The sequence below is a fragment of the Anas acuta genome, chromosome 2 (genome assembly GCF_963932015.1).
Source record: "Anas acuta chromosome 2, bAnaAcu1.1, whole genome shotgun sequence".
NCBI classification, from domain to species: domain Eukaryota; kingdom Metazoa; phylum Chordata; class Aves; order Anseriformes; family Anatidae; genus Anas; species Anas acuta.
The window spans coordinates 65,990,811-66,053,327 of record NC_088980.1 but is presented as its reverse complement, the minus strand read 5'-3'; the positions used below and the strand labels follow the sequence as shown (position 1 = coordinate 66,053,327).

Genomic DNA, 62,517 nt, shown 5'->3' with positions numbered 1-62,517 from the left:
CAGGCAAAGGCGTTTGCACGAGTCAGAGGAATACAAATGTTGGGAGAGACAACTGATTGATGGTCACCAAAGCAGCCAGCATTTCCCTTAACCCCCAACCTCCCTCTGGTTGTTATCAAGGGGACATTTTGCTTCAGAAAGCATAGAGGGCCAGCCCCCCCCCCCCCCCTTCCCCACCTAGTTCTGCTGCAAAAAGACAGAAACCCTGCTTTTCAGCTCAGGAGGGTCTCTGGTCGAAACTCTCTCACAACAAACAGCCATGGTGACGTCTGTTTGCCTGCCATGGGCGTGTTTTGTCAACATCGTCACAAGACAGAAATCGAAACTTGGGTTTTTAAACTCAGCTGTAGAAACGAAACTTGGCAGCTTGTAAGCTTTCTCCCGTGTGCACTGGGGTGTTTTCCTTCTGTGAAGAGCAAAGTAACTTCCCAAAGCTGCATCCCTGCCATATACACACATTGCCAACAAGCATCTGAGTCAGAAAATTATGGCATTTCCTGATTCTGCATAAACATGGAAGGAATAGAAACTAGAGAGTGTGGTCCTATTTTGGGAGGCAATTTTGTATATCTGAGTGCGCAGGCACTTGGGCATGGATGCTATTAGGCATACAGCATGATACAGGTGATTCAGCACAGAACAGGGTGCTCTGGGTGGAGGTGCTCATGAAGTACTGCAAGGCAGTGTGTAATGATGTGTAAAGCTTTTTCTACCCAGCTTCTACACCCCTTCTGTTGCAGTTGTAGAAAAGCATCAGTGTGGGGACATTTCCAAGGGAAAACATTTCTTTTGTCATTTCTTTTGGGACAGTGAGTAACGGATCACTCCACAAATCACTCTTGACATGGCAGATCTCACGACAGAGATGCATGCAATGCATGGAAAGGATGGGCCTCAGCACAAGCCCTCTGAGCCTGAGCTTGAAGGAGGTTGTGCTGACACCCACAGCACTTGGGGCTTGTGCTGATAACCCCCAGCACTTGCTTTCCTGAGGGCATCTTCTGGCTCCTAAGAGCACTGTGCCACGCCTGGGGTAGATGTTACTGCATCTTACCAAAGATCTGCACCTGGATTGAACTCCCAGCAGCAATCACTGCGTTCGCTGTAGTGGCAACATGCACCTGCCACTGGTACAACCTCAGCTGGTAAATTGATATTGTTCCTGTTTTGAATGTGTTTTATCCTCCTCTGGACCAGCAAATTAGACCACATGTCAGGGCACTAGGGATGCCAATTATGGATACTGTCTGGGGATGCCCCTGCTCAAGCTGTCCCGTGAGGATCCCCCATGTTACCCCATCCCACCCACACCCACAGAAACGGTTGCTTTTCCTGGTGTTTTTCTAGTGCCCCACACTAGAGGCTTCCATCAGCAAAAGGACACAAAAAAGGTCATAAATGATGTCTCTGGTTATTGCAACTATGAGGGCAAAGGTTTGCAGCGTAGGTGCAGTTTCCTGAAGATATCCATGCTGCAGCTTCGATCGGTGGGACTGTTTCAGGATGTTTGGGGTGCTTGTTCGACTTTACAATAATATCTTCAAACTAACATAGCAATACTCCTGATGAACTTGTGTGTACCCTATTTTATTTATGAGGTCAAGAAATTTTTCCCAGAGAAATCAGGTACTTCAGAGTAATAGCATTAAAAGAACTTTTACTGGAATCTTATGCACATAATCAATAAAGGAAAATGCAACACAGACAATGGCAAAAACAATATATTTAATTGCTTTGCTTCTAGTTGGCCTAATGCTGAAAAATCTCTTCACATCAAGGCTCTCTAATGTTACTTATCTATTATTTTCCTATTCTTTTCCTCTGCTACTCCATCTCATAAAGGCCTGAATGGTTAACATAACCTGTGTCATTATCACTAAGCCTAAGCCTAAGCCTAAACCTAACCCTAACCCTAACCCTAACCCTAACCCTAACCATAACCATAACCATAACAGCCATAAACCCTAACACTAACAACAGTGGCCATAACAATATCCCAAATCCTTAAGACCCTAACCCTAATGGCTCTAAACTATAACCCTAATGGTTCTAAACACTAACTTTAACTCTAACCCTAATAGCCCTAACCCTGACACAAACTCTAACTCTAACAGCCCTAATCCTAACAGCCCTAACCTTAACCTGAACCCAAACCCTAACCCTTGCAAACTGTCTGAAAGTGTACTAAGGCACCAAGACCTCTTGGTTTATGTTACTGTGTAAGCAGTTGTCTATGATCCACACACAGTTGCACTTTGCACGACAAGACTTTTTGTTCCTCCCTGTGTGTGCCACAGCCCACAGCAATTTCCTGGTTATTCTTTATACACGTAAAACAGTTGTGGCACAGCATGTCCCGAGTTAGGACTAGAGTCCTGTAACAGCAAAAACTGTGTATCTTGTTAAGAAAGCAATATAGTCTCTACACCAATGCCTGTTGTACATGGGAAGACTTCTCTAGGGATGTCTTTTAGCTGGACTTTAGCCTGGATATTAATAGCATCATTAAAACCACTGCAGCATAAAACTCATAAAAGCATAAAGTATCACAAAAATAGTTATCTAATAGATATATTATTTCCTTCACTGGTGTTTTTTGCTTGTTTTTTTGTTTGTTTTTGTTTTTGTTTTTGTTTTTGTTTTGAGAGAGAGAGAGAGAGAGAGAGAGAATCTCCTTTTATGGCTGCTAAATGATCTGGAACACCCTATGTGGGAACAGAAATGTTGTTTTTGCAGAGTTACATTGTTTAGAAGGAGGGAATGTGGTACTGAGATATGCTTACAGTGATAAGAAAGTTTAGCAGGCGGCCTAGTAAAATGCAGACAACCAGACTCCTTAGGACAATTAGGTGAAAATCACGGTGTCAAGTCAAGTCAGATAAGTGAAGAAACATTACCACTTCAAGCAGTAAAAATGTCAAAAGAAATTTGAAATTTAACAGGCTGGCAACTGAAGGCCATGCATTGTTTGTGAAGCATCAGATAGATTGTGAACCTGGATTACCCACTCAGTGGGGAAACAGGGGAGGGTCCTGCCATCAAAAGGTATATAAACTGTGTTTTGGAACTAGTAGATGCGCTCTCTCCTGCTTGTGGGGCGCTCGCCATTGCAATCGCGAATAAATTACTACTTCACTGAGATCCTCGCCTGAGCCTAAGTTATTGGCTACAGAGTGTTTCTCACAATTTATTTGGGGGCTCGTCCGGGATCCAGTCACCTACTGGGGAGCTCCACCGCCGCAGCAGTAGGAAGGCATGCCCCGCTGATTTCAGCGGTCCTGTGCATCGACGGTGGCGGTTCTGCGGAAAGCTGACAGAGGGCCCGAGACTGGTTAAAGAGGCAGGATCCGTGAAGTAGTGGGGAAAGGAAGAAGGTAGGCACTCCGGGTTTTTAAGAATCGATCCGGTAACTCTGTGCACAGACCAAGGTAAGAAATATTAAGTATTGCCTTGGGGGTCGGGTATCTGGTGTATGGTAAGCCCTTGCACGGGGAAGTGCTGGCACTACACCAGGGGAATCTGGTGTACGGTAATCCTTGCACGGGGAAGTGCTTGGAAGTACACCAGGGAATCTGGTAAACTCAGGTGTGCGGTAACGCTGGCACGGGGAAGTGCTTGGCGGTACACCCCCATCTTTCAGTACGTTGGTGTGTGGTACACTGCAGAAGGGAAAATTCTGTAGCACATACTGGCGAGGGTTAGGAAAGATGGGAAGTACGAGTTCCAGGGAATCTGGTAAACTCATAGGTGTGCGGTAACGCTGGCACGGGGAAGTGCTCGGCGGTACACCCCCATTTTTCAGTACGTTGGTGTGTGGTACACTGCAGAACGGAAATTTCTGTAGCACATACTGGCGAGGGTTAGGAAAAATGGGAAAATATGAGTTCCAGGGGACAGGGAGATATCCCTGGGGGAGTGCCTACTAATAGTTCTTCCTGAAGAATTAAAAGAAATTGGAAACATAATCCCAAAATTAGAGGGATTGTAAAAGAAAAATATTTTTTTTTTAAAAAAAAAAAGGTTAAATATTGTGTATCAGTCTGGACAAGGAACCAATTAAGGAAACAGCAGTATTTTGGCCAAAATACGGGTCTGATGAAAATTCAGGCTTTAAATTTATGTGTAAACAAGAAGATTCCTTTTTTTAGAGAAGTAGCCAAGTTATGCTCCCTATAATCTTAATATTGAACTGGTGGCAGCAGCAGTCACTCCGGGAAGGGAGACAGGGACTGTAATTAACACTGTCCCTAAAGAAGGATCATAGTCTAGGCTCTGGCAAGAATTAGAACAAGGTAGAAGAGATATTGAGAATTTTGCCTTCCCTGATACTAACAGTACTAACACTAACAGTGTATCCTCTTAGGTGAACTACCCCCTCCTCCTTACCAGCAGAGAGGTTAGGACTTTTAAGAAGGAGAGGAAGTCTTTATTCGAGGACCCCAACAGCCTAGTTGAACAATTAGACCAGTTCCTACGACCTGATTTATACTCTTGGGGGATGGAATTATGTCTGTAAGTATGTTGTTTACAGGGAAAGAAATGGGAATGATCAGGAGGAGAGCTGCTATACAAGAATGGGAAAGAGCTCATCCTCCAGGACCAGGGGTAATACCGGCAGGGCAGAAATACCCACTTGCCAATCCTGGCTGGAATAATAATAGTGTGCAACACAGAAATCATATGAGAGACTTGGGGTCAGAATGAGAAAGTACTTGGGGATGAGACCTGAGGACCCAGTATCCCAAGGGCTCTTGAAAGTTCATTGTGTGATTAAAGCCTGGCAAAATACGCAGAAAATGCTTCAGAAGGTGGGGGATGTAGTGAACTGACTGGGGGACCCTCCTGCGGGAGGCCCTGGAGGTGTGTGTCCGGAGGGGAGATAAGAAGGAAAAAAAAAAAAAAAAAGAGAGCGAAACTAATGGTATTGACAGTGCAGCGGGTAGTGAGGCAGAGCGTTGGAGAAAGAGGAAGAAAATCTTCAGGGGGAGTCAGGGCCAGGATGAAAAGGAGAGGAAGAGAGATGAAGGAATGGCAGGCAAAGAAGGCTGCCTGTGTTGTGGCCTGAGTCCTAGCAGGGACAGGCTTTGATAAGATGTTTTAAGTGTGGCCAGGCTGGCCACTTCGAATAGGAATATCTGGAGTGGAAGAAGGAAGAAAGAAGGAAAATTGGATGAAATATGCTATATTGATATGTTGTTTATCTTGGAGGGAAAAGGTATGGAATTAAGTTGGACCCTGACTGAGCCTTTGGTGCTGGTATTAGAAAAGTACAGGCTGGAGAAAGATAAAGGAAGTGTTAAAAGGGTTGCTGAAGGTGTTAAAGGTGTGGCATGTAGTATTTAACAGAGCTGTTTGAAGTTGAATGAGCAGGGAAAGGTGATGTAGGCATTATCTAAGTAACAGTCTAGAAGTTTTGGTATATTTGCATATTTGCTGTGGTGTTTGGTCAGTTTCCCAAGCATCGGGGAGGGGGGAACAGCCTGCTCCTCCAGGGGCCTCTCCAGCGGCCGCAGGGGGGCTTCGGCTCCAGCGCCTGGAACGCCTCCTCCCCCTCCTTCTGCACTGACTTTGGTGTCTGCGGGAGGGTTTCTCGCTCTCCCAACTGCTGTTGAGCAGCAGGTTTTTGTTTGTTTCTTTGTTTGTTTTCATGGATGTGCTCTCACAGAGGCACAGACTGTATTGCTCATGGCTTGGCTCTGGGCAGCAGTGGGCCCCTTAGGGGCCAGATGAAATTGTCCCTTACCTGCCACGGGGAGGCTTCTGGGTTTTTCTCACGGGGGCTGCCACTGCAGTTTCCTACCCCCCCCCCACTCACAGCCCCCGAACCTTGCCATCAAACCCAATACACTGGGGAACAGCTAGGTCATTACTGACTTGTAAAGCATCAGGGATTAAATTAACTAATGAAACCCTAAAAAGTGATGGGGGTAGAAGGGGCTGGAATAACAGTGCCACTTTTGGGGGATACCAACCTGAGACCAGGGGATAAAATGATCACTGGGTAATTATTGTATGTACCCAAGGCAGGGACTAACTTGTTGAGAAGGGATTTAATGATTAAATTGGGCATTCAAATAGTAAATTGTTAGACTGGAATAACAGTGTTATTAATGGAGTGCTCTCAGGCCCTGAGAGCAAACATACATGTATATTCACCTCTGACTGGAAAGACCCTGAAATGGGGGCGGAAGCAACAATATAGGTGGACAATTTTACCCCAAGGGTTTACTGGGCCACCTATCTATTTGGTTAAGTTCTAAAAAAAGATTTTGGAGCAATTACAACCTCCCAAGGGGGTATTAATGTTAACAAATATATGGATCGTTTTCTATTGTCAGGACAGGAGAAAAGAGTTGTGAAGAAAGCTACTAACAAGCTATTCAACTTTCTGGGAAAGCAGGGCTTGGGAGTATTAAAAAAAAAAAAAATAAATTACAATATGGAGAAAGAGAAGTCAGGTATTTAAGGCATCTAATGTCTGAAGGAAAACAAAGAATAAATGCAGAGAGGATTCAAAGAATTGTTGAAAATTAAGAAAGAACTAAAAAGTTTTAAAAGAAATATTTTTTTTAAGAAATCAGGAGCCATGAAGTCTGAAGGAAAATGGATACTCCCTAATGGGAGAGAAATGCTGAATAAAGTGATAATGAGGCAAATATTAACTGTTTTACATCAAAAGAGTCATTGGGAGGTGCAAGCAATGTGTGATGTTGTGCTAAGAAAGTATGTCTGTGTAGGAATATACACTTTAGGGAAGCACATATGTAGAGGATGTACCATATGTCAAAAGGTAAATAAAAAGGTCTTCTGTAACCCATCTAGACGGGGACGGGAGCCAGGGGTTTGACCTTTCCAAAGTATACAGGTAAACTTTACTGAGTTACTTGTTTGTCCTAATTGACCACGTGACTGGATGGGTGTAAAGCTTTACTGCAAGGGTTAAAGCAGGCCTTAGAGATTGAGTGGGATTTTCACAGCCCCTGGCACCCCTCCTCTTCTGGGAAGGTGGAGCAAATGAATCAGACATTAAAGAAGCAATTAACTAAACTAGTGTTAGAAACCCAACTTCCTTGGGTAAAATGCTTACTCCTACAGGTTTAAACAGCACCAAGAAAGGATATAGGAATTTCACCATATGAGATGCTGTTCAGATTGCCCTATCTGGGCAGAAGGGATGAGATACCACAATTCAAAACAAGAGAGTTTTCTTAAGAACTGTATTCTGGGTTTGTCCTCTTCTTTGTCATTTCTCAGGACCTGTGGGTTGTTGGCTCAAACCCCACCTTTGGAATTCCCCATTCACCACCATCACCCAGGAAAACGGGTCCTGATTTGGACCTGGAAAGAGTCAACTCTGGCCTGAATGGGAAGGACAATTACTAACCACTGAAACAGCCATAAGAACTGCAGAAAAAGGTTGGACTCACTATACTCGAGTGAAGGCATCCGTCGACGCTAGTACCTGGGAAGCTGTTCCTACAAAAGACTTGTTGGAAGTTGAAATTGAATAGAAAAATCTCATAGTGGACTCTGAGCAGGATAAGAGCTTACAATTGTAAACTAACCTTTATTTTCACAGGTAACTAACGACTGTGACTTGTGATTGAAAGAAAGAACAGACCTATAGCGAAATGCAGTGCTCCCAAAGGGGGGGTTGTTATAGTAGTAGTGTACATCTTATTTTTTGTATCGATAATTATTTGGAAACCTAAGGTTTAAAAATAATGACAGGGAAAAATTGTTTACTAATTTTGTTTTTAGTGATTCTAGGCCTCAGAGAAGGCCTTGGTCAATTGGCAACTTGCAAAAGGCATGACCAGATAATAGCAAAAACGGGATACCCCATCAAAATATGGGTGACTGTGACAGAGGGTTATGTACCACAATCTGTCACGTTTGATGTTTGTGAGGTGTTAGCTTGTGGAGATTTAAATGCCCAACGACAATTGAGCAGAGAGAACAAATAACTGGGAGAGACCCAACAGCCAGATTGAGAATAGCTGTATGGAAACAATCCTCTATTGCCATCAGAGAAAGGGAGAAACTCAAGGAGAAAACAGGAGAGAAAACAGGAAGCCCTCTGAAATGTGTCAGTTCAAACAAGGTATGGGGATGTGAATGCCTGGATAGAATGGGTCAAATATACCGTCCAGAGTCTCAACCGTAGCTACTGCTATGCTTGTGCCTCGGGATGACCGATTGCCCAGATAGTGCCCTTCCCATGGGGGTGGACCAAAGACTCCCAAGGGATGCGATGTATGATTGCATTGTACCAAGAAAAGACTGCCTGGGGAAATGAGGCCTGTAAGTCTCTCTTTGCTGTTCCTTGCATGATAACAGTATCACGGTTCCCCCTGCATTCTCTACAGCTATAGGTAACCATACAGCTTGCCTCTCACGGCAGGGTGTGAGTGCTACCTGGCATCTAGGAGAATTTGCCTTGTGCTACCAAGGACTTGATGGGAAACTGCTCAAGACTAGAGATCCCCAGGGCAGATCTCTGGTGGTACGGTGGAGGGAAGATCTTACGGTCCACCCTACAATCTAATTGGGAAGGCACTTGTGCACTTGTTCAATTAGCTATACCCTTCACCCTGGCATTTGAAAGAGAAACATCACAAATACCCAGAAGAAGTAAAAGAGGCTTAGGAATATCATTTGATGATAGACTATACATAGATTCTATTGGGGTACCTAGAGGAGTTGCAGATGAACATAAAGCCAGAAATCAAATTGCTGCAGGGTTTGAGTCACTGTTCTGGTGGGTAACAATCAATAAAAATGTGGATTGGATTAATTATTTCTATTATAATCAGCAGAGATTCATCAATTATACCAAGGATGCGATGAGAGGAATCGCTGAACAACTAGATGCCATCAGCAAAATGGCTTGGGAAAACAGGATAGCATTAGATATGATGCTCGCAGAGGAAGGAGGTGTGTTTGTGTGTGTAATACTGAGCAACCATTGTTGCAATCTTATACCCAACAATAGTGTCCCAGATGGCTCGGTAACAAGAGCATTGCAAGGGCTTACCACCCTTGCCAGTGAATTGGCAGAAAAATAAAATAAAATAAAATAAAAAATAGGCATATTTGCAACATTGATCGTAGTTGTAGGAGTTTTGACAGCCATTGGTTGCTACCAATTGACCAATTCAATGGAATTGAATTGAATTCCAATTCAATTGAATTGAATTCAATTGAATTACCAATTCAATGCACTATTGAAACAAATGACCATGGAGCTACCACCTTACTCAGATAAGGAGATAATGAGGAGATGGAAAGAAAGAAAGCAAAGAAGAAGAAGTCTATCAAATTACACCTTAGAGAAAGGTTTTGCAAAAATCAACAGTTTATAAAAAAAAAGAAAAGGGGGGAATTGTGGGAACAGAAATGTTGTTTTTGCAGAGTTACATTGTTTAGAAGGAGGGAATGTGGTACTGAGGTATGCTTACAGTGATAAGAAAGTTTAGCAGGCGGCCTAGTAAAATGCAGACAACCAGACTCCTTAGGACAATTAGGTGAAAATCACGGTGTCAAGTCAAGTCAGATAAGTGAAGAAACATTACCACTTCAAGCAGTAAAAATGTCAAAAGAAATTTGAAATTTAACAGGCTGGCAACTGAAGGCCATGCATTGTTTGTGAAGCATCAGATAGATTGTGAACCTGGATTACCCACTCAGTGGGGAAACAGGGGAGGGTCCTGCCATCAAAAGGTATATAAACTGTGTTTTGGAACTAGTAGATGCGCTCTCTCCTGCTTGTGGGGCGCCCGCCATTGCAATCGCGAATAAATTACTACTTCACTGAGATCCTCGCCTGAGCCTAAGTTATTGGCTACAGAGTGTTTCTCACACTAGCATGGTCAAGAGTGTTTACATAAAGTATGGTCACTCCTGTCCATGCTCAGACTGATTATTAGGAAAAGGTTCTTCACTGAGAGGGTGGTCGGGCACTGGGACAAACTTCCCGGGGAAGTGGACATGGCAATAAGCTTGTCAGAGTTCTGAGAGGAGGCTGAAAGAATTTTAGTAGATAAGATAGGCTAATGAACATGTGAAAGGAAGCCAAAAGGATTTCAGTAAATAAGACAGGTAAAGGAAAACATTCTGCTACCTATTGTGCATGTGATATACGCCATAATAATTCATGTCAAGAAGATGGTTGATATTAATAAAAAAGAGGGAGATGTGGGAGTGTGGCCATGGGGGTCGGCAAGCCCCGTGGTTGATGATAACATCAGGCTCTTAACGATGAGGCCATCAGGAATGTAAAAGAGTTTAGAGGGAGCAAAGAAGGGTGATTCAGGAGACTCCATGCAGTCTGGGGTTTCTTGTTCTCCAGATGGTTCTCTTGTTCTCCAGCTGTTAAGGCATGGATGTTTCTGGGTGTTTGCTGCTGTTGTTACATTCAAAGTTGTTTGACCAATGAAAAGTTGTTTTGAAAAGAACTGCTGTGGAGAGAAGGTATAAGAGGGGAGCCTGCCCTCAAGAAAGGAGAAGAAAAGAAAAAGAAAAAGAAAAAGAAAAAGAAAAAGAAAAAGAAAAAGAAAAAGAAAAAGAAAAAGAAAAAGAAAAAGAAAAAGAAAAAGAAAAAGAAAAAGAAAAAGAAAAAGAAAAAGAAAAAGAAAAAGAAAAAGAAAAAGAAAAAAAAAGGCAACACGATGAAATTACATCAATAAAGAAGCAGGAAAAAGGAGTGAAGAGGAACAGGCTGGCAGAATGGAGATCAGGACGGGAACAGGCACATTGAACGCCTCATGAGGATAGGTTCGGCCAAACTCAGCAAACCGCTCAGAGATGTGATTAAGGAGGTATTGGGGAGTCAAGGACAATCCCCAGACAAGGACTGTATATCTCAAAACAAGACACTGGAACTCATGATAAGGAAGCGGCAGACAGACAGAGAAACAAATGTAAGGACTATAAATCTCGAAACTGGACATTGGAATTCATTATAAAGATACAACAAATGGAAGAATTAGCAACAACCAGCTCTTGCAATTAAGAAACATGCCAACTCAGCAGATTCCTGGCCAAAGGTGAAAAGAACACTGTGAGGAAGACTTGGGGTCTTCCTCCCAAAGACCCCTGCTCACGTCCCAAAGACCCCTGCCCACAATTCTTGGGAGGCTGTACGCAGGCGCAAGGTGCCAAAAGGCTAATTAGCATGAGAAGCGAGGGAAGGTGGGGATAGGTAATGAATATGTATAGGCGCTTGTAGAATATTGATAGATTGATTGTATAAATTCAAGACTGCTTTCCGCTTTGGGTATGCACGATAGGTGGAGAGATCCCCCGTGCATCCAGTGCTGCAATAAAGAATATACTACTTAAAGGAATTTCGGTTTCGATCTTTGAATCAGAAGCTCGTACAGAAAGTCACTGGAAATGGGTGCACTGGAGCTGGAAAGAAGCTCAACCTGAGAGAAGTGGACCTGTGCACACAACTGTCTCTCGCTGGTAAGCAGTTGCGCATTATGGAGAATCATACGTCCTTAGCAACAAAGACTGTCCTGGTAACCTTACAGTTCATTCTCCTTCTTAACAATCGGACAGTTTATGAGCCTGAAATATGGGACCAAACTGAGGTCAAGGTGTGGGACTCTGCAACTAAAAACGACAAGGTTGCAGTGGGATTGCTTGGCACCTGGAGAGCAATCTCTGAGGCCTTAAAGAGCCATGTGGAGCCACAACCACAAATCACAGAATCACAGAATCACAGAATTTCTAGGTTGGAAGAGACCTCAAGATCATCGAGTCCAACCTCTGACCTAACACTAACAGTCCCCACTAAACCATATCCCTAAGCTCTACATCTAAACGTCTTTTAAAGACATCCAGGGATGGTGACTCCACCACTTCCCTGGGCAGCCTATTCCAGTGTCTAACAACCCTTTCGGTGAAGAAGTTCTTCCTAACATCTAACCTAAAACTCCCCTGGCGCAACTTAAGCCCATTCCCCCTTGTCCTGTCACCAGGCATGTGGGAGAAGAGACCAACCCCCACCTCACTACAGCCTACTTTAGTGAGGGAGCTACGGACTCCTTTACTGATCCTTCCGCTACGCCATCGGCCCCCCCACCGCTACTGCCATCACAGGCCTTTGCTGTTACTCCCCCTGGTGACCTGGACGTGCCTTTTGACCCAGGCCTATTGGCCTTGAAAAGGAGATGGGTATGCTTTTCTTCGATCTGGGAAGAATGGGATATGTAAGGCCCAAAGACCGAGTTGCTTGACAACTTAAAACGAGACATACCGTTCAAAAGGAATGGAAAATGGAGACTTGTTAGTAATCAAGAAAAGGAATGAAAAATGGAGACTGTTAAGTCATGGAACTTAAAGGATTGTTTGTTACCTTTCCTGATTGTACATATGTATAGGTGTACTCTGGTTTAGTATGTAAAGCAATGTTCTGTATATTTAGAATGTTTGATGTTTGTGTGTGCGTGTTCGTGGAGCGTAGACTCCCCGCTCACCCAGCGCTGTTTACTTGCCTTTAATACCTTTTATAGCTTTTATACCTTTTAGAAATGTCTGTTTTATAAATATTACAAAATTCAGATTGAGTTGAGACCTCATTTATAACAAAAACTTGTTTTTGAAAAGTACTGCTATGGGGTGAAGGGTATAAGAGGGGAACCTGTCCTCAAGATAAAAAGGCAACACAATATAATGAAGTTATGTCATCAATAAAGAAGTAGAAAGAAGGAATGAAAAGGAACAGGTTAGCAGAACAGAGACCAGGATGGAAACAGGCACATTGATCGCCTCATGAAGATAGGTTCAGCCAAACTCAGCAAACTGCTCAGAGAAGCTCATACAGAAAATCACTGGAAACAGGCGCACCGGAGCTGGGAAGAAGCTCGAGCTGAGAGAAGCGGACCTGTGCACACAACTGCCCCTCGCTGGTAAGCAGTTGTGCATTATGGGGAATCATACATCCTTAGAAACAAAGACTGTCCTAGTAACCTTACAGCTTATTCTCCTCATTAACAATCCAACAGTTTATGGGAGCAAATTGAGGTCAAGGTGTAGGACTCTGCAACTAAAAACAAGGTTGCGGTGGGATTGCTCAGCACCTGGCAAGCAATCTCTGAGGCCTTAAAAAGCCATGTGGGACCACAGTCAGAAACATGTGGCTTGCCAGATAGCGAGGGAGCTGCAGGTTCGTCCACTGATCCTTCTGCTACACCATTGGCCCTCCCGCCGCTACAGCCATCGCAGACCTTTGCTTTTATGCCCCCTGGTGACCTGGATGTGCCTTTTGACCCAGGTCCTATTGGCCTTGAAAAGGAGATGGATATGCTTTTCTTTGATCTGGGAAGAACGGGATACATAAGGCCTGAAGGCTGAGTTGCTTAACAGCTTGAAGCGAGGGATATTGTTCCCACGACTAGCCCTGGAACTCTCCAGTGTTTGTAATCAAGAAAAGGAATGGAAAATGGAGACTGTTATATTATCTGAGAAAAATTAATGAAGCCATGGAAGATATGGGAGCACTTCAACCAGAATTCCCAACTCCAACTATGCTCCCCCAGTCATGGGCATTAATAGTAGTAGACTTAAAGGATTGTTTGTTAGTTAAACACTTGCCAGAATTTGGAAAACATAGCCATTTTTACCTTTTCTGATTGTACATATGTATAGGCATACTCTGGTTTAATATGTAAAAGCAATGTTCTGTATATTTAGAAAGTTCGATGTTAGTTTGTGTGTGGTGGTAGAGCATAGACTCCCTGCACACCCAGCACTGTTTACTTGCTTTTTATGAATAATACTAAATTCATATTGAGTTGTATCTTCATTTATAACAATCCCCAAGTCTCCCTCGGGCACCCACTCCCCGCAGCCATTCCCCATCCTTCTGTCCTCTCCCATCTGCAGCTGACATCCCCAAACCAAATTGTAGAGTGGCAGTGGACTGCATTCAGCCCCCTCCATATGATGTCACACCAATGACTGCAGGCAGAGGCTTTGAAAAATAATACAGTAATTTATTAACAATAATTGTGGTTGCCGCCACCAGCCCGGCCCCAGGCGTATTTTGGCCAATATTTGGGTCCATGGATGTGAGAAACACTCCGTAGCCAACAACTTAGGCTCAGGCGAGGATCTCAGTGAAGTAGTAACTTATTCACGATTGCAATGGCAGGCGCCCCACAAGCATCTACTAGTTCCAAAACACAGTTTATATACTTTTTGATGACAGGACCCTCCCCTGTTTCCCCACTGAGTGGGTAATCCGGGTTCACAATCTATCTGATGCTTCACAAACAATGCATGGCCTTCAGTTGCCAGCTTGTTAAATTTCAAATTTCTTTTGACATTTTTACTGCTTGAAGTGGTAATGTTTCTTCACTTACCTGACTTAACACCGCGATTTTCACCTAATTGTCCTAAGGAGTCTGGTTGTCTGCATTTTATAAGGTCGCCTGCTAAGCTTTCTTACCACTGTAAGCATATCTCAGTACCACATTCCTTCCTTCTAAACAATGTAACTCTGCAAAAACTACATTTATATTCCCACACTGGACACTGTTGGTGCACTTCTGACAGTTTCCCAGCCCTCCCTCACCACACCTTAAAGGCACTCATGGTGTAAGTCATAGGCAACCTTGTTTTTCATCACATAAACTTACAGTGACATAGATCTCAGGTTTTTCAAGACCTACCTCCCTGTGAATGAGATGCTTAAACTTCCATACCAAGTAACTTCTGCCATGTTGGGTAAACTTTTTCAACTTTGAATGAAGTTCTGCAACAACTTATTTTCATCAAAATTCTGTAATTACAGTGCTTTTATGGGCATTTTTTGAAACATTCTATAACCCATTGAGACAGGGAACAAGATAAAGGATGTTGATTCTGTAGGTCTTAGCTACTGTAATTGTATGTTAACCACAAGGACAGGATGACTCCAAAGATAAGGGAGTAAAAGACCATATGCATAGATAATGGAACCAGCAAGAATTGGCTTGACTGCTGAAGTCTGTCAAAGACAGGAAAGGTCAGAAGATCAGCAGTGAGGAAGACTTCTGGCCTTCAACAAAAAAAACACCAGAGTGTGCCGGAAGACCACCCAAAAACTCCAGTATGCATGCAAATAGGGGTGAGAACCTATGTTAATAGTACTTCAGAGACCTTATGAATATGCAAGAGACTTACAGGAAATTTGTCCTACTAATATAAGCACACTGCCAGTAACCCTTGGTGTGTGTGTTAGGCATAATGATTCCCCTCTCCCACTCCCAGCACCCTAATAAAGAATACCTGCTTAATAACTTCGGTTATTGAGTTTTCACTGCGTCACCATAATATCCCTTTCTCTAAGGCTAACTCTAAAGATTTAAGTTGTTACAATACATTAAAATTACCACTTTAAATATGATATTTTCACTGCAGCCAACTCTTGCTCATTTTGGCTTTTAAGAGTTTCAGTCAGCATTTAGATGACTGCTAAAATTTAAGGATTCATGCTTTGCCATCTAGTGTCTTTAAGATTTAGAAGCAAGCTCTCTATATAGGATCATAGAATCCTAATCATTAAGGTTCAGAAAGACCTCCAAGATCATCTGGTCCAGCCCTCCCCCTACCACCAATATCACCACTAAACTGATACCAAGTCAGAAGAACATAAGGTTCTTGATGCACTGAAAACTCAATGAAAATAGCTCATGACCAAATCTTTCATCTTATAAAAGTATACTGTAACATTGACTTTAAAAGATATAAAAGTAAGGAAACATAGCATCATTAGAATATTTCTAATACTAATGGTTAGGAGGTGTGCATTAACTGCATAGGATCTACTTAAAGCTCACTATTTTATCTTTGTTTAAAGGAAATTCAGCTACTACTCTGGAAACTCCCTTCCATTTCATTCTTTCAACTGACTGAAGATGAAATGCTTGTAATAGTAAAAGAAAATGAAGAATTGTCAGTTTTGTAATCAGTATTATAAATGATATGTAATTACTACATAAAAGTTGTCTCTGTCCCTTTAGAGACTAGATACTTTTTTTTCCCACTACAAACTATTTACTACCCCACAGACAATTTGTAACTTTTGATATTGTATAAACTCACTTTAGGATAGAATAAATCTTGTGGTTAAAAATTAATGAGAACAAAATATACAACATCTTGTTATCTGTCGACCTTCTGTTATGTTAAGCATCTTGTTAATTGAAACATCCCGTGATCTGTTGACCCTCAGTTAGGCTGAAACTTGAGATAACTTCAGCCAACTTGGCATTCTTTAGCAAAAGGTGAAAAGTACATCATGAGGACATAGGTCTTCCTCCCAAAGACCACTGCCCACATCCCGAAGACCCCGGCCCACAGTTCTTGGGAGGCTTTGCGCAAGCGCAAGGACTGATAAGCTAATTAGCATATGAAGTGAGAGTAAGTGGGTTTAGGTAATGAATATGTATAGGTGTTAATAGAATATTCATTGTTTTGCTGTATAAATATGAGATAGTTTGTTACTTCAGACATGCACGTTAGGTGGAAGGATCCCCCGTGCATCCAGCACTGACAATAAAGGATACTTCATCACTTAGAAATTTTGGCTTCGATCTTTGAATAACTTTGATGTCATATCTACATTTAAAAAAAAAAAACAAACAAACCAAGCAAACAAAAAAGAACCTTCATTCATTTAGAAGAAACTTTGTTACACATTTTAGCTGCCTTTCAGTGAGTGATGGTCTATTTGCCCCAACACAAAAAAGCAGTATTGTAAAAATCCAGTTAAATGATCTCTTGAGCTTAAACTTCTGAAGCCGGTATAAATAATAATAATTAAAACAAACAAACAAACAAAAAAAAACACTTGATATATTAAGTTTCAGGGTAAAAACACGTCAGTATAAAAGGGCTGGACTACCAAGTGAGCACTTCAGGTTTTTTCTAGTTTCATTATTATTTCAGTAGTAATTATCAGTGCATTAGTGCACACATCAAACACTGAATTTCTGTTCTTTTAGAATTTGAAATAAACTGGAAATAAAAGAACTGATGCACGCACAGAAAGTTAAGAAATGCGAAACGGAATTCTGCTCACTTTTAATAACTGCAAGTAACATAACAACTCTTCCTGAAAGTCAGCCTCCAACTGTCTCACTGCATTTGAAATAAAAGTGCAAAGTGTGCTGTAAAAATTGTTTATTAATGAATGTTTTGAAAAACTAGATTAGGCATTCCAGTTTTTTTAAGGTGTTGACAATCTGTTTTACATATGCGTAACAACTGCACTGTTTCTTTGTAATAAGTATGTACATTTCAAAGGTAATAATGCAGAAAAGTATAGAACACTAAACTATCACACAGAGTCTGTAAGTTTCCTTCTTTCTTCAAATTGCTTGTCTACTACAAGTGAAAGAGCCTGAAGAAATGTTTTCATTGTAACACTGGGGGACTGGAAAACAAAACAAAACAAAACACATTCTGTTAGACCCACCACAGCAATAGGAATGCATAAAAATTTACATACAAAGCACAGCATTTGAAAGGGAACTATTTGACTTCCATGGTACAAAATGCTCAAATTTTTAAAAAATAAAAACCTGAAGTTTTGTTTTAAACCAGCTAGCATTCTACAGTCAAAGTCAAGCTATGCAAAGTCCTGAGTCAATCAATATTACTGTGGATTTACCTCTAATGTTTGAACAAATATGCATTATTTATGAAGACAGGGTTTTATTTTAGTAACAAAGCCTCAGAGAAGAAATATCAGTGTACTATCACAACATATCAGTTGTGAAATCAGTCTTCTTTGATCTCCTTTTAAATTATGGGCTGCACAAACTATTTCATTCTAGAACTTGGTAGAAATAGTGTCCTTTAGATTAGCAAAATGTTTTAGGACCAATCTTTTACTTCAGACTAGTGTCCAAAGGTCTTCCCACCTGCCTCCAAATCAAACCCAAAACAAGATATACAGAGTAGAATAGACTTACTTGAATATAAAGTGCATGTGCTAGGAAAGGAAGTTTTCTCAGGACACGGCCACTAAGACCTTCACTTCGTCTATAATAAAACAGACACAAGCACTGCTTAAATGCTACATATCTACTCTTAAAAGATGAAATTTCCTTTATTTGTGCTTGCCCCATAAGTTCCTCTAAATAAACTCAAATCAAAATACCTAGTAATAAGGAGCTCGATTGCAGGTTTTTTAGCAGAAGCTGGACATGAACAGACAAACGTGTGGGAGGCCACATTGTACAAAGAAGCAAACAAGGATAGAGAAATATCCTTTATTTGCCTGCCTAAAGCTCACATCATAGTGATGGGAAAAGCATGATGTATCTCATGAATATGGGGAGGAATATCTACACTGAAAGCGTATAGTATAGATATAACCTTCCATACACACTCGGAAAGACTTGATAAATTTATTTTAAAGGTTGGACCTCACTGCTAATGCAGTCCATTGATTCCCACAATTTACATACACGTTCTACTTCACCTACTTGATATAAGTCTCAGTCTCTCTCCTCCTAGCACCCCTCTGTGTATGTAGAACCCAATTTAAGTAGAAATTACACATACTTCAGGAATAGAAAGGGGAAGAACAAAAACAATTTTTGACTTGAATGTTATTTTACTTGGTTCATAGAGACCAGCACTTTGGAAAAAAATATTGCTCAATATTGTGAATATAGTTTTATAGTTTCAAGAATTGCTATGCTGCAGAGAAAACATTTGCTTTACTAGCATACTCAGATAACTGTAACACTCTCTGCTTACACTTCATTCCCTTTTTTTTCTGACCACTTAAATCTTGCTGCCTACTGGATTGCAAGGTATTCCAAGACACTTTCTTGGCAGGAAATAAGGCCAAGGCTATTTCCAATAAATTGCATTACAAATCACAATATCCACCAAAACCTCAGGAATCTCATTAATTCAGGCAGCAATTTAAAGAACTTAAAGAGTAGAGCAGAAACCAGAAGCAGCACTAAGTCAAGCCAGGTTTGAGGCCAAAAAATGTTTGCCAATCCTGATTGCTTTCACTTATTGTCTGCTGGAAGTTTTTTTCTAACCCCCAAAATATTAAAAATAAATAAATAAATAAACCACAACTGAGATGTTTCAGAAATCTAGCTATTATCTAATTCAATTATTTTGAGATATAATTCCACAACTCCTTTATATATATATCAAGCAGAATTTCAAAAAATATTACCTTGAGATTTCTTTTAGTAGAAGGCTTAACCTTGACACGTTATTTTCTACGAAGCCAATCATCTCTAACTCTCTGAGCGTCAAGAGCTGCTGTCTAGGGTATATTATTTGACACTAGAAAACAAAATTACACACTTGTTTTTTTATTTATATATATATGTATATTTTTTTTACTTTAAAATACATTCATAATTAAATTCTACAATAAGAGTGGTAATACAGAGAAGGAATCATTTTTTTGTGATTTTGTTATTTAGGAAGGTTGATGCATATATTAACTTTACCAAAATATGATGTTTTACAGTTCTGCTTTCAAAATATTACCTTCATCAGCTCTTCCAAGCAAGAAAGATATATTCTGAATATTGCTGCAGTGGATGGAGGGCCAATATATTGCTTTATGTCAGCCCTGTCTACAAAGGCCATGTCAATTTTCTCCGTAATATTTGAAGTAGTCAGGATAACTACATTGGGATACCTTCAAGACAAAAGCAGATTTTTAGGTTACATGCTCAATAATTATCTCCTCTTGGCACTGGCAAATTGATGCCATCCTTCTTACAACTCAAGCCATCTCGTGCAATAAGCAGTCACATCACTTTTGTCAGCAAGCAATTACATTAAATGATACAATGGTCTCAAGTCAGTCACTAATCTATTTCAATGCATTGTCTCTTTCTTTCAGCTATTTCTCAAGCATCTATAGTTTTTAACCTTGCTTTAGAAGTGATATAACTATTAGTGATAGAACTATTTATTATGAAGAGAGTCTACCAGTATAGTTTCTGCCATGAATAGGTTCACAAAACAAAGGCTTGTAAATTTGAATCTCTTATCTATATGTTCTTGATTTCAATTCAGTAGAAAGTATTTAGTTTAACGGCTAACGTGATACATTCTACTGTGTATGACGTTAGAATGAGCTTCAACTGAAGTAACAACTCACTCTAACAAATACCGAAACAAAAATTTTAATCACAGCTATATTCAGATGAAGCCTGTGAACTGTATGGCTGAATAAGCCACTTGCTTTTAATTAGCAGCAAGACAGGGCAAAAAATACCAGGGCACCTTTCTTTCTGCAAACAGAGCCAAGTATGCCCACGAAGTAAAGGAAGTGGCAGGAAAAAAACAAGAGATGTGCTGCACTAAATCCAGCACATGAAGTGGACCAAGTACCGTTAGTGATTGATTCTAAGCCAAATGTTGTACACATCTGCTTGAGACTAACATCTAGGAGCTGTTACTGATGAATACATTCTTCATTGATCTTATTCTTATCCCTCCGAAGCAGTTACTATGACCATCTGTGCTATATCTCTCCCCAGCTTTAATGGAATTATATTATCTGCAGATTATCAAATCCACATTTGTTCACCTATTCGCATGCAAAATATTCTAGTGGATTACTCTAATTTCTTTTCATAATTAGCACCATTAACGAATTGTTTCATTAACCAATTAGGATTAGTATTCTAACTGGAAATTAAGATTTAGCAGGAATCATGAAGTTGTCAGTTACCTTTTGCTGTTGTAATAACATAAATTTACCTTTTAATCTGATCTATTTGTGTCAGTACAGCATTCACCACACGAATAGCATCTGAAGGCTCTGTGCCTGCCTTGAAGGCACTGCGAGCTGCTGTGAGGCTTTCCACCTACAAAACCAAAACAAACAAAAAAAAGCACCCACACAAAACATTGCGTATCTGGAATGCTGGCAGCAAGCAAATAATACAATACATCTCCAGGTTCTTGAAAATAGTATCTGAAATTTTGCCTTCAAAATCTTTTGTTAAGTAGGAATTTAGGGAAAGAGAGAAAAGAATGTCAAGGAAGAAAAATGTAGTAAGTGAAATCCCTGTTCTGATAGCAAGGTCTGTTTCAGTAAATTAAGTAAATGAAAAATTAGTTTTCAGCAATTTAATTTCTGGGGAATAAAAAGAACAAAACAAATAAATCAAATTTAAAACAAGCTTCCCCATAGGAACTCCAACACAAAAAAGCTAATAAAGTACACATAAGCAATTTAATACATAAGTACAAGACCGTGCAGAGAAATGAGACAATTAACTGAAATCAAATGAATTCTTTTTAGAACTTCACAACTCTACTAAGTGCACTGTTAATACAAATCCAAGCTATTTAGAAGCTTAAAACAATATTCAATTTATAAAGACACAGCAGCAAGATAAATGGCACCAAAAAAGGTTTTGCTTAATTTTCAACTGGAATTTGTCTGTTAAATCACATCATGTCCTTCCCAAATCTCTCAAATCCGCCAGCTGAGATTAAAATTTACCCCTCTGCACAAAATTATGTAACTTATTTAAAAAAAAAAAAAGCCTAAATATGATTTTATTACACTTCGAGAATTATCACACTTTCCTTCCCATAATTTACTTTCTGCTAAGTTTTAATGTACGTCAATACTATTAGAATCATACCTCATCGATTAGTACAAATACAAGAGCATCTTTGTCATCAATTAACTCTTGAATCTTCTGGAACATCTTGGTTACGAGCTTGCCACTCTAGAAAGAGACCATATACATATGTTTAACTAATCCCATACCACATCACTTTCCAAGTCTTTCCAAATTTAAGAATGGAAAACTCTGTAGGCTTTTTATTATTGTTCTTCTAAGTAAGACACTATCATAGCTTCTATTTAAGTGTTTTCAAACACATTAAGTATCCTGAATAACTTCTGGTGCAAAAACCTATTTTACGAACCAAACTCAACAGATTACAGTGTAGCTTATAATAAAACAGAGTCCACTTAATACGCTAAATCAATACCTACCTCAGAAAACCATTTAGAGAAAAGGCTATGGCTGTTTATCTCAATTAACTGTCCATACTTATACCTAAATTAGGAAGGCAAAAAGAAGCATCAATTCTGTTGCATTGTAAATAAAAGTCAGTGATATCAGTAACTTCTGTAAGTCTCACTCTCTCCATTTCAAGTCTGGAATTTTGTGAATTAGTAGTTTAAATTACTTAGTTCTAAAAACATAACACCCGTTTTGTTTTTAATTATAACTTCCAGAAACATGTCGCACTAGAATTTTTCACATTAAACTGCTATCGGGATTCCTTCATTAGAAGGGTTTTGGTTGCTATTTCCATATAGTTTAGGAAACCGTTTCCATGTTACTGGCATCATTCTTGTAAGATTTTGTTTAGTATAGCAAGTAAGAGCATGTATAAAAGCATGAAACTTATTTACCATGTGAAGCATTTTTATTTAGCTATTCGTTGCAAAGAAGCTTACGGTTAACTACTCTACTTGTCTGATATATAGACTGACCTCTGCTGACTGTGGCATTCAGACAGTTCAAGTATGAAACAAACTGGCACCAAAATCACTACCTATTAAAATCAAGTTTTATTAATCGTGAAGATTCAAATAGCAGGCATAATAACCTGTGATCCTTTATTCTTCACAAATGTACAATACTAGCATGAAGAAATGACAATACTGCCATTTGAATTTGTTTTTTCTAACTTGGCTCAAATAATTGGACATTTTAAAAGGATTTATAACCCCATAGATAGTCTTTTTTTATATCAGATTAATTTTATTGCCAAGCTAGAGCTATGAACCTTAGCACTTGGCACCAGTTACTTGAAATCAAGTATTAAGCATCTTTGGGCTATTAAAAAATAACATTTAAAAACAATAAATTAAAGTGAAGAATTTCCAAAAAGATCACCTGTACGACAATCGTATTGTCAGCTTCTGAGCCAATGCTTTACAGAGAGAGGTCTTGCCAGTTCCAGGAGGGCCTGAATTGAAATCAAATTCATATAATATATTACACAGAATCTGCAACAGGTTATTAATGACACCTAACATCTTTTTAATTACTGTATTTCATTACAACACTAATTGCAGCATTACAGGAGACAGGATTGGGAACATCAGGGTCTTTTGAGAACTTTGCTTACTCACTACAATTTTAGAGCTGTGCTCCGTTGTCAGCTTTTAATTTTTATGTTGTAAATTATGATTATGTATAACATGCTATGTATATGATATGTATAACACCTTGTACACAGACACCATAGAATTAAAATAATCAAATTCTACAAGAGAAAAGTGTTTCACCCTAGCAAGGCTTATGCTTATTAACATTCTCAAAAAATCTGTGCTTTGCTTAAACTTCCTAAAACATACCCTTCCAACATGCAAAAACAGAAATCCACTATGCCCAGTTTGATCAGCTGTTCACTTTACCAGAATCTACATACTGGGGTAGCCCAGAGCATCTTAGGAAGTGTGCTACAGGACAAACCTTTTGGATATAGCTTGAGGCCCTATAGAAGAGCCATACAGATTTCTCCAAGCAGACAAACATATTTAAACAGAACATGAATGTATGGAGATTGATTTGTGGATGCTAAACAAATGGATGACAGCAACCAGCTGACAGTATTTCCATTCAAAGTCAGTAACACCATTATATCATAAATGTTGTATTTTGCACTACAAGAGTTTTAGGTTTCCCAGTATTAACTTCTTTGTGATCACAATAAAGAGCTCATTACCAACATTAAATATATCTATTATAGATATATTGTCAACAGTCTAAAATAAATAGCTTTCCAAACAAAGACATCCTGCATCTTCTAAACTAATAAATAACCAAGGAAGAAAATCTTGATTTTAAATAGTTCATTGAACTAGATGTGTTAAATATTATAACTTAAGTAGAATTACAACAAATACACTCATAACAAACATTTCCACTATGACCTTTAGTTTTTTGAATACCAGTCTGGATGACAAAATTGCAATTAATCAATAACATGCTGCAATTTGCAACAAAATGAATTCAGCTGATGTCCATCTCATTTATGGTATCACTTCCACAGTAAAGTAGGAGTGATTGAACACTACAACTTAAATGAAATAGTGCTAACGAAATAAGTGAAGGTACTGCCTTTATACTGGACAATATAATATACTGTTAATAACAGAACACTTGGATCAATGTTGCAGTTTCCTCAAAAGTATTTGTAATAAAGCCATAATTAATGAATTTTAATATTGCGGAAGGACTGTAACTACACTGGTTCCTAATGTGCTCAGTAGCTACAACATTTTTTGCACTTTATACAAAAGCAGTAGTATCACTTAAAAATAAAAATTAAAAACATGAACTATAAAATTTATAATGTGTCAACAAAGTTCCTGCAAAACCTAGTAGATGTGAATACTAATTTGATTATGACATCACTTTTCTTCTAAATTTGTACTGCATTATAATGCATCTAAAAGCACAGCTGCTATAACACAAGAACACGTATATAATTTTGCTAAACATAAGAACTGCTATACAAGTTCTTCAAAAGGAAAATATAAACAGATGGCCAATGAATCAACTTGTTTTAAGACAGATAATTCTTACCATGCAGCAAAACAACTCTGTTCCATGATATCAGGTTGCTGTCAACATTTCTGTCAGAAAATAGTAATGTTGTTGTCACATAATCAAGTAACTAATTGAAGACCAGGGTTGGGGGGGGAAAAAAAGACACAAATTAGAGATGTGTCAGCAAATACAATTACAAATGGACAGTCTCCTAGTTATCTCTATCATGTACTCAAACAGAAACAAAAACAAAACAAAACAAAACAAAAATAATTCATTGACTTTAAATCTCTCAGACCAAGTCCCAGTTTCCTTCTGCGAAGGTTGGAAATTCATTTCCTCCATGCCCTTGTGAAAAAGAATAGCATTTACTGAGCACAAATGGAGTCTAGAGATTTTACATGAATAAATTAAATGCTTTTATAGAAGTTAAATTATTTTCATTTTCTACTCTCCCACTTCAAGTGTGTGCTTAATTCACGAGCTGCCCAAGCACAGAGGGTAAGAGAATCAGACTCTGGTTTCTGTTTAACTTTTATTACAGGTACACATCTGTTTAGTGTGCTGTAGTCTACCCATCAAACAAAGCATTTGCTGTCAAATTTAGTTGCTTTCTATTGAAGCATTTGTATCAGCTACTGTAAGTAATGTGTAGATTGGTTTGTAGGTTCTAAAAAAGCAAAGTTGCATGTACCTTCCTTGAATGCTTATTTCTAAATACAAAATTACTTCATTATCTACAGTAAGCCAGTAGAGAGCTCTTTCCATTAAACGAACATGAACCTGAGGTGTGAATGAATACTGATTATTACCTCTAACACCTGATATCATTTTATTTTGTATTATCATTACCTGTATTGTGCTCCATTTAACATAAATAAGACAATAAATAGTATTCCTGAAATAACCCATGCCACAGAATGGAACAATTAAGGAGCAGAAACAAAACAAAACAACAACCAAAACCACCCTGAACTTCACTCAGCATATTTGCCAATAGCATCAATCTGTCAATGTAATTTAAGATGTCAATTTAAAACCTAACAGGAATCATTTCAGTCTGCAAAGTCCAACCATAACCAGCCAGTTCCACAGTTTAAGTGACAATTCATCACAGCAACTTCTACAGAAGTTAACTAGTTCCAGTTTTAGTCATTGAAAGCTAGCATTTCTTGTTCTACCAACATACCCTTACAGTCAGTGTTCTACTCAGTTATTTATTACATCAGTAAGTCTATAGAGTCTTGTCATTTCTCAGATGAATTGGAAAGCAGTTCCATAAATCAGACAAACGCTGATATGTTCATTGATGTTTACCTTACAAATGAACAAGCACTAAAATGTTTTGTTACAGAGTTTATGATTATAAAGCTTTAAGTGAAAATACTGTAACTGTGGTATTATAAACAAGCTAATAAATTAGTTACATGTGTCCAAAAACTTGACATAGAAGCATTTTTTTCTTTTAAATAGGCATAATAAACAATTTATGAAATGCTGTCATAAGAGCAACTGAATCACTTGTGACTTTTACTCACATCACAATTATTTAATTTCAGGTTACAGTTCTACAAATTCTTGTAGTTATCATCACAACCTCTAATGAAAGCACAGAATCTTCAAGCTAGAAAATGACCCCACGGAACAGTTTTGTTTCTTCTGGATCCCTTACCACCACTCGAATGGGAGTGCACTCGCTCTAGTCAAATCATTCAATGTGCATTTGTATGAACAGTAACACTGCAGATTCACATTACAACTAAACCAATCGGCTCGCTGCTGCCAGAAGCACACAGACCAACTCCCATTTTCCTCCACCTAACTGCACCTACCAGTTTTGTTGCACTGAAACAATTCCTGGGACAAAAACAGGTGGCAATCAGCCCATCACACAGTAAGTTGGACGTTTTGTGTTTGTGTTTCCTCAATTAGTTAACTCCAAGGGTAACAAGAATGCCAGTAGAAGGGAAGCACCAAGAATATAGCTGAGAGAAACACTATTCCCTTTTAGTGATAGCAAGCCACCAAATTTCCTTATCATTAAAAAACTCACACCTGTTATACAACAGATCTCTTAGGACCTTCACAATACAGAACTGATTTCAAAGAATGCTGCATACGTTTTTCTAGGCCTCTTTGGAGTTAATTTTTCCACCAATTTTCTTCTCCCCTTCTAGGAAAGCATACGATTAATCAGCCTTTTGAAAATGTGCAGTATTATAATCAAGTGAATTTCTACTCCCATTACAGAGAACATTCATTACTTTCTTCGAGGCAGGATGCTTAACATGTCTAAAGCAAAAGTGAAATTATTCTAAGAATTTGTAAGTAGCTACCAAAACAACACCTCCAGAGGTTAAACTTCTGATTTTAACTGTTTTGTTTTGTTTTAAATAAGCTAACATATCTGAAGAAGTTAATTCTAATTTGTGGAATGGCCTTCACTGAAGCTTTTAACATGGAAACTGAGAATATTTTTTTTTGCAAGGCAGACTTCACAGTCATACCTACTCATACACCTCTTGAGATATGATGTTTAGTCTCAAAACATCAGTTCCATCTTCCTTTGTTAAGGATACATCAGAAAAGCACGGAAGTACCAAAAACTACACAGAAATTTTTGACAACAATGTAAAGCTTTGCAAAATGGCTAACACTACACTACCCTTCATAATGTAGAACTGTAATAAGCAGACATAAGAAATCTTTCTCAAGTTTGCTATTTCCAAATAACTTTTCCAAAGAATGTAACAACTTCAGTCTACACTTAAACTCTTATTTCTTATTTCAAGCAATTTTAATTGTTATTAATTTTCAACTTACATGTGATTTTACTTCAGTGTCATATATAAGACTTTCCCAAAGGCCATGAAATTCAGCTGTGGAAGCAATACATTACACATCTGTTTAAGGTAAATCAATCCGAGAACTTGTAATCTATCATTGCAGCGCAAAGCAGTTTTCAAATTATTCTCAGCTAAAATTAAGGATCAAGAACAGAGCTATGAGAACAACGAAAGTATATGGAAAAAAATATATGTATGATTTTTCTCAAAAAGCAAACTCTACTTTTTAACAGACAAATTGAGCTTGTAGTTCCTTGAATACTGTAGTTCCTTGAATAATTGTGAATGGAAATTATTCTTCCTCAACCTTCTATCAGTTTTCTATAAAACCTTGACAAGAAATAAAAAAATCAGTATTTCATTTTGTCTATTCAAATATTTATTTCCATCCTGAACTGGAGAGGTAGCTGGCTATATTTTCCCAAGTTAAAGAGCTGCAAAAAGTTGGGCTGGGAGAAGGTTTTACTCCCAAAGTTATACTCAGCTATTTATTTATGTATTTTACATGAGCATGTAAAGGAAGAAAATAAAGAAGCACGTAGTTGAATAATGTATAAAAAATTAGTTGTGATTTTGGGGTATTAATCATTTCTAGCAATTAGCTAGAAATTTGTTTTCTTCTTACAGCAGCATGTTTTCTTACCTTACAGCAGAAGAAAACAAACAAAAAAAAAGACCGTGATGAATTATAAACCACAATAATATGAGAATTATGTCAAAGTACCAGACAGAATTCTTCCCAAAGAGAAACATTCTGAATACTTTGGCTATCCACAACATAAAAGGAGCAAGAAATGTCACAGAATCACTCCTCGAACTCAAGCTCACACTTGTACTTCTCTTTCTGGATACAGAAGGCAACTTGCCCAAGCATTAGGCAGCACTAAAAGGCAGGCCATGCTTTGTTGCAGCGGAAGGCCTTATTCTTCTTTCCAGAAAACACTTCGAGGACTCTAAATCTCTTCAGCTTCTTTGTTCCTATCTAGGGGAAAAGCATACTTCATATATGTGAAGTAAGCTTCACGTTTCCCTCTCTAGGAAAATTATTTTCTTTAGGGACAGAGAAAAATAATCTGCAAATTTACTGAAAACATGATACAGTTGCTGACAGTAGCACCAACAGTATTAGGATAACTACATATCTGAACAAAAACTTGTGATTTTCATTGCAATAGGTTGATAGTATGAAACTTTATGAACAGTTGTATTAAGTTCTCAAAAGAAATTCAAGATAGTATTATTTGTTTAAAAGCTCAGGTTTTTTCCCCAGACTACATGGTTTTCAATACAAGCACATAGAAAGCACACTAAAATTATTTCAAACATCAATTTTCACAGGGGAAAAAAAAAAAAGAAAAAAAAAAAAAGAAAAGCAATAGATGAAAGAATCAGACACCTGGAAAGAATCAAGTTCAAAGTCACTTCCATCCCTGTGCCTGTTCTGTTGCGTTTCCAGTACAGCTTTTGTACAGACACTGAAGTCTGAAAATTTAAGAGCATCACTGTCTTGGAGGCTGGAAGCCTGTAGTGGGCTTTGGAAAGCCAGTATTTAAAATCAGGAGTTTCTTGCAGGTATACAAATGAAAGTTTGGAATGCTGCCCATAGGGGCATCTGCATGCTTGTGATTTTGACTGTATGTTTTCAGGATTTATTTCACAAGATCAGTGACTTCCAACCACAAATATTGCATAATTGACATTTTGTGGAACCACCTGTAGCTCAGTCAAAACCATAAAAAAAGAAAGGCCATATTTATCGGCTCCACCCATAAAGGAAAAAGTTACTACAGCTGATACACATAATACCTTTAAATGGTAGCCCTATAAACACTTTTAGCCTTTCCAAGATTTTATTTCATTGTAATTTCTCTGGACCTTCCAGAATTATCAGATGGGTGGGTACCTGCAGGTAGCACCCAGTGGTTAGCTGCAACGATATCTTCATTATCTTCTTCCACGTTTTCAGAGCTTGGCCCTTCTTCATTCAGATGAAAAATGTGAATGGAAAGACTGCTTTTGCTCAAGTCAATAGGCTAGAATAGATATAAAAAGACTTTTAATAAATCATATTACCGTGTTCAGCTGAGTTCATACTGTGTTCACCATAAGGACATGGACTTGTTCAAGAAAGTCCAGAGGGTCATGAGGATGATGAGAGCTGGAGCACCTCTGCTATGAAGACAGGCTGAAGATGTTGGGTTTGTTCAGCCTGGAGAAGAGGAGGCTCCAGGGAGAACTTATAATGGCCTTCCAGTACCTAAGAGTGTCTTATAGGAAAGCTAGAGAAGGATTCTTTATCAGGGGGTGTAGTGTTAGGACAAGGAATAACAGCTTTAAACTAAGAAGAAATTCTTTACTCAGAGGGTGTTGAGGCACTGAAACAGGTTGCCCAGGGAAGCTGTGGATATTTCATCCTGGGAAGTATTAAAGGTCAGGCTGGATAGGTCTTTGAGAAGCCTAGTCTAGAAGATGTCCCTGCCCATGGCAGGAGGGTTGGAACCAGGTGATCGTTAAGGGCTGCTTATGACCCAAACCATTCTATGATTTCACAATTGTATGATATTTCTCACTTCAAAGTGAATTAGAACATAAATTAACAGTACTCAGCTGGCATTCAGCTTTGAAGCCTATTGTTTCTTCCTACTATGGGGTGTAAGCCAAAAAACATAGCTACTTTTTCCCATTTATACCTGTTGGTCTAGTAAAAGATATTCTTCCTACAGACCTTGCTTATGGAATATGACCTTGCTTAGACAATCACAAGTCTACCTACCATTTCACATACCTATGAATAAGGCTGTACATTCTTGATTGTAAATACCTGTCTTTCTTTTAGCTTCAGCTCTGTATCCACAATCGACACAGACTGCACATTGCTGTTAAGGAAACCATCATCAAACTCTGTCCACTTGTAATCACCAAACACGATGTTATGTCTGTTCAACAGTTTTAGGACACTCATTCTGATATCTTCTTTCTTTGCCGTGCTAATAAGAAAGAAACAGCATTATTTATAACACTGACATTTATAAGGCAACTAATATCACAATGCTTTATTTATTAGTTTATTTAATAAGCTAAGCCTACACAGAAAACAGCCTCCATTTAAAAACAAACACCCACCACTATAACAGAAACAAATTATCAGATTCAGTTTGTTTGCACAAGCAATGAGCTTGATACCTTTGCATTAAAAGGCACACGCGAGGGAAGAGTATTTGATCTGCTTGCAATCATATCAAGGGACCTGGAATGACAAAACTAAAAGCTTTCGAGAACAGAAATCAGTTACACTGACTGTGTATCACTAGGAATAATACTGAAACTCATAGCCAAGCTACTAGACTGAGCTTAGTTAGCTTGGAAACTCGGTTATGCTTTCACTTCTAAGGACAACTCTGGGTGCTATATGAAGAACTCCAGTAAAACTAAGGGAAAAGGCATAGCATCTTAAGATTCCAGAACGATGTTAAGTTTGCAGCTTCAATGCAATATCTTGTCTTTTCAAGCCTGATGATAGTGGATATTTTATACCTTGACCTTTACAAGGCCTTCAACATACTCACCCATAGTATCCTGATAGCCAAATTAGTAAGATAAGGAGAGGATGAATGGATAACAAGGTGGTTGGACTGTCCTGCTCGGAACAATTAGTAGTCCAAGAGAAGCTGCAAGTAAGTATGTGAGGCAGGAAGGGAGTGAGGTAATTAGGACCAACACTGTTTTCACATCTTCGATAACACCCTGGACAACAGGATAGAATGCAGCTGAAACAAGTTTATGGGTGACACCAGAGCAGGAAGGACTATCAATATGCAAGAGATCAAGGCTGCCATTCAGATAGAGACTTCTGCAGGCTGACGTAATGGCTTGGCACAAACCTCTTGAAGTTCAACAAAAACATATGTGAAATTCTGCCTCTGTATCTATCACCCAGACAGAGGCCAGAACAGAGGCCAAAGAGATGAAAAGCAGCTTTGCACAAAAGACATGCAGGCACTAGGGGGCAACACGTTGGTAGCGAGTCAGTGGTAAACACCTGCCACAAAGAAGGCCAACCTTATTTTAAAACATTGTGCTACCAAGAGTGCAGACTAAATATTAAGGGAAGAGATTCTTTCCTTCTCTTCGTCTGTCTGTGAGACCGCATCTAGATACAGTGTCTAGTTTTGGGGTCTACTCGTAAAAGAGATAAATATTCTGGAGCAAGTCCAAATGATGGCCACCAACACAACTGTAAGACTTGATCACAGGATACACAAAGAAAAGCTGAGAGAAACGGGTTTGTTCAACCTCCAGCTATCTCAGCTGTGGGGAAACTCATGATTGCGTAAAGGGAACACAAAGCAAGCCTCTTGTAGGTGCACAGCACAATGACAAAAGGCAACAGACACAAGCTGCAGCAAGCAAAGTTCTAATCAGACAAGAAAATATTCTTCCCAGCATGAGGGAGGTGGGTCAAACACTGGACCAGATGTCAAGAGAGACTGTGTAATCTCAAAACATGATTAACCAAGTCCCTGTATAATCTGATCTAATTGGCCCTGCCTTCAGCAGTAAGCTGGAAAGACAATTTCAGAGATCCTTTCCAACATAGTTCATTCCATTTCAATGTTTCCTTTACTGTTTTTATGTGCACAGCCTTTTTCCACTACTATGATTCAAACTAAAAATTCACTATAGGTTGCCAGAGACTAAAGGGCAAGAGAGACCTGATTGAATTTTGATGAACTTCCACATGTATTTGAATGTTATCGCACGTGTTTGGAAGCTCTTGTTTCAGATCCCCAGCAGTTTCGTCCATCCTTCCCACTCCTAAGGAAAAGCAACAAGCACAAAAAGCAGACTTTTAGTGACCATTATACGACCAGCGGCACCAGCAGCCCTTCCTCGCACGGGAACACCGTGACTCAACCACGCATCCCCCAGCCCACCGCGGTGACCAGCACCCACAGTCACCAGCACCTCCCTCCGTCTTTCGGCAGATGCCGGTACCGGCCAGGGGACATAAGACACGTCGCGGGCGCAGGCTCCTGCTCCTCCCTTGGCTAGCGTTACAAGCGGGGAAAGGAAATCACCTCACGTCAGGCGGGACCCCGAAAACGGTGCGCTGCAGGCAGGGAATACGAGGTCGCAAGAGGACTAAACAGCTTCTCCAGCCCCTCCGTGAGCAGGCCGCTGTGAGGGCTGCGCTTCTGCCACACAAAGAGCAACAGAGCAGCGTACTCACAGAAGAAGAAAACCCGACACGCCAGGCCACCACTACCGCCTTTTTCCAAAACGGCGGGCTAGCGAGAGGAGCTCCGCCTCCTTCCCCTTGACCGGGATCTTCCTTCGCAGAAAGGGGAGGGGGAGAACCCTTCCGCCTCGAGTGCTTCCGGGCAGAAAGGAACCTGCGGTTGGTGGGGTCGGCTCTGCGATGGGCAAGAAGCACAAGAAGCACAAGGCGGAGAAGGCGGAATGGCGCTCGGCCTCTGCCACCACGTACAGCGGTAACAATTCGGGGGGGCGAGGGGGAGCGGTCGAGAGAGGGGGGCGCCCCCTTGTGCTCGAGGACGTGTCTCTGTCCCCGTGGCTGTCGGCAGGGTTCGGCATCCCTTCGTGGGCTGGGTCGCAGCGGAGAAGCCTTCGTTTGCGTGGGTGAGCGCTCCGGGGGCGAGCCGCCGGGCGTGGAGAAACGGCAGTGCTGGGTGGAGCGCTTCCCTGAGAGCAGGGACTCCCCTCAGCGGGAGAGACAGGGCTGAAGCAGATGGCGGCTCGGGAGACGAGCTGAGGACACAGAGCAGGCGCTGGGACACTGGCGTGAAGTGTCACGGTGTGTTTGAGCCCCGGTGTCTTCGTGGTTTGCACGGCTTTTGTTGAGGGATTTTCGTTACTATATCAGTGTTCGAGTGATACGAGTTCTCACCTTGCTCTGACAAGCGTTTGTCATGCTGCGCAACTCAAGGAACATTTTTAGATGTATTTGGGAATCTCGTGCAGCAATTGAAGTTTTACTCTGTGGGAGGACGTGTTGAAAGATTAGTCATTTAGCAGATACAAGAAATGCTTCTAGAAAACAGTTCAAATGTTGTCAGGAAAAAAAATCAGTGAAATAATTACTGTTGGTTGCGGCTTCAAAACAGTTTGTGTTTTGCAAGCACTAACACTTGTACTTATAGTAGGATGCCAGAACTACACTTGTATATATGATATTTTTATGGAGAGCCAAGGAGCTAGTTCCTTGTATTTTCTGAGTTTTTGGAAGTCAAGATATTAAATGTATGAACAGCAGCTGCTTAATGCTAGCCTTTGCAATTGCATTTATCTCTGAACGTATTGCATGCTTTTTCAAACCAGAGCAGAGTCTTGTAAACAGCACTTCCAGAAGAAGCATCCCTAATAAGATTTTTCTTTTTCTTTTCTTTTTCTTTTTTTTAGATTACGTGGACAAGCCTTTGGAAAAACCTTTAAAACTGGTACTTAAAGTTGGAGGCAGTGAAGTGACTGAACTTTCTGGGTCAGGGCATGATTCTAGTTACTATGATGACAGATCAGATCATGAGCGAGAACGACATAAAGAGAAGAAGAAAAAAAAGAAAAAAAAGTCTGAGAAAGAAAAGGAAAAGCATCTTGATGATGAAGAAAGAAGAAAGAGAAAGGTAGGCTGTTACTTCTAGAATTCATATATACCTGGATTCAGACATGCTTGCTTATCAGATGTAAAATCTGGTTCAGTGTACAGAAACACTTCTTTTTCTTTTTTTTTTTTTTTAGTTGGTATTGTAGGAAGGTCATTGTTTGGAAACTTCTTCAACCAAAATTAAATCAAAAAATGTTCACACTTCACAACTATAGAAAACCCCTGTATGGGACTTTGTGTATGTCTTCCATTTGGAAGAGTAGTATCTATGTGATGACTTGTTGAATAATGTAAAAGCTTGTTTCTTTTAACTGCTTTTTCTCCTATCCATTTGTTTTCTCTCTAGGTATAAATATTTCTGTTCTTAAATCTGATGTTTCATATTTCACCCAGGTCAGAAACATGCTTTGCTACCCTTTGAAGAGGGTATTTTTGTTCTTTCAAATAAATCCAGAATGAACTTCTGTCCCTAAGACGTTACAAGATATTGGACATTGAAACTTATGTTTACTCAAAACAGCTTTTTAAAATGTGCTCTGTTGAGTACTGTGATACAATAGTCTTACCATCTCTTCTTCAGAATAACTTCTGCATTTGTGGCTTTGGGGGCTTTGTTAGTAGAAATTGTGATCGCCTTAGTGATGTCTAAGGACACGATTCATGTTGAGGAGTGAGGTTGAAATTGGCAAGAAGGCACTGACACTACAGTTTTGTTTTAATAATACTGATTTTGTTTACTAATCGTACTTTGACCTCTTTGCTTTCCGAGTTCTATGCTGTCATCTTATTCTCATCTGACAGTTTTTCTGTACTCCTTTGTGTGTGTTTATGGCGAAAGTGTTTTTCAAATTGATTTGTTGGGCTCGGTTTACTTGAAGGTGATGTATTTTTTAGGATTGTTCAGAAGCTCTTGAACACAGCACAGAGAGAGGAGAATGTAATTTGTAGAAATGTTTTCAAATGTTTCAGTTACGTGTAGGTCTGGGAGTTGAAATGTACCAAAAGAACCATGTTTAATGCAAGGGCATTGTGCTTTTTCTTGGGTGTGTGTTTTTGGTGTGTGTGTATGTGGTTTTTTTGTTTGTTTGTTTGTTTTGTTGTTTGTTTTTTTTTTTCTCCAGAACTTCATTACTGGTGCATACAAAAGAAACTAATGGTAGATCAGTAATAACACTGTAGTCTAAACAAGGTTAATCAAAGTATGCTTTTCTATGCAAACATGAGTAGTTACTGTAAGAATTACTCGAGCATGTCTTTGCTTTGAAGCTCAGGAAGAGATCAGCAATTGCCACCCCTGCCAGAGCATTTCATTTGGATCTTTTGTACTGTTACTGAATTATTGCCTATTTTATTGATTCCTGTTTAATGCATCAAGCAACAAAACACACACAGATGTGCAGACTGTTCTTTACTGGATCAGCAATTGGCGTTGTTTACTCTCTGATGTGGGTATTAACAAGCAGTTTTGCATGGAAATAGCTTCAGAGTTTAACATTCTATTTTGGATCTAATGAGAGAACAGTAGTGCCTTAAATACAAAGAGGAAAAAGGTAAACACTATTGCATAATCAGAGAAATAAAAATTGACAAGAGTCAGTGGAAGTGACGCTATTGTTCAAACAGTATTATTACATGCTACGGGTCAGATATACCTTGAATATTCCAAATGAAAAAATACTGTCTTTATCTTCTTTTGTGTATATAGCACATTCCAAGTATGTTCTATTTTCTTCTTTCTGTACTAGGAAGAGAAAAAGAGAAAAAGGGAGAAAGAACAGTGTGACACGGAAGGAGAAACTGATGACTTTGATCCTGGAAAAAAAGTGGAGGTTGAACCTCCTCCAGATCGTCCTGTAAGAGCATGCAGAAATCAGCCAGGTGAGCAGTGTGAAAACTTAAATCATCTTGAGTGCTTTTAAAAACGCCAACAACAGAGTAATCAAGCCTTTGCCAAGGTACCAGCATGTAAAATTTCCATGAGAATTTTCTGAACTCTAGAGACTTAACAGAAACTTCTGAATGTTGAAAACACTGCCTGAAAAATCAATATTCCTCTTGATGCTGCTGCATTTTAGTAGGTATGCTTTCATAGATTGAACATGCTGAATACATCTGTTTCAGGCTCCTGTTACTTACGTGGAATAAAGTGTCATTGTGTTCCACAATTCCTCCCCCTTAGCATTTCCTTGGGGTTTGCAGAGCAATGGTCATAATGTCTAAAATTAAGCTTTGCTCAGTTCAAGAGAAAAATCTTGTAGACTGTTTAGCTGTTGTTATAGTCTTTTTTTTATAGTCTATGTGGAGTTTTAAGCATCAAAGTATATTAATATAGTATGTAAGTGTATAAGTATTTAAGTTTTGAGTATTACTTTTTTCATCAAAAGTATGGCAGATAAGTTGTGATAGGATGTCTCTAAAGACCATAGTCCCTACAACTCCATACCAGTTTTAAGTCTCATCACTGGCCAACATTTATATCAGTTGCATATGGTAATTACTGCATGTTTAATCCCTTCGGGTTTTCAACACTTTTCAGTGGAAGCTTTTTCTTAGAAAGAATGTTCAGGTATATCATGATCTTAGTACATATCTGCCTTGAATTGGAACTTAGTAGTAAATGTTATGTCTAGGAATGTATTATTTTGAAAACACTGCCCATTAATAGGTCAAGCCATTTGTTGAGGAATTTTTAATTATGGCTATTACAATTATGACTACTTATAATGACCTCTAATATTAAATTAGGAATTTGTCCATCAAATGTAAAGGTGCCCTGATAGGGGTTACTGACACTTTCTGATCAAAGCTTTATGTCTCTGGATAGTCTCGAGTCTTGAAAAGCTGTCAGGCTAGAAGCTGCCACCTACATTAACTAGGGTTCTCTTTTCATCTGCTCGGAAAAAGACAGGTGTGAAAGCATATAAATTGTCTTAGCTGTTTTGGTTAAGAAGGGAAATGTTTCTCCATTTTAATGATGAAGTCATGATGAAGAGTTGGAGCTGTAATTCTAGATTTCAGGATGCTTCTTTAATTTTTCAAACTTCACACGAGAACCAGTCTCTCTTAAGCATATACACGAACCAGGTAGCTAACATCTGTAGCATTTATCATTTAATCTGTACATTAGGTAATATCTTAATCTATACCTATCTTTCCCGAAAGTCTGCATCTGTGTGTCACTCTTCTTTTTGACTGAAATATTAGACTGAATCTCAGATGTGCTAATTGCATTGGTGTTATGGCAAAGGAGCTATTAAAATTTTACTGGTAAAGCATCAGAATGTGGATTTCCCAAGTGCGCTACTTGAGCAGCAAAGTTTTTTTTCTTTTCTGTAAAAATAGGTAACACCTTATGTTCACTTAATAAAATTTCTTAAAACTAATAAATAGACTTAGCATTGCATCTAATTTAATATCTACTAGTTTTTAATTTATTATGTTTAAAATTGATTAAGTAATAAAGATGAATAAATCATTACTGTATGCTTATAAATAGATTATCTGATGTGATGTATCTTGTTTATCTCTAAACCAGAACAAGTTGCACTTGTAATTACAATTTTGTCTGGCTTTTTTTATTATTATTATTGTTTTCTTTATTTCATTGCACTTATCAATGTTTCCATCTCAAACTGCAGCTGAAAATGAGAGCACACCAATCCAGCAATTACTAGAACACTTCCTTCGCCAGCTTCAAAGGTACTAAGTATATTGTATCTCTAGTTATATTGACAGTGCATAGCACATATGTGTTACTTTAAAACTTATCCTGGTTTTCTGTTTGCAAATAATGCCTAAATGACTGTAGTAGCTGTAATATGTTTGGTAACTTGCAACTGCATCAGACTTGTTAATTTTTAAAGATTAGTTGCTGAATATTGTTACCAACAATGCCTCGGGTTAAACATGGTATGTTTTGGGTGTAGGGTATGTTGCAACTGAAGATTTAGTAAATATTGAGGACAGAATTTAGGGAATTAAAAAAAACAGTTCTGAGTTGTAATAGCTTAAAGATTGAACTGTTCTTAAGAAGTTGTGTTTTATTCTACGTCCTCTGACAAATGCCAGAGCAAATATGTTTTTGATATATTGCTTGCTTGATAATCTTCTGATTTAGAGAAGTTTTTTATTTTAGTGTTTGTATGTTTTTTTTTTTTATGTTAACCCTATAGCTCATATTCTGAAAAGAAAATTAAAAAAAAAATCTTTGATTTTGCTTTTTTTTAATTAAATAGCAAGAAGCTGAGTTTAGAACTAATGTAAAACTGTAAGCACTGCAATTATTTGTAGAGGATCTTATGAACAAGAAGATTGAAAGAGGTGAAGCCTCTTCACACAGTGAATCCAAAAGACCCATTTGGAGTGTAGATAGAGATAGAGAAAGCATACAAGAAATAATTACGTAATTCAAGAACTAGATGAATCTCTTTCAGAAAGTCTGTGCATGCATAATCAAAATTTTCTCCTGCATCAGGGACCTTTTCGGGTATTTTTCTGTTTGGGAGAGTGTTTTCAGTCATTTTTAAAAAGACTGCCCATTTTATGCCATTAACATAGTATAGAAACAATGACCGTTTTGTTTGCTTATATAAATCCAAAAGTTTTTTGTTTTGTTTTGTTTTTCCCTTTTAGGAAAGATCCTCATGGGTTTTTTGCTTTTCCAGTCACGGATGCCATTGCTCCTGGATATTCCATGATAATAAAGCACCCCATGGATTTTGGTACTATGAAGGAAAAAATTGCAGCAAACGAATACAAATCGGTCACTGAATTCAAGGTGAATTGGTAGAGATTTAGTTATTTCAGAACACTTCAGGGAGAAATTGAAGATTAACTTTAGAGGCCTTTCTTAAATTATTTTATCATGCATATGTTCAGAACTCAGTATATTTTTTGTATTAGACTGGGTTTGTTTTATTTATCACTGTGGAAGTTCTCTATTTCCTAGTTTCCTATTCTACTACAGTCTACTGCAAATTACGGTGGAAACCAAGTACGTATTCTGAAGTTACATAGAATTCATGCTTCTAGATATAAACATGAGTAAGAATATTAGAAAGGATTAAGTTGCTTTAAGGAATCTGTAGCTGATCCTTCTCTCTCTCCTCTTTTTCCTTTTCAATTGGGTTAGATTGAATAAATGGCAATTTAAACATCTGCAGGAAAACTGGAGATACTGAAGCATTTTGTGTTAGATACAATAGCAGCTGTGTATTTGCATATAGTTTTCCATATAACTTCATTTGGAATGGTGTTTTGGCAGAACTTGTGTGGCAAAGTTATTGGCAACTTGTGTTAGCTATGTTGGGTATCGGCATTGCTGTAATACTTTATTGAATGCATTGTTGTTTTACAGACAGTACAGTTTGATTATTTATTTTTTTTCATGATGTCAGCTCTTGGAAGGAAAGTTTTATTTAAGCAGTTCATGAAATTCCATCAGCTGCCTTCAATGTTGTTACATCAATACCACTCTAGAAAATAATAGCCTTGGCTGTGAACATGGGCTTGTTTTTCTTTTTTTTTTTTTCTTCTTCCTTAGAAAAATCCAGCAAAGTGAGTAAAACGTGGCTTAGATTTCCTATGAGTGATTTGACAAATAGTAGTTCTTTTACATTTTGTCCGTTTGATATGTCTTTATTAGGAGGAAACATTACATTTGATGTATAGGCAAAACTTGTTTATACACAAAGAAAAACAATTCCAGACAAATCTGAGCATTCTGAGTAAGGGAAAAGAGAAAAAGAGAAAAACATTCACAATTCAGTCTTCCCTTTTGGCTTTCCATGAGTCTTCTGCTTTTGGTGCTAGAATGTTATTGTGGTTAAAGTTTTTGACAGAGCTGCCTTGATGAAATAGTAACTTCCAGTCATTTAACAAAGGAGTTTGAAATTTTAACAGCTTTTCTTTTTGCATTCTACAGGCAGATTTTAAACTTATGTGTGATAATGCAATGACGTACAACAGACCAGATACTGTTTACTACAAGCTAGCCAAGAAGATACTGCACACAGGCTTTAAGATGATGAGCAAAGTAAGAGACCTATTAAAAACAAAGCAGAAATATTTTGTTTTGGGGTTGTTGGTTTTTCAGTCATTCTAAAAAAAAGAACATAATTAATAAGTGTTGTTATTTCATCCATCTGCCATTAATTGTAGCAGTACCTATTTATGCTGCTGTATTTAGAGGCTTTACAGCATTTGTATTATAAATACACCTTTATTTATCAGCCTCATCTGCACCACTGAAGTCTGTAGGAGCTTATTCCACAAGCGTCAGTGGAAGTGCCTCAAGTCCAACTATAAAACATTGCTTATGGGTTCAACTTTGAAAATAAGATATTATTTAAGTTTTATTTCTGCCTTTCTTTTTTAAAGGTGGTGGGTGTATGGGAGGTTTCAGGTATTTCACAGATCTGCATGTGCAAACCCACGCATTTTTTTATTCAAATGCAGTTTTTAGTCTGTAAAATTGAATTATTTTTCTGAGCTCCTTTTTGTGTGTGCGTGTGTGTGAACATGTTTGTGTTGCAGGTCTGTTATGGTAAGAATTGTGTAAAATGGGCAGCTGCCTTTGCACATGCATGGGTTTTTGTTTGTTTCCCTCTTGATAGTTGGGCTGCAGAAATTCTGATGCCATGCTACCATGACCAAATCATGTTGCATCACCATTGGAAACGAGGCATTAAGAACAAAATAAGGCCATGGCCATTCCCATCCCATCCCATTATCATAGCATCTTGGCTATGAGGGAAAGGTTAAGTCCCTGCTGCTCTGTCCTTTCTGATTCTAGGAACGGCTGTTAGCTTTGAAGCGCAGCATGTCGTTCATGCAGGACATGGATTTTTCTCAGCAGGCAGCTCTTTTGGGTGATGAAGACGCATCAGTTGAGGAACCTGTCCCTGAAGTTGTTCCTGTACAAGTAGAGACTACCAAGAAATCTAAAAAGCAAAATAAAGAAGTTATTAGGTAAAGGTTTTAACGGGCATGCTTACTGGTCTGTTGCAGTTTTTGTAGTATCAGATAGCAGCAAAGAATTGAGAACAGACTCCTTGTGTCCTTTTTCCTTGTGGTCCGTGGGATAAATGAGCAATTTAATTTATTTATTATTTCTTAGAGGTAGTTTAATAATCCCGTATATTCCAACTTGAAACAAGCAACTCAAAGAATTATTGCATATTCTTTTGAACACTAGCTTACAGTTAATGTGTATATATTCATATTTTATCCTTCTTTACATCTGCAGTAAATAAGTAGGGTTTTTAACATAGACACAAATCTTTCATGTTTTGTCTTAACTTTGATTTTTTTAATTTGATCTTGTGGTATATGTCAAACTTGATGGAAAATCACTGTGTTCATTTTAAAAAGAAAAAAGTGTTGGTGTGTATCAAAATCTAAACAGTAGCTTTGTGAGAGGGAAAGTGGACCAGATCAGTAAATGATTTGTATTTAAAAATGATTTTATTTTAGTTTTTTTCTGGCAGGATACAAGTGTACAGAAGACTATTTCTACAGCAGATGATAACCTCTTCCCAGTGAAATCTTACTAAGCTTCTTTGTAAAATACATTGGTAGTGTAAATAGCTGTCTTCTAGCAACAGGTATCTCCTTGTCACAAAATCATGTCTTTACTGCTAAAACCTAATTTTGGACAAATTTAATAGGTTTTTATTTTCTATTTTATGAGGAGATTGTACCAGAAACCCTGATTTAGAAGGAAATTATCTTATCGTTCATCAGATGAATGTCATCTTACGTAGATGTCCTAGGGTAGATTGCAGAGCTTTTAGAGATTGATTTTTATACAATTTGTCAATTAAATTCCAGTTGATGGAATCTACAAACTGTAACAGAGCACTGCTAATTATGTAACAAATAATTTGATTATGGAGATATGTCCTGCAGTTGTCTCTCTCAGACATCCATAGGAAAAAAAGTAGTTTCTTATTTCAACTTGATGCTCTCACATTTTTGTTAAAAAGAAGTTCTAGAGTTCTAAACAGTCACATGTTTAGTGTGACAAGAACATTTTTGTAATCCTATTTAATATCTGAGGGAATAAAAGTATTTTGTGGCAATAGGAGACGGCAATATGTATCTCTCAAAATATTTTTAAACTGAGTAATTCTGGGGCTATTCTGAGGTCAGCATACAGAAACACACCTGCTGCTGTATAACAGGCAATGATCAAAGCGTATTGTGTTTAATAGATTACATACAGGAATTAATCGAATGTACCTTTCTGTAAAATGGGACCTCCTACAGATGTGTTGTTTTTTTTTTTTTTATACCATTATTTGGTTTGTATGATACCCAGAACAATAGGTTTCCTTTTCTGATTAGTTCTTCAGTAAACTACCTTATAGAAGTACATTTGTATTTTGCCACTTTTTGTGTGCTTGTCTTCAAATAAAGAGAACTAACAGAAAAGGAAATTGAGACTGCCAAGCAACACTGTACTGCTTTGTCTTTAAAATCAACCTTAATGTGCAATCACATAGTCAAGAATATGTGAAATACATGACTGAATTGTATACTGCTTTCCAGTTTCTTTGGGATCAGATTTGCTATAAATTTACTTTCCTGTTCTTTTCAGTGTTTATGTAATTTTAGTACTCAGAACTATTTCTCTGCTAATTAATTTGACCTTTAAACCAATTGTATTTTGGCATCAGTGTGATAAATATTCTTTTTGATGTACAATAAGAACTTTGGGTAGTGAATCAGACATAGGAGGAGATATTTTTGCCTTCACAATTCACAGCTCAAAGAGCTGAAATCAATGTTTTCAAAATGTGTTAGTTTAGACTTCTGTGCTGTAGTTTAGAACGTGACTTGATTATCTTAATATCTAAACTTTTTTTGAAAATTTTGTCCAGTGTACCTGCCTAACATTCACTTAAAATTCTTGTCCATTATGTATTCTGTAGAGTGATAGAAAGTATCTGTTTTCGAGGAGTTTCCTGCTGTATGCACCATTTCCTTAAGTTTCAATGGAACAAAAAGTTTTAACACATTTTTCTTATGACCCTATGATCTTTTCACTGTCTTTAATAGCAAAGCTTTCTGTGTATTAGATCTGAATCTCTATACAGAAAGAAAAATCTTAGCTAAGCAAATAGAAGAAGGTAACCCGGCACAAGGAAATGGATCTTGTGTAGAGGTGCTCTACATTCACTTACCTAGTACCTAAGGTGTTTGGCCCTTAGTGTGTAATCTCTACGTAATACCCTAAAAGATTTTGATGTGCAGAGGTTTACTTATATATTTAATGAAGACTGCCACATCCTACTGGTACTTCTGCATTCCCTCGTGCAATATTGCCTTTCTCTATTTTTATGTAATAGTGAAGATACTATGTCCTTTTCCATTTAAGGTGTGCTTATTTGTTACGTTTTATTGTCTAGTGCTGTAATGAAGAGTGATCTACTAAAAGATAAACAGGAATGGTGTGACTGAGTATGAACACAGATTGTCAATATTAACAAACGTAGGAGTTAAAAGGAATCTCTGTTTGACTGGGAGCAATGTCCTATTCTTTCTGGGAACTACTTTACATAATCCACATAATTGCAATCTGTTGGTTTTTTTTGTTTGTTTGTTTGTATGTTTTCCCCACAGAATTGCAGATTGTCCATTCCCTCATCATGTAATTTCTTTTCTGCATCTTTCTGTTTGGCATTTGTGGTAATAACATATTTGTCTATGTGGGAGACCAGGGATGCATATAACATTTACCTTGTAGTAATGTAAAAAAAATTAATCCCAATTTATGTCTTGAAGTTCTTCCTTTATTTTCATCAAGGTAGAGAAACAGTTAATAAGCTAGCTTCTGCTGAAAAACTTTGGTTTCATAGTGTAATTATAATTCTACAGAAATGCTAAAGTAGACTCTCACTGGGAAAGGAGTGGGACTAATCTGTTTAGCAAACTCAGAATTTTAACCTTTTGTTTTATCTTTTAATTTCTACAACTACTACTCTTTTCTCTCTTTAGTTGCATATTTGAACCTGAGGGAAATGCGTGCAGCCTGACAGACAGCACTGCTGAAGAACATGTCCTGGCACTAGTGGAACATGCAGCAGATGAGGCTCGGGATAGGATCAATCGATATCTTCCCAACAGCAAGGTCTATTTCATGACCAACTTCACTATTCCGTGATATGCCTAATTGCATTGTTGCATCTTGGAAAATAGGCTTTAGTGCTGCGGTGAGACTGTAGCATCTAGGAAGGGTAACGTATGCCATGTGTGATTTGTCTATCACTTAATTCCCACTGAAGCCCATTTTAGGGCGTCCTAAACGGATCTCAAGTTGTATCATGCTTCGAACGTCTTTAAAAATTTACCTGCAGAAAGCAGTGAACATTGGTCAGTCTTTGATCTGGTTTCCTTAATTGCAACCTGTAGTATTGAAAGTGATTAAAATAACATGGCACTCTCTTAATGCTGCAACATCAGAAGGAACAGACTTTAGCATAGGTTAAAGGTTTATTAAGATTCCTCCCTGATCCTAACAGAGTTAAGAAGTATTTAAGTATGAACTTGCTGTTTTCAGTGAGAAGTCTGAAACCTCTTTTAGTCTTGTACTTACCGGTAGTGGCTGTCAACTATCACACATTCTTGTGTGATTACAAAATACAGACATCCTTCAGTGACCAGGAGGAAATAGCAGTGGGTTATCTGGGTGGGAATTTTGGACAGTGCTTACCACAAGCTTGACCATCTTGGACATGATGCTGTTACCATTCAAAGTATTTGATTTTTTTATGCTATTCCAGGAACTAATAGGAAAAGCTCAGTGATTGTTAGTACGTTTTCTTTAGCATGATCTGTGTATTTTTCTTATTTTTTCTATATTTTTCTTAGCTGTGTGGTTTTGTTTGTTACTTCCTGATAGGGTTTGGAGTGAATGCTGAAGGCATTCCCTACGTGTCTGTGTTGAGATGTATATGTTACCTTGTCTCCATTGCATCATGTGGAGTCTTATTAACACCATTATACTTCGGCCAGATTTCTCATTGTCACATACAGTAGTGACCACTGTGATCAAAAAAAAAAAAAAAAAGGATTCAGGATGCTGCTAAATCCTGCATTTTCAACCTGATCTTTTAACTACTGTTGTAAAAGAAACATTTGCATTGAAGCATTAGTGATAGTAATGTGTTTTCCAACTTAAATGTATTTCTTGAACCACGGCTCTTGACTGTAGTCACTGTAGGCTCAGCTGGATTAGGAAGTGAAGCCTCACAGAACAGTGGGAGAAAGTTTAGCTTCTTTGGTGTATTTCTGAAGCTAGGAAGAAGACTCACTAGGACTGAAGGCTATTTGGAAACCTCTAAAGTGGGAGTGGTTCTTCTTTGTTAAAAATAAATAATTTAAAAAAAAACAAAAAACAACCCACAGCAATGTCAATCTTCTGCTACTTGCTACCATTACCAAAAATACCTTTCATGAAGCAGTCACCTTTGAAGAGAGCAAGCCAGTGCTGTTCAAGGAAGGTATGCAGCTCTTCATATCTGGGCTGTTGATCAGCTAGACAACACACTGCAGACCCCAGTAGGCAACACTGACACATATTTGAAGTTCACCTGTTAACTTTTGCCGTCACTTGAAGGTATTACTCTTGTTCATACCTCCAGCATTGTTGCTTCTTTTTTCTTAAATTCCATCATTAGCTTTGGCATTGTGTATGGACAGAGTTTTCAGCTTTTCAGCTTTCCTCTAGGAAGCAAAAAAATTAAAATAAACAAAAAAAAAACAGCAGAGGTATATTGTTAAACTTAATTGGAAGTATTTAAGTAGAATATACATTTCTTTTTGTCTACACTGAGAAGTTACAATATTTTTTGCATGGTTCACGCTTAGTTTGTTGCCTCATTTGTGGCAACAAACAGACCTGTGATCTCACTGACTTGTGATGTTTACAGGTCAGTGTGTTTTATCATCTTTCAGATAGATCTCTTTCTGTCTTCTTACCGTCACGTGTGTGCCCTGATAGGCCTGTCACAGCGCTTCTTCCTTTTTAGGAATTGGATAGTGTGCTCGCGATAGTACTTCTTTAATTAGAGAAAGTTGTGGGTGAGATGCATAAAGAAGTATTTCAGTCTAGATTAGAAAATAAGAAGTAAAGTAGACTGCAGATAAAACACTTTTGCAGGATCCGAATACAGCTAAAAATGCTTCTTAAAATTTTCTGTGTAAGCAGGCATCTCCTTTGAGTTTGGGCTGTTTTGAATGATCACATCTATGTCTTTGTGGTTGTATTTACAGATTGGTTATCTAAAAAAAAGAGGAGATGGAACTTTATTATTTAGTGTAGTAAATTCATCTGATCCAGAAGCAGAAGGTAAATGCTGTAATCTTCTAAGCAAACCTTTCTAATATTGAATGTTATAGTAGATTTTGTAGTCTTAAATGTATGTACAGATCCTGTGCAGTACAGATTAATTGTTTTTTTGTTTGTTTCTTTTGTTGTTGGGTTTTGTTTTTAGTAAATTTGTACTCCCATAACAGTTTTCCCCAGCAGCTTACTTTGGAGGTACTAAATTAGAGATGTTTCTCTTTACCTGTCAGGTTTTCGGATGCTCTGTTTTAATGATGCTAACAGTTGGTACAACTTTACAGAGAACTTGGATGACAGGCTTTTGCTCCAAGTAGCTAGAGTATTAACATAGACAAAATGTGAATGAAAGCACTATACTGGTACACGAATGTGCTATGCACAGATTCAAAACAGGAAAAAGATGATTCAGTATATGCATTTCTGTTCTAAAATATTGGTTTAATTTCTGTTTTAAGTTAATTAAGTTTTGCTATTTTTTTTTTCTGTAGTTCCTTAATCTTTTCTATGCTTTTTGTTTGTGTTACTACCACAAATTATTTATATTATCTTACTCTTTCCACTCTTTTTAGTTTTGAGCTCAAAATACAGAAGTCTTCAAAGTTTGTAATGAATGACATAGCATTGTCCTAATGCTGCCACGTCATGTTGATTTCAGTACTCCTTACTCTGTACATTTTGAGATTGGAATTGATTTACATCTTACCTGTATCAGGAATGCATGAACCCTTTTGGGTAGTCACATTTCAGTTGATTTTTTGATAAGGAGATGCAAACCTGTATTTCCTTTACTGTCTGCATTCTTTTTCATTTGGGATTAAATTGTTTTGGAATGAAATTGAGCATTTGGGCTGCCATCATGCACAAATTTCTGAACAAATGAAATAAAATGAATGGGATTAATACCTCTGAAATCATGCTACTGAAAATTTAGGTAGTGATGGTAATTTTTGGAGAGCAAGTGTTCATTGTGTACTATAAAGTACTGTACTGCTTCCTGATGTTTTTATGTTCCATAGTCTTTCTTGATTGTAGAGTTAATAGTAGTTACACTGAATTTACAGCTAATACTATAATCTGAATTTTTATTGTAGTTTATTTTTTTCTATCCTGCTACGGTTCTAGTGATAAATTTGCTTTCTGTTATTCAGTAACTGAGTATAATTACTGCTCAATTTCATAACATAGTCAGTGAGATTTTAAAGTAACTGGAAGGGTCCTAAATACAAATTAGTTGGTTTTGTTTTATTTATTTATTTATCATGAAAACATATTTCAAATTATTTTAGCCATTTTAATTAAGTAGTTCTCAGAACCTTAGAAAAAAGAATATTGCTGTAGCCATAGTGGTAGTAACGTTAGCAAGGTTTTTTATATTATTTTGGTTTCTATAGGCAAACTACTGATTCATAGTTGCTCTTATTTTATATGTTGTTTTTTATTGCTTTCATAAAATCTGGATGTAGGATGCTTATGAATCAGCTGGCAAAAGAACTTCAGATGATGCTATATGCTTTACAAGTAAAATAACAAGATCTTTGGCTTACTTAGTTAAGTAGGAGATAAAAACATATTTCGCACGTATCTGAAATTTAAATGGAGAACCTAAATTATTCTATGTATGTTTAATAAAAACATAAATCTTAAATGATAATTTTGCTTTTACAGTAACTACAACTTTTTAAAATAGCAACAGTGAAATGTTCACCATAAGTAAGTTTTAAACACGAGATTTAAAAAAAAAAAAAAATTATCTTCTTTTTAATCAAATTGTTAGAGGAAGAGACTCACCCAGTGGATCTGAGTTCACTGTCAAGCAAATTATTACCTGGCTTCACTACACTGGGCTTTAAAGATGAACGAAGAAACAAAGGTAAATGCCAAAGAATGTTTTCACTTTGTGATGGTTTAGTTGAGCAATTTCTAGATAAAAGATAATCTCAGATTATACCTGTCTTTGAGGGAAAAGTTCACTCAGATATTTGTATAATATATAATTATTCCATTTGCAGCGGAATGCAGTTTTAATTATAATGACTTTTTTGCATATTTAAACATAACTTACTTAAGAGATTATTGATTAATGAAAGTACGATAGAAGCTTTTTTATTAAGGTACACCATTTTCTGTGGAGGAAAACATTTTCTTCCTGAGCAACAGCATTTAGAGCTGAGAAAGAAAATTTTGGCCATTTGCTTTGTTGTATCATATGGCAAGAATTTCACAAACAAGAGCGCTGATCAACTCAAATGTGCATTTTTTTTCCAGCACTGACGTTTCTAATAGTTCCTAACTCACTGTTTTTTAGCACTCTAGTGTCACATAAACCATGCAAGCATTATTTTTTAAATTTCCTGGGTAAATCTTGATTGAAAAAAATTGCTGAAGAAAAACTTCAGTATTTTTTCAGTGACTTTGCTCTTTTGAAGTGCAGGAATATAAAATTTGGTAAAATTGGGGTTGCTGGTATTAGGGGAAAGAGAGGGACTCAGTTAACTTTTTTATTTTTTAGTGGTAATATGTGCATTTGTTCATTTGGTTAAAATTATTTGTAGAGTTTCCTTTGGATATTGCAGTTGATTTCTGTTGGAAGAAAAAAGCACTGCAATACACTTTTCTGTATGTTTCAGGAAAAAGATGATCTCCTTTTCAAGTAATCTCTTATACTTGCATTAATCATTTGTCACCTCTTATTTCTATCTGTCTAGTTACCTTTCTTACCAGTGCTAGTACAGCCCTTTCCATGCAAAACAACTCTGTTTTTCATGATTTGAAATCAGATGAAATGGAACTCCTATACACAGCATATGGTGATGAAACTGGGATACAGTGTGCCTTAAGGTAAACACTTCCTTACTAAGAGGTCTAACATTTCAGAGCAATTTTATGACTAAAAGCATTTTGGACTAAATGTGATCGGTGAGCCTCCAAATCCTCTTCCTCTTCTAGCTGTTATCTTTTTTTTTATTTTTTTTTTGGGGGGGGGGTGTTCTAGTATTTTTTACTTATTTTGTAATTTGCACATTTATTTTAAGACTGTTCCAGATCTTGTTGTTATGGGTCTTTGACCACAGGATGTTATTGGTTGCTAGTTGTTTGGCCGTTTGCTTTATACCCAGGAGTAACTGGTTTTGGATATGTAAGTAGTAGATTTCAATGAATTTTAAAAACAAATTACATATTTCTTGTCTCTCCAGGAAGTTTCAAAACAGAGCTCCCTGAAAAGGAAAATGCCACTTTTCATTAAATTGTCAGCCTTGGAGGGAGAGAATTAATCTGAAGTTTGTTTTGTTTTCTTAGATTTTTTGCTGCTGTTGCTGTTTCTTTTTTAAAGGAAGGACATAAATATCTAAACTTGTTTTTCACAATTACCAGCAAATTTTCTCTTGAAATATTATTGGTATTGAGTGGGTTTAAAAAAACAAAACAAAACAACTTGAATGCCTGAATTGCTTTTCTAAAGAAGCATGATTGAGTAAAAGAAGAAGGAAAATGTATGTGTAATGCACCATAGGTTGAGGAAAAACTTACAAGTTACCTTTTATGAAAGTAAACATTTTCTGTAATGATGTATCTCCATTCCTACTAGCTTACAAGAATTTGTGAAGGACGCTGGAAATTACAGCAAGAAAATAGTAGATGATCTTCTGGACCAGATCACTAATGGAGATCATTCCAAAACCGTTTATCAGCTAAAGCAGGTGTGTCCTTGATGCACAGAAATGTCACGGGTTCATGAAAACAAGGATGGGCCTGTATCTGTTTTTTAATATTCTTTTGAGTGGCATTGTTTCCCAGTGTCAATTTAAGCAGTGCAGGCTCAGATGTTCATAGAACCACGTGGTGAACCAAATTACTAACTGAATTAATCAGTAGAGAAGTAATCTTCCTCTACCTTTTCCTCAGCTAGATCAATTCTCCAGTGTGGTTCACCAGGTGACTGCAGAAGGGAGCGAGCAGGGCAGCATAGTGTTGGGGGGGAGACCAACAAACTGAGGCTGTGTGCAGTCTGTCACACAATGTCATGACTTAAGTTTCTGCTTCTGAGTTGTAATGCTAAGGATTTTTTTTTTCATTTACATGCAAAATGTATTCTTTGTGGAAGGGTTAATAATTTGAAGTATTAGAGAATGTATTAATACCACTGTACTGATACCTATTACCTAACAGTGCTAACTTTCAAATTCGCATAGTATGTCTAAAAGAAAAACTTTTAGCTTTTTTCCAAAAGCACTTTACTGTAAAGATCCATACTAAAACTGAAGAGGAAAGTTTCTCAGATACGTGTATAATATCAGTGGAAATACTTGCATTTGGGGATGTTAGTAGGAATGCTAGTCTAAGACAAAATAAACTACAAGAAATTGCAGAATCTTGTTTCATCTTATCTTCACTCATAAAACCACTCTTATTTTGAAATAAATGCCTGCTGGTTAAAATGACGACACTTTGATTCTAGAAGTAAAGAATGGAGAAGGGGAGGAGAGGTGGAAGATATTCAAACTTCCTGACATGGTGAAAATAAAGTTATGGTAAACCTTTGTAACCTTAGAATATAGGATAGGGTGGTTAATTTGGGGGTACAAGGAAAACATAGATAATATAATGAAAAATATGGAACACCCATCCGCATTTTCTGGGTATTTTTTTTTTTCAGTACAGACTGGAAAAAAAAGTTTGTATATGAAATCTCCCTAGCAGGAAAAAAAATGTAAAGTATTAGTTCAAAAAAAGTCTTCTAAAATAATATTTTAAATATTCTTCTACATGTGGAAACGTGTGTATACAAAGTATGCAACTTTGCTGTAAAATAAAACACACACCTTACCATTTTTGCTACCTTGTTGTATGAATATTGAAAGAATAAATTTTCTGTTAAGAAATTTCAAACAACTGGTCAGTGGCTCTTCACACTAAGAAATACTGTCCAGTTGTGTTGTGAATATGAGGAGGTTTTGTGCAATTAAATGTGTTTCAATAGCAACATGCCATGGTATTTTATGCTTGAGTATTTTGTGCTGCTACATATAATGATTATCTCTGAAAGCGCAGTATCAAGTGATCTGGAATCAGAAGTTACTGAAGTAATGACTAAAATGCTGCACTTGAATATGAAGTTAACAGATAGAAGAAATAGCATAAGGGGACTCCAGGATTGGTTAAAATGCATAATACTAAAATATGTCAAAACAATAAAAGTTATGCTGTAATTTCATTACAGATACTTGAAATACTTGATTCTCACACAAAATAAAGCTAGAAATTTGAATATGCTTGAAGTTGTACAAAAGAGAAGCTTTTGTCTTATGTTGAATAAAAGTTATTCTTGCTATTTCTCTCCAGAGACGAAACATCCCAATAAAACCACTGGATGAAGTTAAAGTAAGTTATACTGATGCCTTTTTTTAATTGAAAAAAATGTCTTGGTCTTTGACGTAGAGAACATGATATTGTCTGGGCTGTGAACATTCAAATTTATTTAATATTCATCTATTCTGTGTAATATAACACTCCATTTATTTCACTCAGTGGGTGCCAAGGCACTGGAACACGTTGCCCATAGAAGTTGTGGATGCCCCTTCCTTGGAGGTATTCAAGAACTGGTTGGATGAGGCCCTGGGCAACCTGATCTAGTGGGTAGCATTCCTGCCTATGGCAGGGGGCTTGGAACTAGGTGATCTTTAGGGTCCCTTCCAATCCAAGCCCTTCTATGACCCTTTTTTGTATTGTGAGGAAAAAATGGTCTGTTAGAATCCTGGCTAGTTCTGAATTGTTCACGTGAATGTGTGTGGTCATCCATTAGAGAAGGGCTAGTCTTTATTTATTAATTTCTTTTAGTGGATCTATCCAAACATCACAAAGCAAGACAGTGTTCTGTGTTGTTTTAGGATCTGATTGTGGTAAACCAGTCAATTACACAAGCTAGGAATATTCTTAGGAAACATAAGTATAACCTGTAAAATGCTAAGATCTAAAGTGATTTGTTTTTTTTTTTTTAGGTTCTGCCAGTTCTCATAAAAGAAGAACACAAGTTGCGTAATACCTGCCCAGATTCTTCCAAACAGATCATGGTAAAATGGTTTGTAGAAAATGGGGAGTACAGAGTACATTCATTGTGCTTCAGTGGAAGAACGTGCATGCTCTGAGGTAGAGGTTTAAAATTTCAGTATCTAGAATAAGCTCAGTACTTAAAAAGGATTATCTGACACTGTTTACTTTAGTTAGTGTGTTAGTCCAATTTTTCTCTATTCTCTTGTTAATTAAACAAACACAGTACACATAGCTAAATCCCAATGTCAGAAAGATCACTTAGGAATCCGAAAGATAGTTGATCTGCTGATGATGAATGTTTGAGGTTCAACCTGCCATTAAACTGGAAAAAAAGCAGTATTTATCAATTTTGCCCAATCCATTGAAAATGTAAGTTGGAAAGTAAGGGAAAATAAAGCATATCCTAGGCTATAACACCTACTAATCAATAAATATTTCTTTAAGTGGTGCTAATGTACTTTCAGTGGTACTAATAGCTCTCTATAAGTACATTAAAGGAGGCTGTAGTGAGGTGGGGTTGGTCTATTCTCCACATGCCTGGTGACAGGACGAGGGGGAATGGGCTAAAGTTGTGCCAGGGGTTTTTGAGGTTGGATATTAGGAAGAACTTCTTTACCGAAAGGGTTGTTAGACATTGGAACGGGCTGCCCAGGGAAGTGGTGGAGTCACCATCCCTGGAGGTCTTTAAAAGACGTTTAGATGTAGAGCTTAGGGATATGGTTTAGTGGAGGACTTGTTAGTGTTAGGTCAGAGGTTGGACTCGATGATCTTGAGGTCTCTTCCAACCTAGACAATTCTGTGATTCTGTAATTTTATCTTGCAAATTATTTGTAACAACATAAGATATGCATCATATTCCGTGGCAATTCATATTTAAATGATATGGATTACATTATAAGGACTAGTGAAACTTAAGTTTTATGGAAGGGTTTTTATTTATCTAGAAGGTGACTGGCTAGGTTAATTCATAAAACTACTATGTTATCTTTTCTAGAAATACAAAAAGGAAATACCAGGTCGTATATATACCTGCATGTCCTATTCCTCCTGCTGGACCAGGCAACCTCGAAGAATTCTGATGAAATGTATTTTGAAGCTTAATGAGTTTCTTACTTCGATCTCTTGCTTTTTGCCATGTAATAGCAAATAGAAGTCTTGCAGTTGAAACAAAATGCAGGCTCTGTTTCATTATCCAAAAGCATGGAGTGTCCAGCGCCAGCTGATACTGTCTAGAATAGAGAGGCATACCTTACAGATTGTATTAGTTAATAAAATTTTCAGTACATCCAGTGTTGCATTGAGGGAAAAGGGGTTCTGGGAGTTGTTTGTGAGGGAGTGGTTCCCCCGGTGTTCTTTTGTGGGACAGGGATGAATTTGGCAAGAAATTCAGTTTGAGATGATCTGATAATACTAGTTTCAACGGTCCTTGATGTTGAGATGAAAGATATTTGAGCTGCCTTGGAGGTTGCTTTCTGGACCTTTTGTGAGGTGTGATTCATTGGACAGGGCCTGTCCTGGTGGTACGTTTGGCTTGTGATGTGAAAGTTTGCCAAGATGGTTATAGAAGTTCCAGTTTCAAGTGTCGATGGTGCACGCTTCTGAGAGCATGGATTAATCTTAAACTCTTAGTTGTTATGAAACTTATCATTACTGTTAGCCTTTTTCATGTTTTTTTTTGTTTGTTTTGTTTTTTAAATTAGGTTGGAGAATCTGCTGGAGATGGTAACACTTCTGACTTGGACTTTCTCTCTATGAAACCGTATTCAGATGTATCTCTTGATATTTCCATGTTAAGTTCATTAGGTAAGTAATTAAATATAAGCCATCTATTATGGTTTAGTTGTGCCGTTTAGGCAAAATAACAGCTGGATTTGCTAAGAAGAAAAAGTGCTCTAAAAGTAGTAATAAATCTACAGTACCTAGGGCTGGTACAACATAAATGAAACCTTAGTCTGTTTTTCCTTTGAGACATTCATGTGCTAGCAAAGGTGACTTTTCTTGTACCACCGAAGGAAACAAAGTATTTGTACCTCCACATTTTGATAGCTTACCTGTGGTTTATGTGTGCATAGTAACCAAGTATTAGGAATTAATGTGGAGTTTTGGCTCAGAAAGGTTATTGCTTCAGATGCTGTCTTTTGAAATAACTTCAGAAACAGGTAAGTAAATATACAAGGCTCAAAAATATCACCACTTGGAATGTCCACAAACAAACAAACAAACAAAAAAAACCCTCCAGGTATTGGAAAGACTTTAGCTTCAAATAAGGTGACTATATAAAGTATTAGGATATGATGTCAAATCCGCATATGGCATAGGCATCCTACTTTAAATGCTACTACAAATAATGTTCCCATTTCTGCAGGCTACTGAGGTGGCCAAATGTCTTCAAGAATTTAATCAAAGATAACTTTTGCAGTATGTGAAAGATGTTAAACTACCTATTACAAATCATAAGAAAGGGGATTGAAAGATAAAGGCTACAGATCTGCAGTAGTCTTTGAAAAGCAATAGTAAGCTTGGATTATGTTGTCACACACTAATACTACTGCACTTCAGAAACACAAATAAATACCTGTTTTATAGGTAATGTTTAGGGGTGTCCATTTTGCTATGAATCTCCTGCTGCATTGAAACCTGCTGCTTTAGTCTTTCTTTAAATAATTAAACTTCTTGAGTAAGTAGTTCCTGGAGAGAGATTGATGTATTCTATTTCACATAATTCTTGCAATGTTAGGCAAGGTCTGTGTTGAAGACAGTCCAAAGAGAAGAGAGACTTTATTTTTTAAGTCTTCAGATGAATAGCATGTTTTCTTCATCATAGTTTTCTTTGGCGTCCTGTAAAATGAGTGCAACTGGAGAAGATACCATCCTTAAAACTTTCTGCGATAGGGATTTCTTCACCTCCTTGAATCATTTTCTATTTTAACTGTATTTTAGGTTAAATATTTAAGTTAATCGTACTGGCTTCCCTTCCTTTGGAGCATACTAGATCTATTATTTCCTGTCTGGAGTTTAACAGATCACAAAGACAAATTTAACTCTTAAAGCTATTTAAATACTAGGAATCACTTCAATTTCCCATGGTTCTTTCCTTCATCCTCCAATATCTCCAAAAGCATTTCAACATGTATGTCTTGAAACTGAAAATTGCAGCTGATGCCTTTTAGAAGTACAGAGGAAAATGCAATATTCAGGTATTTGTGTAATGGAGAACACTTGCATTAGCTTACTTTAGAATTTATTTAGAATGACTTAGTAATTCATGAGTCAGTCCACGTATGCTAATTACAGGTTTTTGGTTGGTAACTGATGGCCCTTAGGGAAAGTGAAGAAGGAACTTGACCATGATGATAACCCTTTACACCTGGATGAAACAACTAAGCTGCTGCAGGACCTTCATGAGGCTCAAGCTGACAGAGTGGGATCTCGGCCTTCATCCAATTTGAGTTCTCTCTCCAATACCTCTGAAAGAGACCAGCATCATCTTGGTAAAGTTAACTGTGTCATAGAAGTTACAGTATTTCTATTATAATTTAAACTAGTTAAAACTTGCCTTTGAATTTACATAGGTCTTTATCATGAAACTACTCTGATAAAATAAAGCGTGCAGACTGCAGGGTAACTTTTCTTTTTTTTTTTTTTTAAATACGCATGGCAAAGGCAACTGAGAAGACATAGTTCTGGTCTGTAGAATTAAGCACAATAGTTGTAGTTACTTATTTTAGACTTATACTAAGCATGATGGAAATAGTTATGAAGTGTGGTGGCTTAACCTTGGCTGGTTGCCACCTACCTACCAAACTTGTCTCTTTCTCCTTCCTGAGCAGGATGAGGAGAAAACTATGATGAAAGAAACACATTGGTCAAGATACGGACAGGGAGATCACTCAGTAATTACAGTAACAGGCAAAACAGTTGACTCAGTTGAGGAAGGGTAATATTAATTTATTTCCAATTAATAAAAGAGTAGGATAGTGAGAAATAAAACGAAACCTCCCTTTCCGTCTTCTTCAGGGTCAGCTTCACCACCAGTTTTTCCTCATCCCTGCAGAACGGCGTAGGGGGATGGGGAATGGGGGCTGTGGTCAGTCCATGTCTCTGATGCTCCTTTCTCCTCAACTCTCTTTCCTGTCTTCAGTGCAGAGTCCCTCCCATGAGATACAGTCTTCCAGAAACTGCTCCGACATGGGTCCCTCTCATGGACTGCGGTTCTTCAAGAACTGCTCCAGTGTGGGTCTTTTCCAGGAATCCCCCATGGGCTGCAGTTCCATGCTGGAGCAGGTTTTCTGGCAGGGCTGCAGCTCCTGACAGGAAGGTGCTCTTCTGTGGGACCTTCACAGACTGCAGCTTTCTTCAGGGCATATTCACGTGCTGTGTTGTTGGGTCCTCCATGGCCTGCAGAGGGTCTGGTTCACCATTATCATCTCCTTAGGCTACAGAGGAATCTCTGCTCCAATGCCTGGAGCACCTCCTCCCTCTGCTTCTTCACAGATCTTGATTTCTGAATATTTTTTTTTTTCCACATTTTTCTCACTCCTTTCTTCTACAGCTTTTGCACCGCTTTTTTTGCACAGCTACCAAAACCTAGCCACATAAACATAGTATATGAAATAAATTGATGCTGACTGGCAGATGACAATATGCCCTTGCATTTTATGCTCTTAGGAAATACTAATGAATATGTTATATAGTTATATAAATTTATATTGTATAATAAACATAACTGTGGCATATCTATATGCAACAAGTCACAGGTAGGATTTTGCAATAGCCTTCTGTTGTCAACTGAATAATGTAACGATAAGACTAGGGTAACATACAACAATTTGGTGTCACTTCTAAGAAAGTATGCAACGTAATTTAGTATATCCAAATAACATCTTGTGTAATTCTTCAACTCAAAGTAGTAATAATAATTGTTTTTTCAAAAAGAGTCTAAATTACTAAAGAATCTTGTGGTTTCTTTTTAAAATCTCCCTTTTTAAGTGTCATCTAAATGTCTGTGTTGCTTTAAAAGACTGAAGGCAACATACTAAATAACCATGCTATTTGTTTATGTCATTTTTCTGTACTTCTAAAGGTTTAGATTTTTTTTTCCCCATTTGCTTCAGGAAGTCCTTCTCATCTGAGTGTTGGAGAACAACAAGACATGGTTCACGATCCTTATGAATTTCTTCAGTCTCCAGAAACCTCAAATGCTACTACTAACTGATCAGTTTTATGTTTTATATATATATATAAATATATGTATGTATGTATGAATATTGTTTTTTAATTGTATTATGTTATCATAAAGTTTTTGTACATGGCAGAAACCTCAATTTTGTCCTCTTTCATGTGAGGATTCCTGTATGAAGTTGCCATATATGCTGAATCTTGGTTGAAAAACAGTAAGTAATGTGTTATGGAATTTGTGTTTTATAGAAACTAAACAGCGATCATCATGACAACAATCATGAAATGTTTCCCTTTGAATCATGTACCAGTTTCTGTTCAGGTCTTAAATATTTCTCTTTGAGGATGTTTAAGTTTATTTCAGCAGTGAAAAAGCTGAATGAATTGTGATAATTATTAACATTTCCCATTTTCTAACCATAATAATCTGTGGAAGTGGTTTCTGTTTCCCCATATTTGTAAATTCTTGTTTCATGCTTCATTACCCTAGAGAATACTTGATATGAGAGTAACAATACTTGCAGTTGCGTGAAAATGCCCACTACATTAATTCTGGAATTACCCTGGATCTAAAAAAGGTGGATGTTTTTGTGATCCCTTGTGTCTTAAAACTGAAGAAAATATAATACTCATCTTATAATTCAATATTTGCTTGGATGAAAAAAAATACCTGATGAGAAGTGCTTTTTCACTAGTTCTAAAGTAAAACCTTTAGAATTCAGTACTGATGCATTGGAGGGGTTGTACCACTGGTATCTGCAAGCTGGACAAATGCTACAGATTTAAAATGGTTTGTAAATATTAATACAAAAACACATTTTGTTTGTAAATATACGTGGTGAGAATTTGATTCCTCATCTTTCATAAGTCTGAAATACTAGAAGCTTCTGGTCTGAATTTTTGTGCTGTTTTAAAAAGTGTATTTCAAGATGCAAAATACAGTTGTAATCAAAATCAACTGTGAGAGCCACTGAGGAAATTTGTCAGGTAGCTGAAATCAAAGCCTTGATAAAGTTTTTATTTAGGAAGGTTTGTTCACTCAAACCAGGATGTCTGTGGTTGGGACTGTTTCCTTTCCCTCTTGATCTCCCTCTGAGATGCCTCCTCCACCCCTTCTGCCATCCTGCTCCTTAGGGATACGTGTTTTCTGTTTGAACATAACACTTAATATTATGTTCAATTTATTACAACTTAAAGGACTTTTGTTACAATTCCTTGTGTAAGGAATTATGGCATTTTCCCCTTTATGGATTAGTAGCATGCTCTTTCTGTTGCCATGAGTCATTTGTGGACTACCATCTGAATTGAATCAAAGACATAATCAATTCTTTTTTGCCCCTCCCCCAGTCAGTTTGGCACAATATTCAAGGGAACAATGTTCTACTTAAAGATTAGAAATAAAAAGTGAGAGTCAGAAAACAGAACTCTCGAAATCAACGTTGTCTGTAAAGCCTTTTCTGTCTTCGTCAGTTATTTTATGAACTCTTGATTGCCGAAGTTCTGACACCTACGATTCTCTGAGTGCAGATCTGCAGCGTACTCGTCACACACAGTGCCAGTGCATTTTTCTGGTGTCTTACCTTAATACTAAAAGGAAACGCTAAGACTGATAAGATACTCACCTGATTTATCAAAGTATCTTACCTAAGTAATTCTTTGGTATAAATATCTTATTTTTGTAATTCATCATGATGTCAAAAGTTTTGGTACCATAGAATGTTTGCTGGCTAATAGCACTATTTATCTGTTAAAATTCAAAAGGTCTGCAAGCTCTTTGACTTCTACAGAGTGCATATATTGTGTTGGACAAAAAAAAGTTGGCATCACAACAGCTAGAATGGGTGGGAGGAGAACAGTTAGAGGTCATATCAGTAACTTGTGATAAATATATTCTCATCTCTGAGGGAAATGATTGTATTTGAGTATATAGTAAACATGTTCCAAAAGGCATGTTTGGTGGGGGAGGATTTATTTTATTTTTTCTAACTCAGACAATAGATTTGATATAAAAAAATTTGTGGGATGTTTTTGGAAAGTCAAATGAAATGCAAATGTTAATGTATGGTAGGCTTTAAGTAGTAATGGAGATTCAGGTTTGTGAGAAATGTTTTAATTATTAATAATTGGTTATCTTTCAAACACCATCTGTTGTTCACTGTTATGTTACTAGAAGTAACCTATGCCACCAGTCTGATTCCTGGCTTGTGTTATTTAAAAATATTATAGCAAGAAATAAGGAGAATATGAATTCAGCTAATAACATCTTTTGAAGCCAACAGGACCACATTTTACAAGTAGATGATTTCTATCACAATTTCATATTCTTATACCATTTTAAAATTAATTCTTGATTAGCAATAACCTCAGAGAGGAGTATTTAAAAAAAAAAAAAAAAAACTAGCCAAGCTTTTATATATAAACAAACACAATGAGAAATTACATGATCTCCCATTACATGCTCTATTGAGAAAAATTCCTAAGTCTTACCACAAAATCACAAGATGGTATATGTTGCAAGGGACCTCTGGAAGTCATCTGGTCCAGCCAGGGACACCTAGAACTGCTTGTTCAGGACTATGTCCAGATTGCTTTTGAGTAGATCAGAGGAGGGAGACTCCACAACTTCTTTTGGCAACCTGTACGAGTGCCTCCTGATGTTCAGAGGGAACTTCCCATGTTTCAATCTGTGCCCATTGCCTCTTGTCCTATCACTGGGCACTGCTAAAAAGAGCTTGGTTCTATCCTGTTTGTACCCTCCCTTAAGGTATTCAAATACATTGGCAAAATTCTCCTTTCAGCCTTCTTTTCTCCTGGCTGAATAGCTCTGGGTCTCTCAGCTTTTTCTCACAGAAGCAATGCTCCAGTGGTTTCATGATCTTTGTGGTCCTTCATTGTACTCTCTCCAGTAGTTCCATGTCTTGTACCGGGTAGCCTAGAACAGGAGAAAGTACTCTAGGTGTACCTTCACCAGGACTGAGTAGAGGGGAAGGATCTCTTCCCTCACCTTGCTAGCAATGTGTGCTAATGCAGTGCAGGTTACTCCTGCAGTTTTTTCAAGCAGTAGCACTTTGCTGACTTGTATTCAATTTGGTGTCCACCAGGACATCCAGGTTCTTTTCTGCCAATCTGTTTTCCAGCTGGGTTGGCCATCAGCCTGGGGTTGTTCCTCCCCAGTTGCAGGACTTTGCACTTTTCATTGAAGTGCATGAGACTTGTCAGCCCATTTCTCCGGCCTATCGGATGTCCCTCCAGATGGTAGTATGGAGCACTAGCCATTCCTCCCAGTCACCTTGCAAAGTTCTGGAGGAGCCTGTCCTATCATTCAGATTACTAATGAAGAAGTTGAAGAGGACTCAGTCAATACTGGGACTCAGTATTGACTAGTATACCACTAGTTACTGACTTCCAACTAGACTTTGATGACAAATATGTTCACAAAAGTGGTTTTTGTTTTTGGTAAAATATACACAGCTGGCAAGAGTTTTTTTGTTGTTTTTGTTTTTACCACTAAAAAATAAGCTGCAAGAATAAGCACTCAGGCCAAAGCTAATGTGTGGACAAAAGCAGTATCTGAATTATGGAACTGGGATTCGGTGTTTTCTCTACAAGTCAAAATGCTTTCTGTGACTCCACAATGCAAGTTGTATAAAGCCTGAGTAGGCAACCTATTGGATAGGAACCTGATCTGATGCATAACCAGAACTCAGGTACTGTATGTAATAGAAACATCACTACTTTTTCTTTCTTTCTCTCTCTCTCTCTTTCTCTCTCTCTCTCTCTTTCTCTCTTTAAGGGAATGAGTGCTACATGAATTAATCTACAGAGACAAAAACATCTCCCATAAATAATGTTAAATGTTGGTGAGTGGACACAGACTCTTGTGGGATTGCATAGATCTTCACTCTGTTTTACTGTCCAAGTGACATGATCTTATCTCAGAATTTACATCTGCACTATTATAGAAAGTTTTGTTATTGTATTTAAGCTCTTCTTTACACCCACTCCCCCAAATATCTCTGAATACAATATCCTTAACATAGTTGCCTTCTTCAATCAATGTCCCTTTAGTCTACAAACCACACAGGCTGAAAACGGGAGAGTCAGGGTCCTAAGGCCTAGCTTTCCTTTTCCAGAAAGCTGGAAGACCAGAGGTTGCCTGGTTGCCTCTTTTTTTTTTTTTCCTTTTTTTTTTTTTCTCTCCCAGAAAGTAATTTTTGTTGTATTTGAAACACCTTCAGAACTGCAGAAGGAAAGCTTGAAGTTGGGCCTAGATTCAGTATTGCCATTAACATGCCCCTGTGACATGGTTGTCAGGATAACTGCACTCCCAATCATGTATTGTCCAGTCAATGGGCACAAATTAGAAGAATCTGTCTCCCTCTTCACTCTGTTCATTAGGTTTTTATACACATTGCTAAGACCACAACCACCCGCCCGAGACATCTTCTCCTCAACCTGGGACCCTCAACCTACCCTAATTATCTTTGTGGCTCTGTGCTAGAATCACTCTAGTAAGACCGTATATCTCCTGTACTGAGGAGCCCAGAATGATACTTCAGCTGTAGCTTCACCAAAGCTTAATAGAGAGGAAGGATCACCTCTCCTGATCTTCTAGCAAAGCTATCCTGAATGCAGCCCAGAATAATAATGGCCGCTTTTGATGAAAGGGTGTATCTTGTGGTTAACTTGGTATCAACCAGGATGCCAAGGGCTTTCACTGCAGAGCTTCTTTCCATCTAGTGGGCTCCCAGCATGTAATACTACATGGGGTTGTTCCTCCCCAGGTGCATGACTTTGTTCTTTTTCTTGGAGAATATCATGAGTTTCCTTTCTGCCCATTTCTCTAGCCTGTCCAGATCCCTCTGAATGGCAGGACACTTACCTGGTCTGTCA

The 62,517-nt window shown here is 37.8% G+C and overlaps 2 protein-coding genes across 9 annotated transcripts; one reads left to right on the top strand and one right to left on the bottom strand.

Annotated features, from left to right (window-relative positions):
- Nucleotides 1-17,160: 17,160 nt before the first annotated feature.
- Nucleotides 17,161-32,797, bottom strand: TRIP13 (thyroid hormone receptor interactor 13). 2 transcript variants are annotated; one of them, XM_068670643.1, is made up of 14 exons: nucleotides 32,658-32,797; nucleotides 32,140-32,242; nucleotides 30,249-30,414; nucleotides 29,331-29,460; nucleotides 27,405-27,460; nucleotides 24,618-24,708; nucleotides 22,920-22,992; nucleotides 22,007-22,070; nucleotides 21,648-21,734; nucleotides 20,752-20,858; nucleotides 19,525-19,678; nucleotides 19,202-19,314; nucleotides 17,970-18,039; nucleotides 17,161-17,428 (listed from the first exon to the last, which is right to left on the bottom strand). In XM_068670643.1, the coding sequence occupies exons 2-14, from the start codon at nucleotides 32,229-32,231 to the stop codon at nucleotides 17,333-17,335; spliced, it is 1,299 nt and encodes a 432-aa protein (XP_068526744.1). In that variant the 5' UTR covers nucleotides 32,232-32,242; nucleotides 32,658-32,797; the 3' UTR covers nucleotides 17,161-17,332. The 2 variants fall into 2 exon arrangements, with proteins under 2 accessions (XP_068526744.1, XP_068526743.1); XM_068670642.1 differs by having other exon boundaries at nucleotides 32,506-32,716.
- Nucleotides 32,783-59,061, top strand: BRD9 (bromodomain containing 9). 7 transcript variants are annotated; one of them, XM_068670631.1, is made up of 17 exons: nucleotides 32,783-32,919; nucleotides 33,848-34,068; nucleotides 35,795-35,927; nucleotides 37,688-37,748; nucleotides 38,682-38,826; nucleotides 39,973-40,083; nucleotides 40,906-41,018; nucleotides 44,049-44,181; nucleotides 46,326-46,401; nucleotides 48,173-48,268; nucleotides 49,104-49,236; nucleotides 49,985-50,096; nucleotides 51,739-51,777; nucleotides 52,395-52,466; nucleotides 54,147-54,249; nucleotides 55,770-55,937; nucleotides 57,561-59,061. In XM_068670631.1, exons 1-17 carry the CDS (start codon nucleotides 32,847-32,849, stop codon nucleotides 57,659-57,661), a joined length of 1,890 nt encoding a protein of 629 aa, XP_068526732.1. In that variant the 5' UTR covers nucleotides 32,783-32,846; the 3' UTR covers nucleotides 57,662-59,061. The 7 variants fall into 7 exon arrangements, with proteins under 7 accessions (XP_068526732.1, XP_068526730.1, XP_068526729.1 ...); XM_068670629.1 differs by having other exon boundaries at nucleotides 40,903-41,018; XM_068670628.1 differs by having other exon boundaries at nucleotides 40,843-41,018.
- Nucleotides 59,062-62,517: the final 3,456 nt, after the last annotated feature.

Bases quoted from the DNA above. Each gene is read 5' to 3' on its own strand.
- TRIP13 (XM_068670643.1), bottom strand. From the start codon at position 32,231: ATGGACGAAACTGCTGGGGATCTGAAACAAGAGCTTCCAAACACGTGC. The intron at 27,461-29,330 runs GTACCCACCCAT...TTGCTTCCACAG, and splicing joins CCACTGGGTGCTACCTGCAG to CTGAATTTCATGGCCTTTGG. The intron at 18,040-19,201 runs GTAATATTTTTT...GTTTTATTATAG, and splicing joins CTACTAAAAGAAATCTCAAG to ACGAAGTGAAGGTCTTAGTG.
- BRD9 (XM_068670628.1), top strand. From the start codon at position 32,847: ATGGGCAAGAAGCACAAGAAGCACAAGGCGGAGAAGGCGGAATGGCGC. The intron at 37,749-38,681 runs GTACTAAGTATA...TTTCCCTTTTAG, and splicing joins TTCCTTCGCCAGCTTCAAAG to GAAAGATCCTCATGGGTTTT. The intron at 44,182-46,325 runs GTCTATTTCATG...TTGTATTTACAG, and splicing joins GATATCTTCCCAACAGCAAG to ATTGGTTATCTAAAAAAAAG.